The sequence below is a fragment of the Elaeis guineensis genome, chromosome 8, assembly GCF_000442705.2.
Source record: "Elaeis guineensis isolate ETL-2024a chromosome 8, EG11, whole genome shotgun sequence".
Taxonomy (NCBI): domain Eukaryota; kingdom Viridiplantae; phylum Streptophyta; class Magnoliopsida; order Arecales; family Arecaceae; genus Elaeis; species Elaeis guineensis.
The window spans coordinates 69,638,778-69,710,866 of record NC_026000.2 but is presented as its reverse complement, the minus strand read 5'-3'; positions in this window follow the sequence as shown (position 1 = coordinate 69,710,866).

Sequence of the window (72,089 nt, the reverse complement as noted above, 5' to 3'; positions counted from 1 at the left end):
GAGTCGACTCCTATCAAAAGGGGCCGAACAGCATGCTATTTTTGGCTGGCACACCTAAAGGAGACAACCCCATGAGTCGACCTCTATTGCTGTGCAGGCCAAAGATATAGAATAGTGATTTTCTGTTCTATGCCACAGAGGTCGACCCCTGTGCAGAGGTCGACCCCATGAGTTGACCTCCTGTGATGGAAACTTCCATAATGGCTAATTTTCAGCTCTTTTTGGTATCATTTAATGCTCTTTTAATGATCTCCAACGGCTCTATTTTAGCTCAAATTTTTCTTTACCATCTATTGAAGCTATAAAGGCACTTAAAGGAGGGAAAAAGAAGTAAGATTGAAAAGACTTAAGTATTCATTTCAGCCCTAAGCAAAAAGACCTCTTTAAGAAAAAGAAGCCTTCAATTCAAGTTTACCAACTCCTCTAGAGCTCATTCAATCTTCAACCACCTTAAAAAAATTAGAAAAACTTCCTTCTTATTGTGTAAAGTGTATTTAAAATTTTATTTGCTCATTAAAAGAGCTAAATTTATATTTTCATGGGATTAACTCACATATTCTATTTTGTCTTGATCTTTAGTTTTGAAAGGGTTCCAAAACTTGAAAAGATTGGTCCGAACCTTAAATCGGATTGAATTGAGTTGGCTTGTATCTGAAAAATAAGTGTTCTAGCTTGGGATAGCTAGAGTCGAAGGTACCGACGCTGTATTCTTGTTGAATATGGTTTAGTGGATTTGAATTTTCAAGTAGGAGCTTGTGGAGTGGATGTAGGTGCAAGATTGGCATCGAATCACTATCAATCTTGTTTGTTTGTGTTGTGCTTACTTACTCTCTTTCTAAATTTTCTTATCTACTTACATTCTTGCATCTAATTTCTACACCTTGCTTAAATCACTCTCTACATATATCCTGCTCATTGTTATTTAATCCTCATAGTCTAAATTAATGTTAAATTTTTAAAAATCCAATTCACCCCCCCCTCTTGGGTTGCATAGCTGGGCAATAAGTGGTATCAGAGCTTGGTGCTGTAGCCTTACTTTGATTTAACCATCAAAGAGCTAAAAGTCTATGGCAACTCAAGTTGGTGCTTTACGAGCCAAGGGATAGTCCACAAACCGACCTCCACTTTTCAATGGGTCAAACTATACCTATTGGAATGCTCGGATAAAAATTTTTATTCAGGCACTTGACTATGATATGTGGAGTATCATAGTTAATGGACCACACACACCCATTAAGATAATTGATGGTGTAGAATCAACCAAATTCAAAAGAGAATGGGATGAGGTTGACAAGAAAATGGCTCATCTTAATGCTAAAGCCATGAATGTTTTATACTGTGTTTTAAATGCTAATGAGTTTAATCGCATTTCAACATATATGTCAGCTAAAAAAATATGGGATAGATTAGAAGTAACACATGAAGGCACTAATCAAGTTAAGGAATCAAAAATTAACATACTTGTGCATAAATATGAACTCTTTAAAATAGAGTATGATGAATCAATAACTGAAATGTTACTCATTTTATGGATATTATTAATGGTCTAAAAAATCTTGGTAAGTCTTACTCTAACAGCGATTATGTGAGAAAGATTCTTAGGTCTTTACCAAAGATGTGGGAGGCTAAAGTGACCACAATCCAAGAAGTCAAAGATCTGAATATTTTACCCTTGGAGAAGCTTCTAGGATCGCTAATGACACATAAGCTAAGTATGAAACAACATTAAGAAGAAGATGTCAAGAAGAAGAGGACAATTGCCCTCAAGTCCACTACTCAACTCGATGAAGAATTTGAAGAAACTGAAAATGAAGAGCAAGATGAAGAAATGGCCCTCATCACTAGAAAGTTTAAAAGATTTTTGAAGAAAAAAAATAAGGGATGAGGAAGAGACCACCTACCAAAGGGGAGCATAGCAAGGAGAAGGATAAGGAGCAACCTCTTATTTGTTATAAATGTAAGAAACTGGAGCACTTCAGGTCTGAATGTCCAAAACTTAAGAAGGGCCCCAAGAAGTACAAGAAAAAGACTATGGTGGCTATATGGAGTGATAGTGATGAGTCAAGCTCCGAAGAAGAAGATTCATATGAGCAAGCCAATTTGTGCCTTATGGCACATTAAAATGAGGTAAACGCTGAAACTCCTGATGACTTTATTTTTAAAGAACTTCAAGAAGTATTTTATGATCTAGTTGATGATCTAAAGAAGCTAGGAGTAAAGAACAAAGAATTAAAATCAAAGAATCAATCTTTACCAAAAGAAAATGAAATAATTTTAAATGAAAAATTAGTCTTGACACCAGAAAATCTAAACTTAAAAAATAAAATTACTAAGTTAAAACCTATGGTAGAAAAGTTCACTCTTAGTTCAACTAAACTTCAAATGATACTTGATAGTCAAAAGGCCGTTTATGATAAAGCCGGTCTTGGCTACAACCCTTTAAAGAAATAAAAATTTTTAAAAAATATCTATGCAAACTCATCAAGCAACATGTTCTCAAATACTACTTGCTTTAAATATGGTAAAGCAGGACACAAATCCTATACTTGTTTCTCTAACAAATTTAAAAATTCTAATGTGAAGAAAATATGAATTCTAAAAGAAACCACTGTAACTAACCAAAAAAGATCCAAGAAAGCTTGGGTACCTAAAGTGAAAACTTGATTTTTGCATGCAGGTGTGTCTTGCATCCCAAGGAATAAATCAAAAATGATATCTTGATAGTGGATGGTCAAGACATATGACCGGTGATGAATCCCAATTCATCACACTTGATGCAAAAGATGGAGGGATGGTCACCTTTAGAGACAATAACAAAAAAAAAATTATCGGTATAGGTAGCATTGGTATCACTCCCTCCAAGTATATTAAAAATATTTTGTTAGTAGATAGTTTGAAATATAATCTATTGAGTATTAGTCAATTCTGTGATAAAAGGTACAAAGTCATTTTTGAATCTTCATTATGCATAGTAACTAGTCCCAATGAAGAAAGTATTAAATTTGTTGGGCATAGACATGGTAATATTTGTATGGTAGATTTGAATGATCTTTTTAAGATAAATATGCAATGCCTAACCTTGAATGTCAAAATTAATAAGACTAGTTAACTTTGGCACCATAGACTTGCACATATTAGCATGCATTCACTTTCAAAACTTATTAAAAAAGAATTGATTATCAATTTATCTAAATTAAATTTTGAAAAGGATAGAATTTGTAAAGCATGTCAACTAGATAAACAAACAAAAGTATCATTCAAATCTAAAAATATTGTTTCAACTTCTAGGCCATTAGAATTATTGCATATGATTTATTTGGACCCACTAGAACTACTAGTTTGGATGAAAAATGATATGGCTTTATAATTATTGATGATTTCTCTCGTTTTACATGTGTTTTCTTTTTGGCATATAAGGATGAAATTTTTCATGTGTTCTCAAAATTTTATCGAAAAATTATTAATGAAAAAGATTTTTCAATTCAACATATTCGAAGTGATCATGAAACTAAATTTAAAAATCAAGATTTTGAAATATTTTGTGATGAAAAAGATATTGACATAACTTTTCAGCACCTAGGACACCCTAACAAAATGAGATAGTAGAAAGAAAAAATAGGATCCTTGAAGAAATGGCCCGTACCATGCTATGTGAAAGCAACCTCCCAAGGTACTTTTGGGCGGAAGTAATTAACACAGCATGTTACATATTAAATCATGCTTTAATTAGATCAATTCTAAAGAAAATACCTTATAAGCTTTGGAAAGGAAGAAAAATAAATATTGCATATTTATATGTTTTTGGTTGTCGATATTTTATTTTGAACAATGGTAAAGAAAGATTAAGAAAATTTGATACAAAATCCGATGAAGCTATTTTTCTTGGTTATTCCTTTTGTAGCAAAGCTTTTAGAGTTCTCAACAAAAGAACTTAAGTAGTAGAGGAGTCAATACATGTTATTTTTGATGAGACTAATGATCTTTCCTTAACGAAGAATGAAGGTATTGATGATGTGGATCCTCTTATAGAAGAGATGAAGGAGCTCACTCTAAAAGACTCAACAATTCAAAATGAAGAAGAATATGAAAATAAATAGGATGATGAAGGTGAAAAATAACAAGAACAACCTCAAGGTACAAATGATCTACCCAAAGAATGGAGGTATGATCATAATCACCCCAAGAAACTAATCATTGGTGATCCTACACATGGAGTAAAAACTTGTTCTTCACTTAGAGATGTATACAATCATTTTGCATTTGTTTCTCATCTTGAACCTAAAATCATAGATAAAGCTGAAAAAGATTATAATTGGATAAATGCAATGCAAGAAGAACTTAATTAATTTGAAAGAAATAATGTATGGACTTTAGTATCAAGACCTAAAAATTATCCAGTAATTGGCACAAAATGAGTATATAGAAATAAACTGAATGAATATGAAAATATAATTAGAAATAAAGAAAGATTGGTTGCAAAAGGTTATAATCAAGAAGAAGAAATTGATTTTGATGAGACCTTTGCACCTGTTGCTAAATTAGAAGCAATTAGGCTTTTACTTGTATATGCATGCTTTATGAATTTTAAATTATTCCAAATGGATGTCAAAAGTGCTTTTCTAAATAGTTATATTGCTGAAGAAGTTTTTGTAGAACAATCCTCCGATTTTAAAAATCACACTTTTTCTAATCATGTTTTTAAATTAAACAAAGCTCTATATGGTCTAAAGCAAGTACCTAGGGCTTGGTATGAAAGGTTAAGTATATTCTTGCTTAACAATGACTTTTCAAGAGAAAATATAGATACAACCCTTTTCATTAAATAAAATTATGATGATATCTTAGTTATACAAATATATATTGATGGTATTATTTTTGGGTCTACTAATGAAATTCTTTGTCAAGATTTTGCCAAACTCATGCAGAAAGAGTTCGAGATGAGCATTATGGGAGAACTTACATTCTTCCTCAGACTCCAAATCAAATAAACAAAGGAAGGGATCTCCATCACCCAAAGCAAGTACATAAGAGAACTACTCAAAAGATTTGGAATGCAGAGCTCCAAAGTAATTGGTACACCCATGAGCCCATCATGTAATCTTGACAAGGATGAAGGAGGTAAAAATATAAATGCAAAACTTTATAGAGGGATCATTAATTCTTTATTATATTTAATTGCTAGTAGACTAGATATTATGTTTAGTGTTTGTTTATGTGCTCGCTTTCAATCAAATCCAAAAAAATCACACTTAAATGCAATTAAAAGAATTTTTAAATATTTAAAAGGTACACAAACTCTAGGATTATGGTAATCTAAGGACTCATCAATTGACTTAATAGGATATTCAGATGCTGATTTTGCTGGATATAAATTAGATAAAAAAAGTACTAGTAGAACTTGTCAATTTTTTGGAGTTAACTTAATCTCTTGGTTTAGCAAAAAGCAAACTTTGGGAGCACTGTCTTTGGTCGAGGCTGAATACATTACAGTCAGAAGTTACTATGCTCAAATCCTATGGATTAAGCAACAACTTGAGGACTTTGGCATTAAACTCAATGAAACTACCATAAGATGTGATAACACTACTGCTATTAATCTAACTAAAAATCTAATTCAGTATTCTGGATCAAAACATATTAAAATTAGACATCATTTCATAAGAGAGTATATCCAAAATAAAGATATAATTTTTGATTATATTAGTATGAAAAAATAATTGGCTGATATCTTTACTAAGGCATTAAGTGAAATTAGATTTTGTGAAATTAGAAAAGAATTAGGAATCCTTGATCCTTTAGCTTGAGTATCTTTCTAATTTCAAGTTCAATTTGTCAAAAATTTATTGAACCAATTTATTTTTTTTTAAGCAAATTTCTCATCTTTCCTTTCTTAAAAGGTCAAAACTATCCTTCAAATAATCAATCTCTCAAATAAACACCCTTCTTTCAAGTTTCAAGCTTTTTCAAAAATTTTTCATCATTTTTTTTTTTACCATGAGTCGACCCCTAGGGTCAACTTACAATTTTTTTTATTAAAACCAATCTGGCTCTGTTTTATTGGGATTTCATCGATTGCAAAGAGCCGACCCCTTTGCCATTCGTCTTCCCCATTCCACCAAACAAGATCACCTCCCTCTCTACTCTCATCTCAAAATCCCTCTTCTCACCAAATTTTTTCCTTTAAATCGCCCCTTTAGGATTTAAATCTCTCTTCTCTTTCTTCTTCATTTGGGTGGTTTGAGCTTACCCTAGCTTCAAACTCTTTTCTCCAAACCGACCGTCTGTCTTCCCAAAATCTTTGCTTTTCCTTTAAAAATTCCTTCCACTTTACCACTCATCAACTCTCCTAAGCTATTTGCAAGTCTCTTCTATCCAAAATGGCTCCCAAATCAAAGCTACTGCGAAGAAGAAAATCAGTTCGAGGGTTAGAGGAAGATGTGCACAGAAAAAGAATTATTGTCGAGCCCTCTTCTGCTCCAACTCCAGTTTCAGGTCCTGCTCCAGCTTCTTCGCAGTCTCCACTCAGTCCAAGCAAGGTACCTCTCTCCAATTGAAAAGTGAAACCTGGAAAGAATATAGATTTCAAGTTTTTTGAAAAAGAAGAGTTCTCTATTGGATCAAAGATTAAAAGTCAAGGATAGGAGTTTTACTATTTATTAATGGAAAATACTTATGTTGATTTGGTTAGAAAATTTTACTTAAATTTGAGTTATTGCAATGGAACAGTAAAATCCTTGGTGAAAGGGATCAACATAGTTCTTGATCCATTGCACTTGGGACAAATCTTACACTTGCCTTGTGAAGGCTATACTCATATGGAAGTCCCAATCAAAGAAGAAGGATTAAGTGCTATTTTAGGGAGAGCATTTACTGGAAACTTGAATAAATTAGAAGCAAAAAATTTTTTAGTTGAAATGAAGCTTTTGCATCACATGGTCACCAAACTTTTTGTTCCTAGAAGTGGCAGGCATGACCTCTTATTTGGTAGGGATATTTGCATCATGTACCATGTGATCACCTAGACCCCCTTGAACCTTCCTGCTTTGATGTTTGAGGCCATGAGGGAGACCCTGAACAGGTCTAAGGCTCACTTGCCTTATGGTATGGTACTCACCCTAATCATTAGGAAGTTTGGAGTCTGTTTTGAGAGGGAGGCAGTCACCAAATTGTCACACTTTGCACACCATCAACCGTCACACATTGCACTGCATAGGTTTCTCAAAGACTGATAGTGGTTGGTTGAAGGGTGTTGAGGAGAGAGCAGAGGAGGAGGGACCGTCTTCACCTCCTCGTGATCACAGAGCATCTCCTGATATTCAGTTCATATCTGATCATGAGGCTGATCCCTCAGAGTCAGTGAGGAGGCATGCTTCAGTTCCACAGTCAGGAAGTAGGGTACATCCTTCAGAGTTCAGACTTACAGATGATCAGATTGAGCTGATGTCCTAGTGTGTTGCCTCCATTTTATCTCAACAATTTGCCACCTCAGTCTTTACTCAAAAGTCGACATCTTAGGATAACTCAGACTACACTTTGATCCCTCATATCTCTACTATTTTTTAGATGCTAATAGTTTAGTCCATACGACTTGAGGAGTTTGAGGGATGTGTTCTGAGACTGACAGGCAGAGTTCTAGATTTGCAGAGGCAAGTATTAGTCTTAGCCCATCCCCAGCCGCATGAGGACATCACAGAGGTATCCAACCTGTCTGCAAAGACGGCTAGACTTCGAGGAGTTTTGGAGGGTGGATTTGATTTTTTGAGGATAAAGATCAGGGGCTCTAGTGAGACTATCTCTACTCAGATCAGATTGGTGCCTTGATGCAGTCCATGATGAGAGCTTTGGAATAATTGGACACCATTAGACTTTCCTCCTAGCATAGTCCATAGTTTCCCAGACTCCAAGATCTTCTCACCCTTCTACTCATGCCGGTACTTCTACCCGTAGCCGAGGCAGACGTGGTCGAGGACATGTCCATGGCCTTAATCCTGAGACTCCATATCGTATCTCTGACTCTTCAGATTCTGATCTCTCTAGCCATAATATCTATTAGATCTAGTATAGTTAGTCTTTTATGTCTAGGTTTTAGGTTATGGCCATTATAATTGTTGGCTAATTGACTCATGGATAGTTGTATTTTTATCCATAATTTTTGTATGGCCTATGTACTTGGACTTGACTCATATGTATTGTGACACTTATGTCATATTTTGGATATATACATATATATGCTTTTAACTTCTATGAATATTTTTGGATTGATTTTTATGAATGACATTAATTGAAATGTCTTAATATGATATGAAAAATACCTCATATATGTGTTATAAAATCTTATGAATGGCAATATCTTCTATATGAGCAAATTGAAATATCCTTGATGATTGCTATAGTGAGGGGGAGTCTCTTTCATTTTTTTTTTAAAAAAAAGTGGAGTAATAATCTTAATTGATATTATCAAAAAGGGGGAGTAGATGAACAAAATTGAGCAATAAACAAACTTATCTAAAATCGAGCAATAAGTAAAATTATCAAAGCAAATTTTTTGAAAAGTATATATAATCTTATAAGCTATCTTAACACAAATCTTCAAACTACTCATGATGCATTGGCTATGATATTTAACTGATGCATCTTCATAAATTTGAAATTCTTGGTTAATGCTTTATATATGTTATATTTTGCTTTTGCTCAAGTATTTTTTCATCATCAAAAAGGAAGAAATTGTTACTCCATGAATTGATTTCGATGATTACAACACATTTGAGGGGGTTACTAATGACTTTGGCTTGAAAAAAGATTTATTATATTTCAGGAGCAAAATCATAATTTTATCAAGTTCTAATTTGAAAGCCTCAAGAGTAAGAACAGAAGATTTGTGATCTATTGGAGGTAATTTCATACTTTTTGGATGGATATGTTGAGAGAAATTCAAGTTTAAAGAATTAGGTCGACCCTAAGAGTCGACTCCTATCAAAAGGGATTGAACGGCATGCTATTTTTGGCTGGCACACCTAATGGGGTCGATCCCATAAGTCAACCTCTGTTGCTGTGTAGGCCAAAGGCACAGAACAATAATTTTCTATTTTATGCCATAGAGGTTGACCCCATGAGTCGACCCCTGTGTAGAGGTCGACCCTCTGTGATGGAAACATCCGTAACGGCTAGATTTTAGCTCTTTTTGACAGTATTTAATGCTCTTTTAATGATCTCCAATAGCTTTATTTCAGCTCAGATTTCTCTCTACCATCTATTGAAGCATAAAGATACTTAAAGGAGGGAAAAAGATGTAAGATTGAAGAGACTCAAGCATTTATTTCAGTCCTAAGCAAAAAGACCTCTTCAAGAAAAAGAAGCCTTCAATTCAAGTTCACCAACCCCTCTAGAGCTCATTCAAATCTTCAACCACCTTGAAAAAAATCAAAAAAGCTTTTTTCTTATTGTGTAAAGTGTATTTAAAATTTTATTTGCTCATTAAAGGAGCTAAATTTGTATTTTCGTGGATTAACTCACATACTCTATTTTGTCTTGATTTTTAGTTTTGGAAGGGTTTCAAAACTTAGAAAGGTTGGTCTGAACCTTGAATCGAATTATATTGGGTTGGCTTATATCCGAAAAATAAGTGTTCTAGTTTGGGATAGCTAGAGTCGGAGGTACCAACATTGTATTCTTGTTGAATAAATTTAGTGGATTTGAATTCCCAAGTAGGAGCTTAGGGAGTGGATGTAGGTGCAAGATTGGCACCGAACCACTATAAATCTTGTTTGTTTGTGTTGTGCTTACTTGCTTTCTTTTTAAATTTTCTTATCTACTTGCATTCTTGCATCTAATTTCTATACCTTGCTTAAATCACTCTCTATATATATCCTGCCCATTGTTATTTAATCCTCAGAGTTCTAAATTAACATTAAATTTTTAAAAATCTAATTCACCCCCCTCTTGGATTGCATAGCTGGGTAACACCTAATCCAATTAAAAATCTAAATATCTCATCAAATTTTTAATGCAATTAGGAATTAGTCGAGTCCAAATCCTGATTAAATCAGGATTAAATTTTTTTTGTAATTAGATTTGATCATATCAATCCCAATCTGAGTCGAACTGAATCTAATTCAATTAGACTTATTCCAAACCTCTTTACTCAATCAAATTGAGTCAATTAATAATCTAATTACTAATTAATTTTTTATAAATAAAAAAGTTTCAGTCTCAGTGGGACTCTCCCACAGAGTCCTAGTTCAAGTAGGACTCTTCACTAAAGTCACAATCTAATTAGACTCTTCAACCATCAGATCTAACTAAATTTTCTAATGTGTGTGACCCTATAAGTTCGAACCTAAGCTAGTAGTATAGGAACAAGTTTCTATACCAATCGACGTAACCATCTAGCAATAATGACCCGACGATCGGATGGGTCGAAGTGATGCAAAGCAACCTTCTAGAACCCACTGGTGTATGGTTACCGTATAATTCATTCTTTTGACCCAAATGCTCAAGGTAACTTAAGATTTAACTGTTAATCCTAATTAAGTCGACCACATTGTATTTCAATCTTTTAAATCTATCTCATGGATTATTCTGGCCAAGGTTTTTCTAAATTGAAATACATTGATACATATCTCCTACCAATTCAGAAGAGTCAATTTCATCTTGACTCACACACCGACTTGATAAGTATTTGACTGTACCTAGTATTTTTCCGTCACTAAGTCTGGTACTAAAGTACAGTGAGTTGTTTACAAGTCACCATGGTGGTCTCAAGTCGGAGGGATACTTATACCCATACCCTTCACAAGCTACTCTTGACAGTAGAGTACTCGGCACATGGTCACGTTCGATACAAATATACTCCTATATTCTATTTGCATGCCATAATAGTATCTTCACACTCTTTGGTTAAGAAGACAACCAACATATATGACACACAACAACCTACACTTGATATCACTATCATCCTAGTAATAGCGTATCATTTGGTCACGAATAATTTTAAGGACTTAACGATAAATCCTCCTTTATCGATTAATATATATAGTCCTAAGGACTTCATTACAACATAGGAGTTCAAAGATGATCAATTTATAATGAAAATATCAAATAACTTTTATTAACAAAAATTCATATATAGTTTATAAAATAAACACAATCATCTAATGATTAATTTTGGGACACATTTTTCAACAACTCCCACTTGGACTAAAGTCAATCGATACAGTATCGTATATCCATCTTCGATTTATGGTCATCAATCTCTATGATTTTGAGAGCTTTAGTAAATGGGTCGGTCAGGTTCTCTCTTCTATCAATCTTCTAAAGGTCGACATCATCTTGATCCACAATCTCCCGGATAAGGTGATAACGGTGCATAATATGTTTAGTGCACTGATGGGATCTCGGCTCCTTAGCTTGAGAAATGGCTCCAGTATTATCACAGTATAACAAGATAGGGCCATCAACGGAGGGTGCCACTTTGAGCTCATCGATGAACTTTCGCAACCATACAGCTTCCTTCGCAGCATCGGATGCCGCGATATACTCTGCTTCGCAAACAGTGTTACCACAGTATTATGCTTGGAATTTTTTCAGTAGATTGCTCTACCATTTAGGATAAAAATATAACCTGACACACTCTTACTATCATCATGATTTGATTGAAAGCTGGAGTCAATGAACTCTACAAGTTTAAAGTTAGTTTCACCATACACAAGCCACTGATCCTTAGTATTTCTTAAATACTTAAGAATGATCTTTATGACCTTCCAGTGGTTTTCTCCTGAATCAGACTAGTATCTACTCACTACCCCTAATGAGTATGTCACATTTGGTATTGTACATGTCATGACATACATAATAGAACCCACTATCGAAACATATGGAACTCTACTCATACGCTCTCTCTTGAGGAGTTATCGGACAGTCTCCTTTCGAAAGAAAAATTTCTTAACCTATCAGAAGATAGTCTTTCTTGAAATTCTCAATGCTGAACCATTTCAGCATAGTATCTATGTACATGGATTGAAAGAGCCTAAGCAGCCTCTTAGATCTATCCCTATAGATCCTCATCCCTAGGATGTATATTGCTTCTTCCAGATCCTTTATGGAGAATTATGATGATAGCCATACTTTATTTCCTGTAATGCAGGGACATCATTCTTGATTAAGAGAATGTCATCCACATACAACACAAGAAATACAATTATCGAACCATTTGCCCACTTTTATATGCAGGGTTCCTCTCCATTCCTAACGAAGCCATACATCTGGTCACCTTATCAAAACGTATGTTCCAACTCTGAGATGCTTGCTTCAATCCACAAATGGATCTCTGAAGCTTGCACACTTTACACTCATCTATGTATATGAACCCTTCAGGTTGTATCATATACATCTCTTCGTTCAGCTTTCTATTTAGAAAAGTTGTCTTCACATCTATTTGTCAGACTTCATAGTCCAGATATGCTGCTATCACAAGCATAATCTGAATGGATTTGAGCATTGTCATAGGAGAAAATATCTCGTTATAGTTGTTACCATAATGCTGACGATAATCCTTGACAACCAAATGGACTTTATAGGTCTCCATCTTTTCATTTGTACCCCTCTTCCTCTAGAAGATCCACTTGCACCCTATGAGCTTTACCCCTTCAAGTTGGTCAACTAATGTCCATACATCGTTGACCTTTATGGACTTCATTTTAGATCTCATGGCTTTAAGTCATTTATCAGAATCGAATCTCTGCATTGCATCTATGTAGGTGATTGGATCCTCATCATTCTCATCGAGTTCGACAGGATCTCCATCTCAGACCAAGAAATCTATGTATCTATCCGGCTAAGTGGTACTCTATCAGATCGCCTTAAGGATGTTTGTTCATTGGGCTCCAGGTTTGATTTCATCAAATTCGATTCAAATTCAATCATTGGTGTTGGTTCTTCTACCTGTCAAACTTCATCAAGCCTAATTTTAGAAGCATTTATTCCTTCACTAAAGAATTCTTTTTCCAAAAAATATGCCTTACTGCTGACAAACACCTTTTGTTCAGTAGGTAGGTAAAAGTAATATCCCCTCATTTTCTTGGGATACTTTACAAAATTATACTTATCAGACCTAGGACTGAGCTTGTCAATTTGTAATCCTTTAACATAAGCTGGACACCCCCAGACCTTAAAGTAAGGGAGGTTTAGCCTACGTCCTGACCATATCTCATATGATGTCTTACTAACTGACTTGCTCGAAACATTATTAAGCACAAGATAAGCTATTTCAAGTGCATATCCTCAAAAAGAGATTGATAGAGTTGCAAACCCCATCATGGACCGAACCATGTCCAACAAGGTTCGATTCCTCCTTTCTGAGATGCCATTATGCTATAGTATTCCTGAAGATATCCATTGAATTCTCTCCTAGATATGTCAAAAATTCACTGAAAAGATATTCACCTCCTTGGGCAGATAGAAGAATTTTAATATTTTTTTAGTTTATTTCTCTATTTCATTATGGAACCGTTTGAATATTTCAAACGATTCAGATTTATGTTTCATCAAGTAGACATATCCATACCTAGGTAGGTCATCTGTGAACATGATGAAGGAGCTATACCCTCCTCTTGCACATGTGCTCATAGGTCCACATACATTGGTATGTATCAGTACAGAATACCCACAGCCGAAACCAGCAGCTCAGCTCCGCCCGGACTCCTACGGGAGCCGGGCTCCGCCTTCGACATCAGCAAGCAGCTCAGCCCCACCCGGACTCCTACGGGAGCCGGGCTCCGCCTTCGACTCCGAGCAGCATGGCTTCGCCCGGACTCCTACGGGAGCCGGGCTCCGCCTTCGACACCAGCAAGCAGCTCAGCCCCGCCCAGACTCCTACGGGAGCCGGGCTCCGCCTTCGACTCCGAGCAGCACGGCACCGCCCGGACTCCTACGGGAGTCGGGCTCCGCCTTCGACACCAGCAAGCAGCTCAGCCCCGTTCGGACTCCTACGGGAGTCGGGCTCCGCCTTCGACTCCGAGCAGCACGGCTCCGCCCAGACTCCTACGGGAGCCGGGCTCCGCCTTCGACACCAGCAAGCAGCTCAGCCCCGCCCGGACTCCTACGGGAGCTGGTCTCCGCCTTCGACTCCGAGCAGCACGGCTCCGCCCGGACTCCTACGGGAGCCGGGCTCCACCTTCGACACCAGCAAGCAGCTCAGCCCCGCCCGGACTCCTACGGGAGCCGGGCTCCGCCTTCGACTCCGAGCAGCACGGCTCCGCCCGGACTCCTACGGGAGCCGGGCTCCGCCTTCGACACCAGCAAGCAGCTCAGCCCCGCCTGGACTCCTACGAGAGTCGGGCTCCGCCTTCGACTCCGAGCAGCACGGCTCCGCCCGGACTCCTACGGGAGCCGGGCTCCGCCTTCGACATCAGCAAGCAGCTCAGCTCCGCCCGAACTCCTACGGGAGCCGGGCTCCGCCTTCGACTCCGAGCAGCACGGCTCCGCCCGGACTCCTACGGGAGCCGGGCTCCGCCTTCGGCACCAACAGCAGCTCAGCTCCGCCCGGATTCCTGCAGGGGCCGGGTCCCGCCTTCAATATCAGTTGCTGGTAAGCTCCGTCCGGACTCCTATGGGAGCCGAGCTTCATCTTTAACTTTGATTGCAGAGGGCTCCGTCCGGACTCCTACGGGAGCCGGGTTTCGCTTTCAGTATCCATTGCAGGAAAGTTTCGTCCGGACTCCTACGGGAGCCGGACTCCACCCACAACCCCAACCGAAAGGAGGACCCCTCCCAGACTTCTACAGAGGCCGGACTCCGACCGCTGTCGAGCCTCGATCAACAGATCCGCGCCCCCTGGCAGGTCGCAATAACAACCATGATCCTGTTCCACTTCCTGTAGCGGATCTCGCACGGCTCCATCACCCCCTGCGGCGGACCCATTACTCTCTGACAGGCTGTGTCAACGGCCATGATTCTGCTCCACTCCCTGCGGCAGGTGCTGCGCGACTCCACTACTCCCTGACAGCTAGCGGCAACGGACGCTGCTCCACTACCTGCAACTGGCTCTACGTGGCAGGCCGTAACAATAGCCACGTGTCTACTCCACTATCCTTCGCAATCAATTCCCCTGACCATGGGCGGCCCACTACCAGACGGTTACAAACGTCGCCATTAATCCATTGCCTCCTCCGCCTATAAAAGGGGGACCCAGATACGTTATTCTCTAAGCTCATCTCTTATCTCAAAACTCTACTAAATTCTCCGTTCGAGCACTCCATTCTTGTTGAGGCAGAGAACTGACTTGAGCGTCGGAGGGTCTTGCCGGAGCAATCCCACCTCCGGTTTAGACTTCCCTTGCAGGTCTCGGTGGCGACCGCGGCTTCCCCGACTCCAGCTTCTCCGGTGCAAGCAAATTTTTGCACCAACAGGATTGGCGCTAGAGGAAGGGCTGTGTCTTCGCAGCACCCTTGTTCTTAAAGGAGCGCTCAACGGATCCGCTTCTGGCCATCTTTTCTGGTGCCCAATCCTCCTTCCCTCATCTGATGCCCTCTCACGAGGTCTCTGCACAACTACCTCCGACTATGGTCGTCGATAAAGGGTGGCCGGATGACCGGTCTCCGCCGGATTCCGTTGACGTCATCTCAGGGGAATCCCGACGGAAAGCAATCAGCACATCAGCTGCATCCCTCAAGCGGCAAAAAGTTGAAGAACCCATAGCCTTCACTGAAGAAGATGCCCAGGGAGTCCAATTCCCTCATGACGATGTGGTCATAGTTTCCTTGAACATAGCAAATTACGACGTCCGTCGCATTCTCGTCGACAACGGGAGTTCGGCCGACATCTTGTTCTACAATGCCTTTTCAAGAATGGCCACTCTTGGCGGTCATCTAAGGCCGATTTGCTCCCCCTTAATAGGGTTTACCGGTGATGCCGTTCCGACGGAGGGAATGATAGCTCTAACTGTGACCGCGGGTCAGCATCCAAAGCAGTCCAGAGCCCTGGTGAATTTCCTGGTGGTAAAGGTGCCGTCTGCTTACAATGCGATTCTTGGCCGATCCGGCCTCAATGCCCTCAGAGCTGTTGTTTCAACCTACCATTTGAAATTGAAGTTCCCCACCAGCCAGGGGATCGGAGAAGTTCGGGGAGACCAAGCGCTAGCCAGGCGTTGCTACAACATTGCCTTGCAAAGAAGCGATCAAGCGGACCCCTGTCCGGTCGATGGATTGGATGCTCGCGATGACCTCACTGAAGAGAGGGGCGGACCAATTGAAGATCTAATACCGATCCCTCTGAATGATGGGAACACAGAGCATGTGGTGTTAATTGGCTCCAACCTGGGGGAGGAGGTGCGGACGCATCTTGTAGATTTCCACTGAAGAAATGCGGACGTTTTCGCATGGGTCCCGACGGATATGCCGGGGATCGACACAGAAGTCATGGAACATCATTTGGCGGTAGACCCTAAACATCAGCCGATGAAAGAAAAAATCCGGAGTCATGCCCCAGAGAGGCAGAAGGCAATAGCCGAGGAAGTGGATAAGCTTCTCAAGGCCGGATTTATCAAGGAAGTCAATTATCCTGAGTGGATCTCCAATGTTGTCTTGGTCAAGAAAGCAAACGGCAAGTGGAGGATGTGTATCGACTTCAAAAAGCTGAATAAGGCTTGCCCAAAGGACAGCTACCCCCTTTCCAGGATCGACCAACTGGTGGATGCTACCTCGGGCCATGAGCTTCTCACTTTTATGGATGCATTCTCTGGCTATAACCAGATTAGAATGGCATTGGAAGATGAAGAAAAGACAGCTTTTATCACTAATCGCGGCCTTTACTGCTACAGGGTTATGCCGTTCGGCCTCAAGAACGTGGGCGCAACCTATCAGCGACTGGTGAACAAAATCTTCAAGGAGCAGATCGGCCGAAACATGGAGGTTTACGTGGACGATATGCTCGTGAAAAGCAGGTCTTTCGAAAATCATGTCGCCGACCTCGAGGAAACCTTTGGCGCTCTTCGAAAGTACAGAATGAAGCTGAACCCGACCAAATGCGCTTTTGGGGTAACCTCAGGAAAGTTCCTGGGCTTCATGGTATCGGGGCGCGGGATTGAGGCCAATCCGGAGAAAATTCGCACCATCCAAAATATGACCGCCCCAAGGTCGATCAAGGAGGTTCAGTGCCTCACCGGGAGGATTGCGGCTCTTAATCGCTTTGTCACGAGGTCGGCCGAACGATGTTTGCCCTTCTTCCAAACCCTCAAGCAGCCGAAGAACTTCTGTTGGACCCCTGAATGCCAACAGGCATTCGAAGAATTAAAAGGCTACCTTAGCTCACCTCCACTGCTGGCGAAGCCCGAACCTGGGGAGGAATTATTTTTGTACCTGGCAGTCTCTCCCACAGCCCTTGCAGCGGTCCTTGTCAAAGAAGAAATGAAAGCCCAGCAGCTGATCTACTACATTAGCCGTGCGCTGAGGGATGCCGAGACCAGGTATACTAAATTAGAAAAACTGACCTACGCCTTGTTGATTGCAGCTCGGAGACTCCGTCCTTACTTTCAAGGGCACACGGTGACACTACTCACCGATCAACCGATCAAGGCGGTTTTGCACTGAGCTGATACCTCCGGAAGAATGGCAAAATGGGCAATCGAGCTCACAGAATTCGACATCAACTACAATCCTAGACCAGCAATAAAGGCCCAAATATTGGCAGATTTCATAGTGGAATGCACCATCCCCGAGGAGGCCGAACCTGAGCAAAGCAAAGTTGACGACCTGAAGACTCGACCGAACTCCCCCAACAAAGAAGCCGGTCCCTCCGATTGCTTTTGGACCCTCTATGTGGATGGATCTTCCAACATGGCGGGTGCGGGTGCAGGACAGATCTTGGTCAGCCCGGAGGGAGTCGTCGCGGAATACGCTCTGCGTTTCAAGTTCTCCGCAACAAACAACAGAGCGGAATATGAAGCTCTGATTGCAGGATTAAGGGTCGCCAAAGAGCTCGGAATAGGTCAACTCCGGGTGCACAGCGACTCCCAGCTTGTGGTGGGGCAAGTCAGTGGGAGCTATGAAGCACGGGAGGACAGCATGGCCAAATATCTTGAGAAGGTGAAGGAGTTCACCCCTACCTTTAGCAGTTTCGACATCAGGCAAATTCCAAGGTCGGAGAATACCAGGGCCGATCTCCTCTCCAAACTGGCAACCTCGGCTCCGGCCGAACTGCCCAAAGGCATCCTCTTCGAAGTTTTAAAACATCCGAGTACGGAAGAGCCGCGGCCCGTAATGGAGATCGACCACGAGCCCAGCTGGGTCGACCCACTGACAACCTACCTTAAAGATGGGATTCTCCCCCAGGACGCGAAAGAGGCCCGGAAGCTCCGAAATCAAGCCTCCCGGTACATTCTTTATGAGGGCAAATTGTACAAAAGATCATACTCCTTGCCCCTCTTAAGGTGTCTCCGGCCCTCAGAAGCTGACTACGCTTTATGGGAAGTACACGAGGGAGCTTGCGGAAGCCATTTGGGTGCCAGATCTTTATCCCACAAGCTACTCCGCCAAGGGTATTACTGGCCAACAATGTATCACGATTCGATTGAATACGTCAAAAAGTGTGATCGATGCCAGAGATACGCCAACATCCAGAGACAACCCGCTACCGAGCTCACACCCTTGAGTGCCCCATGGCCTTTTGCACAGTGGGGGATGGATATTCTTGGCCCCTTTCCCATGGCGTCCGGTCAAAGGAAGTTTCTCCTTGTAGCAATCGACTACTTCACCAAATGGGTCGAGGCCGAGCCACTGGCAAAAATCACAGAAGCGAAAGTGCAGGATTTCGTCTGGAAATCAATCGTATGCAGGTTCGGTTTGCCTAGAACCCTAATCACTGATAATGGATGGCAATTCGCGGGAGCCAGATTTGCTGAATTCTGTGAAGATCTAAACATCTCCCACAACTTCACATCAGTGGCCCATCCTCAGGCAAACGGCGAAGCTGAGGTAACTAACAGAACCCTTTTGCAGGGAATTAAGACAAGGCTTGAAAGAGCGAAAGGAACTTGGGCGGACGAGCTTTATCATGTGCTATGGGCGTACCGAACTACCCAGAGGTTGCCTACAGGGGAGACTCCCTTTGCTTTAGCCTTTGGTACAGAAGTCGTCATCCTGATCGAGCTTAAACTCCCGTCGGCACGAGTCGTGGCATTCGACGAACCCCAAAACGCACAAAGTCTCAGGGCCAACCTCGACCTGCTGGAAGAAAGGCAGGAGATTGCTCAGGTTCGGATGGCAGCCTACAGACAGAAAGTTGCCCGGTATTACAACGCCCGAGTCAAGAACAAGGCATTTAAAGCAGGAGATCTAGTGCTCCGACGAGCTGCTGTCTCGCAACCACAGGGCCAGGGGAAACTTGCCCCGAACTGGGAAGGACCTTACGAGGTCAAGGAAGTAGTCCGACCTGGAACTTATTATCTTAAGGAGCTCGGAGGAGCCGACCTCCCGCGACCGTGGAGTTCAGAAAACTTACGGATGTACTACCGATAATTTCGTCTTAATCAAAAAATGCGTGCCCGTACGTCTTGGGACAATTCAAGCAAACTGTATCAAAAACAAAAGGGCAACCTCGCAAAGTCGAAGGCCCGATTCTTTTAGACCGGATGGGGGGAGAGGCCTCACAACGCCCATATGTGCCCCCACAGTCCTGTTAGGGACAGGAGGAGAACCTCGCCCTAACTTGAGCAAAGTCGAAGGCCCGATTCTCTTAGACCGGATGGGGGGAGAGGCCTCACAACGCCCATATGTGCCCCCACAGCCCTGTTAGGGACAGGAGGAGAACCTCGCCCTAACTTGAGCAAAGTCGAAGGCCCGGTTCTTTTAGACCGGATGGGGGGAGAGGCCTCACAACGCCCATATGTGCCCCCACAGCCCTGTTAGGGACAGGAGGAGAATCTCGCCCGAACTTGAGCAAAGTTGAAGACCCGGTTCTTTTAGACCGGATGGGGGGAGAGGCCCTACAACGCCCATATGTGCCCCCACAGCCATGTCAGGAACAGGAGGAGAACCTCGTCCTGACATGAGCAAAATCGAAGACCCGGTTCTTGTAGACCGGATGGGGGAGAGGCCTCACAGTGCCCTAACGTGCCCCCACAAGCCAAGCTGGTAACGAGGGGAGAACCTCACACCGGCTCGAGCAAAATGGAAGGTCCGGACTTCTACGGGAGCCAGGTTCCAACGACAAAGAAGACTTTACCCGGACTCCTACGGGAGCCGGGTTCCAACGACAAAGAAGACTTTACCCGGACTCCTACGGGAGCCGGGTTCCAACGACAAAGAAGACTTCACCCGGACTCCTACGGGAGCCGGGTTTCAAAAAAAAAAAAAAAAAAAAAGAAGAAGAAAAAAGATCTCATCGGACTCCTACGGGAGCCGGTCTCCATCGCCGACATCAGTTACAGGACAACCCCGCCCGGACTTCTACGGAAGTCGGACTTTGTCTATGACTTTGATTGCAGGAAAACTTTGCCCTGACTCCTACGAGAGCCGGGCTACTCCAACTTCGGGAGGGCTTCTCCGTTCGGACTACCAAGGGAGCCGAACTTGGCCCCGACTTCAGCGGAGAAAAATCCAAGCGAAAAAGGAAAGTAGATAGTGCCCGAAGGCAACGGAAGCTCGAATCCCCGAATTCAAACCCTAGGAGGAATCTCAGGCCCGAAGGGCCCCAAGCAAACCTGCAACCACCAACGGAACGACAATTGGATATCTTCGAATGGCGTAAAAGCTGAAAAGGAGCTCGGCGAATGACGACCCCACATGAACAGAAGAGGTCGTCAATGACCTTGGGATGACGTGAAAAAGAAAAGAAGAAGAGTGAAGAAAGAGGAAAGGAAAATGAAGAAGTTCAACAGACAACTATTTAATGCGAGATACAGACGAGGTAACAAAATCTCTTTTTCATTTAACAAGAATATACGTTACAGGACCTGGTGGGTCAGGAAAAAGAGAAAAAGAAAATACACGTCATCGCAAGCCTCGCAAAACATGGTTCAGGTAGGATGAACCGGAGGCCGCTCCAAGCTGCAAATTCCTCTTCCCGTCTCTGTTCTTCTCAGTCGCGTTCTTCAGTGCATATAACAGCTCTCGCCCCATCTCACCTCATTCCGTCTCCGAAGTCCCAACCCTAGCGAGAAAAGGGTGGGATGGATCCCCGGGGGCGGTAAGGGCAGCGGCGGCAGTAGCGAAGACCTGTTTCAAGAAGAACCGTAGCCACTTCGGAAGTGGTAGCGACGCCAGAGATGTGCCTCATCTCCGAATGCACCACGACAGCCGCCCCCCAAGATGCTCCAGCAAGGTCGGCATGTGCTACTTCCACCGTCCCCGCAACAAGTTCTACTGCCCCACCGTCGACGCCGACCGCCTCTGGTCTCTCGGCCCCGACGACGTCAAGGATCCCGTCATGGCTTATGACGACTGCTCTGCCCTCTTGATCGGTATCACCCCGCCTTGCTACTCCGAAATTCATGGGTAGAATAGCTTCACCAACAGCCCCCGTTATTTAACCCCTGTTGTTGAAGGAATTCTTCCTCGGGCCCCCTTTAAAACGACAGAGATTCTCACTGGCAGCCATTCTCCTCCTCGCCTTCCTCCAAGCCCTAAACATTCCCTCAAGAACAGCTTCTGGGGTAGAGGACATGGCATAGGGACCCTCAGAGAAGAATTGGGGGGCTGAAGGAGGCAAGGACTGGTGCGAGGGAAACAAGACTCTCAGACGAAAGAAAAGCGCCAGGATGAAGCCACGAAAGGACTGAGGGGTTTAAATAGCGGACGGATCCTAGCACAGTTATGGTGGAGAGTATTCCTGGGCCAGCTGGTGTGTGCCACATGTCGTGCTTATCCCCTTCATCGCTATCGAGGGTTGACCGCTCGCAAATTCTCGTGGCACGACGCTTGGGATCGCGTTTCAACGGGGGTTTCGAAAAGACTCTTCGATCGCCCTCATCGAAAAGCGGGCTCTGGCATATACACATTAAATACCAAAATATCTGGAGGCGACAGTGCGCAGGATTCGAAGGGACGGTTCCGGCTGTACCCATCTCTCTCTCTCTGTACTTCCTTCATTTGAAATTCAAACTCGGAAGTAGGGGGACTAGTGTTGGGTATAGAATACCCACAGCCGAAACCAGCAGCTCAGCTCCACCCAGACTCTTACGGGAGCCGGGCTCCGCCTTCGACATCAGCAAGCAGCTCAGCCCCGCCCGGACTCCTACGGGAGCCGGGCTCCACCTTCGACTTCGAGCAGCACGGCTCCGCCCGGACTCCTACGGGAGCCGGGCTCCGCCTTCGACACCAGCAAGCAGCTCAGCCCCGCCCGGACTCCTACGGGAGCCGGGCTCTGCCTTCGACTCCGAGCAGCACGGCTCCGCCCGGACTCCTACGGGAGCCGGGCTCCGCCTTCGACACCAGCAAGCAGCTCAGCCCCGCCCGGACTCCTACGGGAGCCGGGCTCCGCCTTCGACTCCGAGCAGCACGGCTCCGCCCGGACTCCTACGGGAGCCGGGCACCGCCTTCGACACCAGCAAGTAGCTCAGCCCCGCCCGGACTCCTACGGGAGCCGGGCTCCGCCTTCGACTCCGAGCAGCACGGCTCCGCCCGGACTCCTACGGGAGCCGGGCTCCGCCTTCGACACCAGCAAGCAGCTCAACCCCGCCCGGACTCCTACGGGAGCCGGGCTCCGCCTTCGACTCCGAGCAGCACGGCTCCGCCCGGACTCCTACGGGAGCCGGGCTCCGCCTTCGACACCAGCAAGCAGCTCAGCCCCGCTCGGACTCCTACGGGAGCCGGGCTCCGCCTTCGACTCCGAGCAGCACGGCTCCGCCCGGACTCCTACGGGAGCCGGGCTCCGCCTTCGACATCAGCAAGCAGCTCAGCTCCGCCCGGACTCCTACGGGAGCCGGGCTCCGCCTTCGACTCCGAGCAGCACGGCTCCGCCCGGACTCCTACGGGAGCTGGGCTCCGCCTTCGGCACCAACAGCAGCTCGGCTCCGCCCGGATTCCTGCGGGGGCCGGGTCCCGCCTTCAATATCAGTTGTTGGTAAGCTCCGTCCAGACTCCTACGGGAGCCGGCTTCATCTTTAACTTTGATTGCAGAGGGCTCCGCCCGGACTCCTACGGGAGCCGAGTTCCGCTTTCAGTATCCATTGCAGGAAAGTTCCATCCGGACTCCTACAGGAGCTGGACTCCACCCACAATCCCAACCGAAAGGAGGACCCCTCCCAGACTTCTACAGAGGCCGGACTCCGACCACTGTCGAGACTCGATCAACAGATCCGCGCCCCCTGGCAGGTCACAATAACAACCATGATCCTGTTCCACTTCCTGTAGCGGATCTCGCGCGGCTCCATCACCCCCTGCGGCGGACCCATTACTCTCTGACAGGCTGTGTCAACGGCCATGATTCTGCTCCACTCCCTGCGGCAGGTGCTGCGCGACTCCACTACTCCCTGACAGCTAGCGGCAACGGACGCCGCTCCACTACCTGCAACTGGCTCTACGTGGCAGGCCGTAACAATAGCCACGTGTCTACTCCACTGTCCTTCGTAATCAATTCCCCTGACCATGGGCGGCCCACTACCAGACGGTTACAAACATCGCCATCAATCCATTGCCTCCTCCGCCTATAAAAGGGGGACCCAGATACGTTATTCTCTAAGCTCATCTCTTATCTCAAAACTCTGCTAAATTCTCCGTTCGAGCACTCCATTCTTGTTGAGGCGGAGAACTGACTTGAGCGTCGGAGGGTCTTGCCGGAGCAACCCCACCTCCGGTTTAGACTTCCCTTGCAGGTCCCGGCGGCGACCGCGGCTTCCCCGACTCCAGCTTCTCCGGCGCAAGCAGATTTTTGCACCAACAGGTATGTATCAGACCAAGCACATCACTGGCTCATTTATTTTTTTCAGTAAAAGATGACTTGGTCATCTTTTCAAGCAAACAAGACTCACAGGTAGGTAACGATTCATAATCATGTTTATTAAGAATTTCTTCTTGAGCCAACTTGTTCATCCTGTTTTTGTTGATATGACTTAGCCTACAATGCCAAAGGTAAGCATATGTGACATCATCTATTTTAGGGCGTTTATTTGAAATGTACATTACAGTAAGCCTAGAAACAATATAGGTACTATTGTTCAACTATCCACGTAAAATTGTAACACTATTCAAAATGATATTACAAAAGTTTTTCTTTATTGATTTTTCATAATTTGAATTGGCCAAAAGACCTACAAAAATAATATTTAAAAAAAATTAGGACATTAATGACACTCATTAAGAACAATATATTGAGATTCGAATACAAGCTTGATGGTTCCTAAAGGTAGAATTGGAACTGATCTTCCATCTCCAACATTCAGGAATCTCTCACCTTTTCCAAATCTCCTAGTGACTGAAGACCCTGTAACGAATTGCAAATATGAATAGGGCTTCCAGTATCCAATACCCAGGTCATTGTATCTATAAGAGAGAAGTTACAAGGTTTTATCACACAAGTACCTTATCCAGCAACTGATTGTTTCTTCTTCTTTAGCCTGTTTAGATCCAGAGAAGCGATATACTGAGGATAATTTTTTTTCTAGTGATCCTACTTCTTGTAAAAGAAGCACTCTACCTAACTTAGATCAGTCTTGAACGTGGGTTTCTGGGATTGACTCCCAGCACCAGCCACCTTCTTATTCTTCTTCTTTTTTCCATTCTTAAAGGGATAATGACTACCCGAAGAAGATCCTCCCACTAGATTTACTGTCTCATTGTGGAGCTGGTGATCTTTCTCAAAAGTCTGTAACATCCCCAACAGATCGTGGTAGTTGACTACAAGCTTCGTCATTCTGAAATGACTGAGGAACGACTGGTAGGACCTGAGAAGAGAGTTCAGGATTGCATCTTTCCCTAGCTATTCATGCAAAGGAAAGTCAAGTTTGCTCAAGTTTTCAATTTGCTCGATCATATACAATACATGATCAGTAACAGATGCACCCTCCCTCATTCAGGTATTAAAAATGGTGCAACTAGTCTTGTGCAGCTCAGTGTCATCAGGATTACCAAAGAAATCCCTCAACACTTGAAGTATTTTCTCTGGCTGAGCTTCTTCAAACTTTTGATTGAGCTCGTCATTCATGGAGGCCCACAAACGAATCATGGTATGATTGTTGAGCCACTTCAAATAAGTATCTCAGATCGCTCCTCGAGCATTAGGAGCAGAATCCTCAGGTGTCAGATCCATTATCACATAAAAGATCCGCTCGTGCTCTCGGACAATCTTTAATTTTCGATACCAATTATCAAAATTCGATCCAATAAGCTTCTCACTATCCAACAGTGATCGAAGTGATAAGTTTGAGGTCATATCTACACATAAAGAAAGAACAAAGCCTAATGAATATATGAACTTATTAATCCTAAAGACTTGGATATTAGTCTAAAGGTCCTCCCACTATTTTATACGAATTGGTAGCCTCTTCCTCCAATTTAAGAAATTACCTTAATTCCTTAGTGGATATTAGAATCCACATAGACTACATATAGGCCCGAGGATGGCTCGATCAACCCATATGCACCTATGGGTAGGTTCTCAACCAATTATTTCTTCAAATAATTTTTAGTATTTAATTTAGCTCCAGATTTTATTTCAATAGGTGATGGGCCTCCACTGAAAGTTTCGATTAGGTCAAACCATTAACATGAACCTACTCAGTGATTCTACCTAATAAGTGATCAAACTTGAGGATGGCTCGATCAACCCAACCATCATTAGATAGTTCATCAGGGTCATCATATGATGAATGATAATTCCATCATTTAGAGAGAACATCAAACGGATGGTGCCTGCAATAATGGATCCATTATCACTCATCTTAATGGGAGGCTATGATCTAGTTATCACCATAACCAGCTCATTTTAAGGACCTAATAATTTAGAAGATTTAATCGATTTAGAGAAGAGATAAGAGAATAAAAGATCAATCAGTAGATCATAATCCTCTCACTGACTTCATCAAGTTACTGAATCAGGTTAGGTCATACTGATTGAACTGGTACCTAGATCAGTCACATGATCAACCTTAATGGCATGGGCTAACTCGAATCACTTAGCGATCTAGTCAAAATCTAATTCACCAAATTGGCCAGATAAGTGAGATTGGTGGGAGGGTCAGCTAAGCTTGCCTTAGACATCATCAAAATGGTCAGATAAGCCACTCCCAATTAAAAACTACTGGTCAAAATGCCAAACTTATCTTAGATACCAATTGGTTAACTAGTTTCGATTTGACCAACCTAATGATTCGGGTTCAACCACTAAGCCACAATCAAGATCCATTTGGTCTAATCAAAGACAGACTTGACTATCTACAACTATTGTACTAAAGAAATCATGATTAATCTAATTCAATATTTGGTTAGACTTAATCAATTTCTCTATATGGTCAATCAATTCTTTGATTCTAACCTTAGGTCTAACCTAATTAAAGAGAAGGATCTAATTTGAGCTAACCCATGCCCTATGTTTTATGCAAAGTCATTAGATCTAAATCACAATTCTAGATCCAATCAGCTTGATACTTAATTCTCAATTAAGTTTTGCATCAACATGGTTAAGGTTTGGAAAATAATTTTTCATATAAACTTTTACATCAAGTCATAAAATTTTTTAGATCAAATCTAAATTATTTATGATTTTAGATCAAAATAATTTTGACTAAATAAGATTAGATGTAAGTAACTATCTTTGCAACTTGCATCACATACAACAACACCTAGGATTTCAAGATCTAGGATTTTGTAAGAAAGTAAATTTTTTCTTTTCACTTTCTTCTTCATGGGACCTTATACCCCTACATGCCATGAAGAGTACTCCATTGAATGGGAGGAAAGGGTCATGAAATCCTACTTGCTCTTATGATCGGACGGCCTGGTGATTACCCAATCCGAGTATTTTGCTACTCAGAACATCTAATCTAAATAAATAATAATCAGATTTAAAAATAAACTAATTTAGATCTAATCTAAATCATTAATAATCAGATATAATAGTAAAAAATTAGATCTAAAGTCATATTAATTCATATCAAAACAATCTGGCTCTGATACCAGTTGAAAGAAATTTGTGGTAGTACAGTACATATAATTAAAAAAATTTATACAGTAGAAATAATAGATTAAATAATTAAATTCTAATCATATGTATAAGATCTAATTATATACTACCATATTAAAATCTTTGATATAAAAAATATATATTTTAGATTTAAAAATAAAAATCACATCGATCTCATCGATGCTGAAATTTTAGATCTAACTATTAGATCTACCATTGGAATCAAAATAAGTTAGAGATCATCACCAAATAAATTTTGATCTTAATCTCTTCTAATCCAATAGTTGGAGAGGGTGTTCCTCAGATCATTCATAGCTACACAAAGTTGAGTGGCCTCTATAAAAAAATCCATGCAAAGACTGGCGTAGATCAGGGGCTCGGAGATGCTAGTCTGCGAACAACTTCGACAGCGGACATCTTCTTTTTTCTATAAGTACTTTGAATATTTAAAAGTGATAGAAAATCTGGAGGAGGAAGAGAGAAGGAGGAAAAAAGGATCAGAAAATAAAAAATCTACAAGAAAATTGATCATGGGATGTCCAAGAGAGGGGTCCCCTTTTTATAGACTAGGAATTAGGACTTTTCAAGAAAGGATCCCATGAATCAATGCCAAAACCCCTATTTGGCATCCCCAAAAATTTTAAAAAAATCATTAAGATGTGGAGAAGAAATCTAAAGTCTCACATACCAAATAATTACTCAAAAAAAGTAAAAAAAATAATATGACTCCAATAATATATCATATACAAAAAATCTCTTTTCTAGTCTATATCTTATCTCTAATTTCGATCACATTTAAAATAGGCAAGAGATAATATTATGACTCATAAACTATAGCCAACCACCCTTATTATATCCTCTCTCATGATGCCAAAAATCACAACCCCAATTCAATTAGACATGGAGAAATTGGCATGGATCCAAATGTGGCGTAAAAGATAAAGATAGAGTCCTAGTCTGACTTGGACTCTTCATTTCTATTTCAATTCTAATCTAAAACAAATTTGGATAGAAACCACTGATAGAAATGAACCTAATCTAATTAAAAATATAAATATCTCATCAAATTTTTAACTCAATTAGGAATTAGCTGAGTCCAACCCCTGATCGAGTAAGGATTAAATTTTTCATGTAATCGGGTTTGATCATATCAATCCCAATCTGAGTCAAACTAAATCTAATTCAAGGAGACTTATTCCAAAGCTCTTTACTCAATCAAATTGAGTCAATTAGTAATTTAATTATTAATTAATTCTTTATAAATGATAGAGTCTCAGTCCCTGTTGGACTCTCCCATAGAGTCCTAGTCCAAGTAGGACTCTTCACCAGAGCCACAATCTAATTGGACTCTTCAGCCATCAGATCTGATCAAATCTTCTAATGTGTATGACTGCATAGGTTCGAACCTAAGCCAGTATCATAGAAATAACTTTCTATACCAATCGATGTAACCATCTAGCAATGATGACCCGACAACTGGATGGATCAAAGTATTGCAAAGCAACATTCTAGAACCTACTGACGTATGGTTACTGTATAATTCATCCCTTTGACCCAAATACTTAAGGTGACTTAGAATTTAATTGTCAACCCTAATTAAGTTGACCATTTCATATTTTAACCTTTCAAATCGATCTCATGGATTATCCTAGCCAAGATTTTGCCAAATTGAAATACACTGATGCATATCTCCAACCAATTCAGAGGGATCAATTCAGAGGGGTCAATTCCATCTTGACTCACATACTGACTTGATAAGTACTTGACTGCACCTAGTATCCTTCTGTCACTAAGTTAGAAACTCAGATAGTCTAGTACTAAAGTATAGTGAGTTGCTTAAAGTCACCGTGGTGGTTTAAGATCAGAGGGACACTTATACCCATACCCTTCACAAGCTACTCTTGATAGTAGAGTGCTCGACACAGTCACGTTCGATGCGAATGTACCCCTATATTTCATTTACATGCCATAACAGTATCTTTACACTCCTTGGTTAAGAGGACAACCAACTCATATGGTACACAACGACCTACACTTGATATCACTATCGTCTTAGTAATAGCGTATCATTTGGTTGCAAATAATTTTAAAGACTTAATGACAAATCCTCCTTTGTTGATTAGTATATATAATCCTAAGGATTTTATTATAACACAAGAGTTCAAACATGATCAATTTATAATAAAAATGCCAAATAACTTTTATTAATAAAATTTCATATATAGTTTACAAGATGAGCACAATCGTCTAACGATTGGCTTTTAGGACACATTTCTCAACACATCTTTATTTCATAAGAAATTCTACCTTTTAATCTATTTTTTTTTAATAAAATCAGACTTAATTGGTATGTTATCATCCTCCTTTAGCAATAATATGAGATGCCCAAAGAATACAGGGCAAGTGGTTGGGGCCCCAACCCTTGGTGCCCCATTCTAGGGTTTTTATTCAAGAGAGGGGGCGTGGCCCCTTTCTCTCTCCTCCATATCAAGCCATAAAAGGGGGCGGGCCCCTCTTTCATTATCTAAGAGATTGACGCCCCCTGATCCTGTCAAAAAGGGAGGTAGGCGCCACCCATCTTTCCAACTATTCCACACACACTTAAAGGTAATGAGGAAATAATGAAGAGATAATGAAAAAATAATTTAGCCAACTAATTGACTTAATTCAATCCTCTTGGGCTCACAATTAGGAGCCCAATTAAATCCAAATGAATTTAGATTACATTCAAGGCTATGGACTTGATCCAATCGAAGTTCTGAGAAGAATTAGGTTTAATCATATGTTATTACGATTCTCTTAAATCCAATAGGATTTCAATAAACCCTAATCGAATTAGAATTCCATAACCTAATTAACAAATTCAAGATTAAATCCCTTAATGTGTGACCTCAAAGATTTCATTCTATCTGATAGTGAGATATATTGTGATCTCCGTCATAACATCAATGAAACTCTTTTCGATAGATTGGAATATTTCTAATTCTACCCTTCAAGGGTCATTAATCATCAAGATGACATCCGATGAGTCCCACAATCTACTAGTGACATCTAGCAGTATGTAGTGGCAACATAGTAAAATAAAAGTATGAACTCCTAGATGCAGTTATCATATGATTCAGTCCTTCTATTATGAGTTCCAACTTGATGGAGGTCATGGAGAACTCCTTAGACCCCATTGTCTGACGTATGCTAGATTGGCTCAACTCGATTTTATTTGTGAATCTCATGAAAACTCTTTTACAGTATTCATACTTGCTTTGATCAAAAAATTTTTAAACTCAATCTTGCAAATCGCATAGGACTTCTTCTTTTCTACCAAGGTTGATAGATTCCTTCTAGATGCATTCTACTCCAAACAGTGAATCTGAACCTATTGAAGCCAACATACATAGTAAGAACCCAAATGACTAAGGATCAAAGAAATATGTAGTCAAATTTAGTAGTCTTACTGTAAATAGTCAATGACACAGCAGGTCAAAGGACCACTCCACCACTACAGCATCGAAAAGACCACCGATGAGTAAGTAAACATCCTTGTGGTTTCTCTTGTTGGTCATGCTCCGTGCAAATTATTTTTTAACAACCATCCACACCTTTACTCCAGTGTTCCTACATTACAGACCCAAGATTCATCTGCCCATAAAGGAGGTGAACTGCACATCGATATCGAATGGATTGATCACTATCCTCTGTGATGATCCTTTGATCTGAAGTATTTAGAAATTAACCACTAATTAATGTATGTTTTAAATTTTTAATACTTTAAGAATATATAAAAATTATCTTTATTATTTTTTAAAATAAATCATGGACACATAAACATGATTAAAATGAAAAAGCTCTTTATTGATAATAAAAAGATTACAAGTACAAGTTTAAGCTCTAGAATTACAAAATATGTCAGCTAACAATTGGCTTTTAGGATACAAATCTAATACTAATTTTTTTTTGGATTAGAAGATGAAGCTTTATGAAGAGATGGTAGTGTGGGAGATTGGACAAGACTCAGTCTTGTATTTTTTTTCTCATAAAATCTAGAGTCGAAACCCTAGAACCCACGCCCAAGAAGAAGATCACTTCCTCTATTTCTCATGCACGGAAGCCCGACCCGCTCTCAGGTTTTCATGCCCCAACTTTGAGGTTTTTGATGCTAGAAAACTCTCTTTTTATTGCATAAAAACCATCCCTTCTTAAGGGTGGCATCCCATAAAAGATGAGGATAAGATTTAGGTAGTTTTGGTTCAAGTTCAGCATTGGTTGATCCTTATCACCAATTTAAATTAAATTTTAATTAAATTTTAAATCAAATTTTATTCTTATCTTAGAAACTTAGATAGTGGTCAACCAGCATTAGAATGGTAAAAAAAATTTCATGCAAAAATACTTTGTGCATGGAGAAAGGTGGTAATGTGAAGGGAGTCCAACTCGAACTGGACTCTAGATTTTCATTCAAATTCAAATCCATTTGAACTCAAATTTAAACTAACCAATTTTTAATTTAAAAAGAGATCAGATATGAGCATGGAACTACTTCTATGCATGAGAAAAAAATTCATACAAAAAGTGAAGAAATAAAGGGCGCAGAGAAAGGAGGCACAAGGGATTTGAATTCGAAATTGATTTCTCATCCAATTAAGTTCATAACCCAACAAAATTAGGTTAGACCCAATTAGACTACTAAACCTAATCTAATTAGATAAAAAATAGTTTCAATTAAATTTTAATTAAATTAAAAATTAATCGAGCTTAAGTCCTCATCAAATCAGAAATCGAACACCCTTAGTGATTAGGTCATCTCATAACCTAATCAGGTCAAACCAAATTGAATTCAATTCAATTAGATTTGATCCAAACTTTAATGTTCAATAAAATTAAGCTAATTAGTAATCTAATTGTTAATCAATCCTCCTATAGTTTATCAATAATTGATGAATTGATTTATTATAACTTTTGCACAGGGTTAATAATCAATCGAATTGACTATTTTATCTTAGAATGATTCTTAATCATTGATCAGCCATATGATCAATTAGAAATTTCTTTTGAATATGACCTCATAGATTTAAATATAAGCTGATAGTATAGAAATAATCTTTTTATACTAATTAAAGTGACCATCTAGTAATGATATCCGACATCCGGATAGGTCGAAAGATTGCAAAGCATCATTCAAGAACCTATCAGTATATGGTTACTATATAATTCATCTCTTTGATTCAAATACTCAAAGTGATCTAAAATTTAACTGTCAATCCTGATATGGTCATCCATATTATATTTTAATTTTTTAAATCCACCACATGGATTATCCCGATCGAGATTTTACTGAATTGAAACACACTGATATATCAACTCCTACTTCTTTGGAGCGATCAATTCCATCTTGACCCACACACTGACTTTACAAGTATTTGATTATACTTAGAAATCTTTCATCATTGAATTAAAAATTTTGATAGTCTGGTATCAAAACATAGTGAGTTGCTTGCAAGTCACTATGATGATCTTAGGTCAAAAGGATACTTATATCCATATCCTTCATGAGCTACTCTTAACAGCAGAGTGCTCAGTAGTTGGTCATGTTCAGTGAGATGTACTCCTATGTCTCACTTGTATGCCATGCTAGTATCTCCATACTCTTTGGTTAAAAGAACAACTAACATACATGGCACATAATGATCTATACTTGATATAGCTACATCTTAATAATAGTATATCATTTGATCATGAACTTTAGATTTAAAAACTAAATGATATATCCTTCTATATTGAATTAAATAGTTCTAAAGACTTTATCACATGACAGAAGCTCAAAATAAGATGTACATAATGATAAAAAAATCAAATAATATTTATTAATTCAATAATTCATATACAACTACCATGATAAGCTTAACCGTAAATAGGTTAATGATTAGCTTTGGGATGCAATTTTCAACAACAAGTATTAAGAAAATCTAATAAAGAGTTAAGTTTTAAACAAAAATATTTTTTCTATGAGCACTTCTAATTCCTCCTACCAACATCAAAGAAGAGTTTACTTCTGATGGGCTTGTATAGGGTAACTATATGTTTCTTCATTAAAAAAAAGAAAAAAGTTTTCAAGTACTTTATGCTGAGTAATCAGGCCTCTCCACCTAACCAAATATTGAATTTCATGTCAAAAGGTATGAAGGACAAAGAAGTTTTATTGTAAAGCTAGTTTTAACTCGTAGCCTGTTTGATTCGAGTAAGTAAGTCCGAGAGATATTTTATACTTAGTACTCTAAAGCCATCTGATTTAAGAGTTATTGACTGAAAACTCGCTACATGGATCAGACAGAAAGCTTAAGGGGTTAAGATACTCAATAATAATACAATATTAAAAAAAAAGAGAGAAAGAAGAAGAAAAAAATCAATAAATGAAGGATGGAAGTAACAATGCACTTGCCCATTTTGGTTAATGATTTGGAGATAAAGCTAGGGACAATTTAAAAAAAGTTTAGAAAAGATTTATTATTCTTGCCTTAACTTTTCCAATGATTGGTACTAATATCCTAATGACACACCTCACTCACGCTCTACTGAACATCAATGACCATTTTGAAAATTACCTGATGAAATTCAAAATGCTATGCTAGAAAGGTATTTGAACTCTAAATCCTTTTTTTCCTCGAGGATGAGCAAAGTTCAACATACTCCTGCATCTCACCTTTATGCCATACTAGTGTCTCCACAATCTTTGGTTATGAAGAGAACCAGCCTATATGGCACACAATGACCTATATTTGATAAATGTCATCATCTTTTTAATGATATATCATTTGGTCGCGAACATATTTAAGAACTATTCGACAAATCATCCTTTATTGATCATAATATAGTTTTAAGGACTTCATCACAATACAAGAGTTCTAATAAGGAAGATATACACCTTGTGATGAAAATACTAAAATAACTTTTATTCATTGATCAATAATTCATATATAAAATTTAATTATTTATAATAAGTCAATTGACTTTAGGACATAATTCCTAACAACTCCCAATTGGATTAAATCCAATTATGGTAGTATCTTGTACCTATCTTTTGCTTATGATCATCAAACTCTTTGATTCTGAGAGCTTTAGTAAAGGGGTCGGCTAGCTTCTTTTTTTCGTCAATCTTTTGTAGCTCAACATCACCTCGATCCATGATTTTATAGACAAGATGACAGCGTCACAGAATGTGTTTGGTTCTGTGATGGGACTTGGGCTCCTTTGCTTGTGCTATGGCTCCAGTATTATCATAATATAGCAAAACTAGACCATCAATAGAGGAATCATTTCAAGTTTAGTAATGAACTTCTTCAATCAAACAGCCTCCTTTACAGCATTAGATACCGCAACATATTCCGCTTCGCATATTGAGTTAGCCACAATATGTTGTTTGAAACTCTTCTAGCAAATCACTCCTCTGTTCATGATGAATACATAACCCGATATATTTTTGTTGTCATCATGATCTGACAGAAAATTAGAGTCAGTATATCTCACAAGTTTCAAGTCAGTGTCTTCATAGATAAGCCATTAGCCCTTAGTATTTCTCAAATACTTAAGGATTGTCTTTACAACCCTCCAATGATTTTTTTTGGATTAGATTAGTACCTACTCACTACTCCTAGTGAATAGACCACATCCAATCTCATACATGTCATGGCGTACATGATATATTTCACTATCAAAGCATATGGGATTCCACTCATATGCTCTCTCTTTTGAGGGGCTATCAGACAATCTTTCTTGGAGAGAGAAATTTTATGACCTATTGGCAGATAGCCTTTTTAAAATTCTCCATGCTGAATTATTTTAGCATGATATTGATGTACGTAGATTGGGACAATCTAAACAACCTTCTAGATCTATCCCTATAAATTTTTATCCCTGGGATGCAAGATGCTTCTCCTAAATTCTTTATAGAGAACTACGATGATAGTCATAGCTTTATATTTTACAAAGTTGGTGATGATAGCCATAGCTTTGTACTTTACAAAGTTGGGATATCATTTTCTATTAATAGTATGTTATCTACATATAGTACAAAAAAGATGACTATAGAATCATAAGTCCATTTGTAGATGTAAAACTTTTCTATATTCCTAATGAAGTCATACGTTTTGATCATCTTATCAAAATATATGTTTCAACTCCTAGATGGTTGCTTCAGTCCATAGATAGATCTATTTAGCTTACATACTTTAGATTCATTTGAGAATGTGAGCCCTTCAAGTTATATCATATACATCTCTTCTTCCAGCTCTCCATTAAGGAAGGCTGTCTTAACATCTATTTGTCAGATTTCAAAATCTAAGTGTGCTGCTATTGCAAGTATGTTCCAGATGGACTTGAGCATTATCATAGGAGAGAAAATCTCATCTTGACAACTAGATTGGTTTTATAGGTCTCTACCTTCTCGTCCGCTCCTTTTTTTCTCTTGAAAATCTATTTACACCTTATGGGTTTAATCCTTTCGAGTGGATCAATCAGTGTCCATACACCATTAATCTCCATAGACTCCATCACAAATTTCATGACATCAAGCCATTTCTAGAAGTCAGGCCTTTGCATAGCTTCCATATAGGTGATCGGATCCTCGTTGTTCTCATCTAGTTTGATAGGATTACCATCTCAGATCAAGAAACCATAGTATCTATTCAGTTAATATGGTACTCTATTACATCTTCTTAATGGCACCTCTACATGCTCTAGATTTGATGATCCAATCAAATCTAATTCTTTATGTGCTGATATTTTTACCTCACGAGCTTCACTAAGTTTCATTTTAGTGAAATCAGTTCCTTCCCCAAGAAACTCTTTTTCTAAAAAGACTATTCTATTGCTGATGAACACCTTTTGTTCTTTAGTGAGGTAGAAATAATACCCTTTAACTTTTTCAGGGTATTCTACAAACAAATATTTATTAGACCTAGGTCCAAGCTTGTCTATCCTTAAATACTTGACATAATCCGAACATCCCAAAACCTTAAGAGATGAGAGCACCGGTTTACATCCTGACCATATCTCATATGGTGTTTTATTTACAGACTTGCTCGGGACCTTATTAAGTATGTAGCAGGCAGTTTCAAGAGTATATCTTCAAAAAAAGATTGGCAAAGTCGCAAAGCCCTTTATGAATTGAACCATATCTAATAGTATTCGATTCCTCCTTTCTGACAACCCATTGTATTGTGGTGTTCTAGGAGGGGTCCATTATGAGAGAATCCCATTCTCTTCTAGATATGTTAGAAAATCACTAGAGAGATATTCAACTCCTCAGTCAGATCAAAGAGTTTTAATAATCTTTCCAATCTATTTTTCTACTTCACTACGAAATTGTTTGAACATTTCAAATGAGTTGGATTTATGCTTCATAAAGTAGATGTACCCATATCTCGATAGATTGTCAGTAAATATAATGAGGTAATAATATCCTCCTCTGATACTTATGTTCATAGGTCCACAGATATTACTATATACTAGACCTAGAACATCACTAGCTCACTCATCTTTTTTCTTAAAAGGTGACTTGGTCATCTTACCAAAATGACAGGATTCACAGGTCAGTAATGATTCATAATCATTAATTTCAAGGACATCCTTCTTAATTAATCTGTCTATCCTATTCTTGTTCACATGACCCAGCCTACAATGTCAAATATAAGAATCACTAACATTATCTATCCTAGAATATTTGTTCGATGTGTACATTATGCCAATAGACTATGATAGTAAGTATATGCCATGCTTCAATTATCCTCACATGATTTTAGTATCATTCATGATGATATCATAAAAATTATTTTTTATTAAAAATTTAAAATTGAGTTTGGCCAAAAGGCCTATAGAGATGACTTTCATCATAAAAAAAGGACAATAATGATACTCATCTAACACGACACTACTAGACTCGAAAACAAGCTACATAGTTCTTAAAATCAGAACTGGAATAAGGCTTCCATCTCCAATATTGAGGAATCGCTTGCCTTTTCTATATTTCCTACTGACCTGAAGTCCTTGCAAGGAATTGTAAATATTAATTGGATTTTTAGTATCCAATATCCAGGTAGTAGTATCACAGACAGAGAAATTATATGGGATTATCATATAAGTACCTTATGAAGTAACAAATTACTTGTTTCTCTTATTCTTTGGCCTATTTGGGTCAAGAGAAACTATATATACATGATAGTTCTTCTTCCAAAGATCCAACTTCTTGTAGAAGAAGTATTTTGTCTGGCTCTTGTCGACTTTGACTTCTTGTTCTGCTATAGCTTTGGATTGACAGTACGACTTTTTTGCATCCTCTTCTTCTTTCCTCTTTTAGAGAAATGGTGACCAACAGATGATCCTCCCATGATATGTATCGGTTCCTTCTTGAGCTGATGGTCCTTCTCGAATATCTGCAGCAACACTAGCAAACCATAATAGTTTATTGCAGGTTTGGTCATTCTATAATGACTCAATAAGGGTAGATAGGACTTTGTTAGTGAGTTAAGGATAGCATCCTTGTCCAACTATTCATGTAACGAAAAGCTAAAATAGAAAGCTAAGTTTACTCAAGCATTCAATCTACTCAATCATGGACAATACATGATCGATGATCGATGTCTTTTCTCTTATACGTGCATTGAATACAGCATTGGAGGTTTTGTCTCTTAGCATCCTCAGGGGTGCCGAAAAACTCTTTCAACATTTGAATCATCTCCTCCAATTGCTTATCTTTGGACTTATGGCTAAGTTCATCATTCCTGGCTGCCCTCATGATGCAACACACTGTCGTGCGGTCATTGAGTCACTTCAAATAAATGTCTCTTATCGCATGAGGTGCATTCGTAGTAGGTTCTTCAGATGAGGGATCCATAAGCATGTATAGGATCCTTTCGTGCTCTAGGATAATCTTTAGCTTTCAATATCAACTATCAAAATTTGATCCGATAAGCTTATTACTGTCCAACAATGATCGGAGCTATAATGTATTAGCCATAATTGAAAATAAAATCAAAAACTATTAGTATATGAATTATTTTAATCTTAAAAATATGGACTTTAGTCTAAAGATCTTCTCACTATTTTATTCTTTGTAGCCTTTACCTCTAATTCAAAGAATTGCATTAATCCCTTAGGAGGTACTAGAATCCACATAGATTGTATTCGGTACCAAGTGTGGCTCGGCCAATCTTAGTGCATCCATATATAGTTTCTTAACCAATTATTTTATCAAATAATTTTTAACAATTAGGTTTTGCCTCAGGTAACTCTTCAGCAGGCGTGTGGCGTCTCTATTAAAAATTTTGATTAGATCCAACATTAACATGACTACATTAGGTGCATCCAACAAACTAATGCTCAGGCCCGAGTGTGACTCGGCCAATCTGACCATTGATCTGAGTGGCACAACAAGGTGGTCATATGATGAATGATAATTTCAATACTTACTAGACACTAAGCGTGTGGCACCTCCAGTGCCTATTTAGAATATTGGATGCATTATCATACATCTTAATGGGAGGTAATAAACTTGTTATCTCTATAACTACATCATTTTAAGGATCTAATAATTTAAAAAATTTAATTTAATAATTTAAGAATAAGAGAAGAAATTGACATGCGAGTTATAAATCCTTTTACTGACTTCACCAAGTCATGAAAAAGACTTGATACAAGTTGGTCAAGAGACACCTAAATCAATCATATTGATTTACCTTAATGGCATGGGTTAGCTTAAATCAATCAGTGACCTAGTCAAAATATGATCTATCAAATTAGCTAGGTAAGTGAGATTGGTGGGAGGGTCTACCTCAGCTTGTCTTAGACACCAACGAAATGGTCAGATAAGCGGACTGCCAATTAAAAACTACCAGTCAAATTGCCAAGCAATATTGTCAAACTTACCTTAGACAGTAATTGGTTGATTAGTTTCAACTTAGTTAGCCAAAGGACTTGGTCTAAACCACTGAGCCACAATCATGGTTTAATTGGTATAGTCAAAAATATAGACTTGATCAAGCTACAACTATTATGGTTGATCCAGAGAAATTCTAACCTAATCTAATTCAATATTTGATTAGATTTAATCAATTTTTTTAATTAATCCATATTTATTTTTAATCCTAGGTCTAACCCAGTTAGATGACTTGATTCATGTTAATCCATTGCCCATCGATTTATGAGGTATCTTAAAATCTATAATTCTCAAATCTAGATCCTTTTAAAATTTAATTCTAAATTAAGTGTATGAAATATATATTTCAGTTTGTAGAACTATTCTATTAGAATTTCAAGTGAAACATATCGTATGCTTCAAATCAAAATCTAATTTTCAAATCTATGTTTAATAATTAAATATGTATCAATTTTATCTAAATTTTATGTATATCATATGTATCATAGAAAATTCAGATTTCTACATCATATGCAACAAACAATTCAGATCATAAAATTTGATTTTCATATCTAAATTTATTTGGTTAAAATTATAATTAATCATAAATCACTTTATATCTGATCTAAACATATTCATGATTAAAATAATTTTAAAATTTTTTTCATTGCTCTTCATCATGAGACTTGATCATTATGGTATCTGTTAGTACAGAATTCTACCGATGTCGGAGAAGCTGGAGTCGAGGGGATCACGGCCACCGTCGGGATCTGCAAGGAAAGTCTAAATCAAAGTTGGGGGGTGCTCCGACAAGATCCTCCGATGCTCAAGTCATACTCTGCTTAAACAGAAATGAAGCACTCAAATAAAATTTAAGTAGAGTTTAGAGATAGTACTTAGAGATTAGAAGAGAACGTATCTGGGGGGTCTCTTTTATAGACAGAAGAGCGTAACCGATTGACAGCGACGTCCGTAACTGCCTGATAGTGGGCCGTTCGGGGCCATGTGGAGTTTGTTATGGAGAGTAGTGGTTTCCGTTGTCGCACTTGTCGGGGAGTTCAGGCCGGACAGCTGAAGCTCGGTTGGGATGTCTGGTGGAGCGGAATAGCTCTTTGTCTCAGCAATCTAAGAGAAGCTCGGATGTTTTCAAGTTTGCTGACGGGTTAACTGTTGTTGGGTGCCTTAGGCATTGATGCTGCAGACGAAAGTCATCTGCTGTAGAAGTTCGGACAGAAACTTTCTGTTGGAGAAATTCGACTGGAGTCTGATTGTTAGAGAAGTCCATCTGAAATTTGTCTGATGTAGAAGCTTGTCTGAAGACTGTCTGCTGGAGAGGTCTGGTTGCATGAGGAATCTGACAGAAGGTCGACTGATAGCAAAATTTGGAAGGTGCTATAGAAGGTTGACCGATAGAAGAGTCCGGAAGGTATTGTGAAAGTTCGTCTGCTGGAGGAGTCTGGAAGAGACTGTGGAAGGTTGACCACTGGAGGGGTCTAGAGGAAATTTGTCTGTTGGAGTGGTCTGGTTGGAACTGTTGAAGTCCGATTGGCACTATTGAAGGTTGATAGTTGGAGAGGTATGGAAGACACCGGAGATAGTAGATCACTGTAGAAATCCGGCTGCTGGAGCCCGTCCATTGTAGAAGTTCGTCTGGAGTTCGATTCTTGTAGGAGCCCTAAAGGAGGCCACTTACTGTAGAAGCTCGGATGGAGACCGGTTGCCATGGAAGCCCAGATGAAGACTGCTTATTGTAGAAGCTCGGACGAAGTCCACTTACCATAGAAACTCAGATGAAGTCCGCTTGCAATAGAAGTTCAGACGAAATTCACTTACTGTAGAAGCTCAGATGAAATTCGGAAGGCGGTCGACCACTGTAGAAACTTGGATAGAGTCTGGCTACTATAGAAGTCCCACTGCTGGAGAAGCCCAAACATTGACGAAGTCCAAAAGAAGCCTGGAGTAAAGTCGATCATGATAGGAGGAAGTCTGGTAGAGATTCGAAGAGTAGTCGATCACTGTAGAAAATTGATCGATAGTGAAGCCCAGAGAGCATTTGGAGTAGTCCGATAGACGACTGAAGGAGCTCATTATTAGAGAAGTCTGGAGGGTATGATAGGAGTTCATCTATTGAAGGAATCTGGAGGACACTGTGGAAGGTCGACTGCTGGAGGAGTCTGAATGGTACTGTGGAAGCTCGGACGGTCGAGGGAGTTCAGAAAGATGCTGCACAAGGTCGGAAGCTGGAAGAGTCCTAGGAGGGTTGGCCTCTTACGAACTTTGGCTGGGTTATTTTATACCCAACACTAGTCTCCCTACTTTTCAGTTTGGATTTTGAATGAAGTACAAAAAAATTTTCACAGCTGAAGTTGCCTCCCTTGATTTTCGTACTCGATTGTTTTCAGATATTTTGATATTTGGCGCACCGATGTTGGATTCTTTTCAAATCGAGACGATCCGAAAAGATTTTTTTGAAATTTTTTGCTGGAGCATCGCCCCAGCTATGGCACAATAATGATTCTATTAGTCGTCAGCCATCTGCCACGATGAGTGGGACACGCGGCGGTTGTAGGTCGGCCAAAGGAGATCTGCAATCATTATTGCACTGGACCCTGAGGTCTATTTAAACCCGTCCCCCTCTTTCAGGGGTTTCACCTTGTCTGAGATTTTTCTTCGGTCTCCTCTTCTTCCCCAAGAGCTTCATCCTCCTCCGGCATCCCTCTCGGTCTTAGGCACCCTTCAGGTCGACCTCCATCGCCTTCGCTGCCCTCTTGCACCTCTCAAACCAGCCTAGGTTAGTTTCGGAATCCTTCTTTTTCTTGCTGTTCTTTCATTTTTCCTCCTTTGCATATTGCCCATTCAGTTTCTCTGCGAGTGCCTTGTTTCCTATTTTTTTCAATTTTTTTGATATTTTCATTTGATTCAAAATGTCCTCCAACACTTCCTCCTCTAGCAGTTCTAGAAGTTCGTCAGCTCCAGCCCCCCAAAATCCTTGTACTGTATATGAACCCGTACTTAGGATCGAACCTCATCCGGTCTTTATCCCAGACACCATTCGCAGCTCTTTGATCTCAGACGAACTCTCACTGATTAGGATTCAGTATGGGGTTCTTCCGGAGTATGAGCTTGAGCTTCCCAGGCCAACTAACCGGGCTAGCACCCCTCCCCCTGGCTGCTTTTGTTTATATCAGGAAGCCTTCTGCACCGGGCTTCGACTTCCACTCCCACCTTTTGTTGTTGCTCTTTTTCACTTTTTAAACATTTCTCTAGTTTCTGTAGCACCGAACTCCTTTAGATTTCTGATAGGATTTCTTTCCCTCTGTCATTTAGCTGAAGTCCGACGAACCCTTCCCTTATTTATAAACTTTTATACCTTTAAGCATCACCCTTCGGTAAAGGACTGGTGGTACTTCTCTCCCCAGTTTGATAGAAAGAGGTTGCTGAAAGGTGCCCCCTCTTCTATCCACAACTGAAAAGAGAGGTACTTCTACGTTCGATGCCCGATCCTGATGCTGGGGTTGCCCCCTTGGGGCTCCTTGAGGGACTCCGTCCGTCGGGCTTCTAGCCTGGGAAAGGATGACCTTGAAGCTTCCAATAAACTTAAAACTTATCCAGCTCCACTCCTCTCCGACCTTCTGAAAGAGCAACTTTTATTCAATGTCGGCCTGAGCCCTCTCAACACTTTCGGTATTTTTTTTTCTCAAGTCATTCGCTGCTTCCTCTTTCTCTTATTCTATTTCTAAGCTGTGCCGATCTTTTTTCATTGCAGACATGGATGCAGATGCAGCTCAAATACTAGCCAAGGGTCTCAAGGCCCACAAGAGGAAAGGCACCACAACTTCTGGGTCGGCGAAGAAGGTGAGGGTAGAGGAGACAAGCTCGACCGTGCTTGCCCAGGCGATCATTATCGTTGATGCCCCCTCTGACGTCGAGCCCGCAGTCCCCCGAGCTTCTTCAAGAAGCCCTCTGGCCGAGGTTCCCACTCCAGAGTCTCATCCCGAGGAGGCACCGGGGGCCGAAAGGAAGAGAAGGAAGAAGACGGTGGCCCACAAGATCAGCAGCAGTAGGGCTGCCATCAAAGGGTCCAATGGCTCTGAAGAGGATCCGGGGGAGAATCCCTTCAATAGCAAGGATTTAATAAAAAGGTTGGTCGACGGGTGCATTTTGCCCGAGATCGTCCACAGGATCATCCATGTCGATCCTGAACAGCGAGTTTGGGACTCTCTAGGGTCCTTTTTTGAGGTAGACCGACTTACTTTTTTCTTCCTTTTGCTTCTTCACTTAGTTCATTCCTTAGCTTTTATATTGACTTCCTGGCTGCTCTTGCAGATTGGACACCAACTCATCACCAACATTGAGGTGATGAAAAATGCAAAGAAGGAAGCAGTCCAGGTGGAGGAAGGTCGCCAGGCTGAGGCTGCCCATCTTAAGGAGAAGGTTGCCGAAGTCACGAGTCTCCAAGAGGCACTTCAGAAGGAGAAACAAACTTCGACGGGTTTGAAGGCTGCTTTGGAGGAAAGAAGGAAGGCAGAGGTCGAGGTCTCCAAGCTGAAAGAGTACATCCCAATCCTAGTCTCAGAGGCAAGGGCCCAAGCAGTGGAAGAGTTTAAGACCTCCTCCGAGATGAGGGATCTGAATATCAAGTTCGGCTAGGCTGCCTTTTTCAAAGGCTTCGAGCTTTGCCAGGGGGAGGTGGTCGGGAAGTTTCTCGAACTCGACCTTAGCTTCCTGGATGAAGCATCCGACGATGAAGCCAGACCTTCCAAAGCTACTACCGGTCTCCCTCTAGCCGGGACCTCTTCAACTGCTGCAGCTACCATGACCGACCTTCTGGGGGCATCGAGCTCCTCCACTTCTGCTCCAGAGGTTCGAGACCTCTAATTTTGTATTTTCTTTTATTACAACTTTTTTTTCTCTTTCTCTTGTACTTAAGAATTATTCAATCAATGAAATCGGATTCCTCTTTACAGAGAGCACCTTTTTTTCCTTCTACTTTCTTTTTCTTTTTTTTTTTCTTGTAATGATTTGCATTGTGACGCTCTTGTTTTCTGACAATAGTACTTTGTCAAAGCTCTTCCCCTACTGCAGGAGATTTCTTTAAAGTCTATGATTCGGGATCTGAGAAGAAAAGTTTGTCACCTAATGAAGAAATCAAAGAAGATGGATGACGAACTTCACAGGCTGAGGAAGAGCCATTCGGAAGCCACCGTGGAGGTTACTCGCCTTCGGAACCTCCACAAAAAGGACTTCATGGACTACAGTCAGAAGAAGGCCAACTTTAAGAAGGAGCTTGAGGAACTCCAGAAACACGCCAGCGATCGATCAGCTCTCTCGAGGTCGAGTTGGCGACCGCACGGGAGAAGATCGACCAATTGGAAGGGAGCTCATCCTGGCTTCCAACTCAGGCTGACTACGATTGGGACTGGTCGAAGAAATTCTCTGACCTCTAGAAGCAGCTACAGGATGTTGAGATGAATTACAACACTTACCGAGTCGGTTGGTGCGAGAAAATAGACAACTACAGAAGGAGGCTCAAGACGGTGACCGACGAGATAGCTCACCTTCAGAAGCAGTTGTTCGAAAGAGCCCAGGCTGTTTTGGTTCAAGGCTCTGACAAGCTCCGATCCTTGAGGGGGACCATGAAAGAACTGTCCGTAGTCCTTGAGAAGGAGAAGGCCGAACTGCAGCGGCTGAAAATTTAGCTAACCTATAAGCAGTAGGCGGTCAAGGATGCAGAAGCGAAGTCTGAAGTTCTGAGGAAGAGGCTTCAGAAATTGGAGGGCAAAAGCCGACGGTTTCACCAAATGCATCGGGAGATGCTGTTAAGAAAGAAGGAACTGAAAGAAGAAGTTGAGAACTTAAAGCAATCCTTGATAATGGCTGGAACTGAGAGTCTGAAGTCAGAAGAAGCCGAGCTTCCTTAGAGCTTCTTTTACCTTTTGTTCTATGTATTCTTTTCTTTTCTTCTTGTTGTTTTTTTTTTGGCCTTCAAAGGCTTTTGTAATGCACTCTTTACTAATGAAATGAAAAGGAATTTTCTCATTACCTTGTTGTTGCCCAGCTATGCAACCCAAGAGGGGGGGGGGTGAATTGGGTTTCTAAAAAAAAAATTAAGCTTAACTTATGTCTTCATGAAAAATGTTTGACAATAGCTAAAAAGTAGGGAGAGTAAAGTTACTTCAAGGCTAATGGCTAAATGCAAGAATGCAAGAGAATAATGAAGAGTTAAAGAAGAGCAATTAGGCACAACACAAACAAAGAGATTTATAGTGGTTCGGTGCCAACCTTGCACCTACATCCACTCCCCAAGCTCCTATTTGGAAATTCCAATCCACTAATCTTGTATTCAACCCGAATATAAATATCGAAAACTCTGACTCTAGCTATCCCAAGCTAGTCCATTTATTTTTTGGGTACAAGCCAACCCAATACACTCCGATTCAAGGTTCGGATCAACCTTTCCTTATTTTAGAACCCTTCCAAAACAAAAATAATAACTCAAACAAAGTATAACAATGAATAGCACAAGTAAGTACAAAGAAAGCTCCTTTAATTAGCGAATGAGACTTTAAATACACTTTACTCAAAGAGAAGAAGACTCTTTTTGATTTTCTCAAGGTAGTTGGTGACTTGAATGTGCACTTGAGGAGTTGGTGAGCTTTGATTAAAGGCTTCTTGAATGCTTTGAGTGAGCTCTTGCTTAGGGCTGAAAAGTTTGCTTGAAATTCCTTTTTCAAAATCTCTCTTCTTGATTCTCCTTAATGATTCTCACCTTTTTGTCCCTTTTATAGCTTTAAGAAATGGTGAAAAATATTCTGAGCTGAAATAGAGCTGTTAGACCATATTAAATGAGCATTAAAAGTACTTAAAATGGGTTAAAAACTAGCCGTTGCAGAATAATCCCGTCACAGGGGTCGACTCATGGGTCGACTCATGCCTGGGGGTCGACTCATGGGTCGACCTCTGTGGAAGAACACCAGAAAATCAAACGGGAAGCAAGGTTCTGTAAAATTGGCCTAAAACCCGCAGAGGTCGACTCATGGGTCGACCCATGCCTTGGGGGTCGACTCATGGGTCGACTCACAGGGTGTGCCAAGTCTGTGCCATCCAAAAATTCAGCGTGCCAATCATCTCATATGCCATGAGTCGACTCATGGGTCGACTCATATTTTTAAAACATGAATATCTTTGAAAATACAAGTCCAAAAATAATAAAATTTTCACCAATGGATCACAAATCTTTTGTTCTATCATTTGATGCTTTCAAATCAGGATTTTGGTAAAATTATGATTTTGCTCCTGAAGAGCAATAAGTCTTTTTCAAGCAAAAATCATTAGTACCCCTTCAAATGCTTTGTAATCATTAAAATCAATCCAAGGAGCAACAATCTTTCCCTTTTTGATGATGACAAAATACTTGAGCAAAAGCATATATATGAAATAATGAGCATGAATTTCAAAGGAATGAAATGCGTTATAGGTAGTTTGAAGATAAATAGGAAATTTACTACCAACTTGAAAATTACTTATAAATGCATTTGCTTGAAAAGAAGATTGATTCTTTTGGCATGTGACACATGTGCCCATTTGCTTGTTTTGCTCATTTGCATAAACAATTTGCCTATTGCTTAATAATTTGAAATTTTGCTCATTTGATTATGTGATTTTGGTATCAGAGCAAAATTTATTTTTGTTATCAGAGCAAAGCAAAATTTGCCTAAGGATTTTGAAAATTGCTCATTTGAAAATATCTCATTTGCTCATTTGCTTGTTTTTCAAATTGCTTAGCATCTTGAAAATTTGCTCATTCTCATTTGATTATTTAATTTTGGTACCAGAGCATGTCTAAGAATTAATTTTAAAGTTTGCTCATTTGCTTTTACTTAACAATTTACTCAATTTGCTTTTGATTCTTTTATCAATTTGCTTTTGATTCTTTTATCAATTTGCTTTTGATTTTTTAATTTTTCTCCTTCTTTTTGACATCATCAACAAAAATTGTTTACTCCCACTTTTTCTTTGAATACATTTTCTCTTTTTCTTTCTTTTAATGGAAATAATTTTACTAATGTTACTTCTTGAGCTTCTTTTACTAACATTAATCTTACTAATATTAATGCTTACTCCCCCTGAATACAGCAATCATAAAAAATATACCATTGGATATCATAGATATGAAATAGCAATTCATAGTATTTTAAGCATGCACACAATTGAAAGTAACTCAATTTGAAAGTCATACATTAAAAGTTAAAGAGTAGATTTATAATCAAAAAGTGACTGATAGCATAGAGTTGTTCCAATACATATATCAAAATATAAAAGTCAACCAGGCAACATCATTACATGGCCCAAAAGATAGATCCTAGAAAGAAACAAAAGTCAAGACTAATAACAAGGATCTAGTAGAGCTCATGACTGGATGGATCAGAGTCAGATGTATCGGAGATGGGTTGGGGAGATGAAGGATCACGACCAAGGACTCATCCTCTACCCCGTCTGCCTCTGCCACAAGTGGAGGTACTAGCATGAGTAGGTGGGCGAGATGATCCTGAAGGCTGAGAAGCAATAGACTGAATTGCAAGAGAGAGCCTGATGGTGTCTAGAAGGTTCAGAGCTCTTGAAACAGACTGTAGCAGTGCAGTGAACTGGGTGGATGCCTGCTCACTAGAGCCTCTGATCTCTCTCCTCAGGAAATCAAATCAACTCTCCAATACTCCTCTAAGTCTGGCTGCCTCCATAGATAGGTCTGAGACCTCAGTAGTGCACTCCTGTGGCTGTGGATGTGCCAGAGCTAACACTTGCTCCTGCAAGTCAAGTACCCTCCCAGTCAGTCTCAAAATGTTACCCTCGAGCTGCTGAATCCAAACAAACTGATCTGAGATCATCTGAAATACAGTGGAGATGTGGGGGATCAAAGTCTGATCCGATGCATCTAATGATATGGATCCCAGTGCAAAAGTTGAAGTGCCCCACTGTCAAGAAAGCAAGGAAGCCACACGCTGAGAGATCATCTCAATCTGGTCATCAGCCAATCTGATCTCTGAGGGAGGTGCTCTGCTGTCTGGCTGCTGAACTGGAGTGTGCCTCCTGGTAGACTCTGAAGGGCCAGCCTTTGGATCTGAAACAAACTGGATGTCTGGAGATGCTGCCCTGATGTCCTGGAGAGGTGATGAAGGACCTTCTTCCTCAGCTCTGTCATCAACTCTCTTTTCTACACCTATAATCCAACCACTATCAGTCCTAGTAAATCCCATGCGGTGCAAAGTATGTTGGTTGAAGGTGTCAGAGTGAGAGAGCCTAGCTAATGCCTCCCCCTCAAAACTAACTCGAAACCTCCTGAAAATCAATGTGAGGGCCATACCGACAGGCAGATGTGCCTTGGACCTATTTAGGGTTTCCCTCATGGCTTCTATCATTAATGCAGGGAGGTTTAGGGGGGTTTGGGTGATCACATGAAACATGATGCAGATGTCTCAGCCTGAAAGGAGGTCATGTCTACCACTTCTTGGGAAGAAAAGCTTTGTTACCAATTGATGTAGAATTCTCATTTCAATGGACAGGATCTTGGCTGCTAATTTATTTAGGCTTCCCGAATAGGTTCCTCCTAAAATCACATTAATTCCTTCTTCCTTCACTGGGAGTTCCATGTTTGAATATCCCTCACAGGGCAAACGAAGAATCTCTATCAAAATAATAGGATCTAAACAGATATCAATACCCTTAACAGTAGATGTTACTGTTCCATTGCCATAGCACAGATTCAGATAAAACTGTCTAACCAAATCCACATATGTAACTTCTTTAAGTGAACAGTAAAATCCCCAACCTTGGTTTTTGATCTTTGAAGCAATGGAGAACACCTCTTTTTCAAAAAATTTGAAGCCAACATTTTTCTCGGGTTCTACCTTTCTGACAGATAGAGGAATTTTACTAGGGCTTAGAGGAGACTGAGAGGAACCTGGAGCAGATGCCGAAGTAGGAATGGAAGCAGAAGAGGTCTGAGAAGCTTGTCTTTTCCTGCGCACGCCCTCTTCCAACTCATGGACCGATTTCTTTCTTTGAGGGAGTTTCATTTTTGGAGCCATACTCACCACCAGAACAAGCAAGGAGACTTGGAAGATCAAATGTGTGAGGAGATAGAGGGTTATTAGGGGATGGAAAGGGATTTTTGGAGGAGAGAAACCCGGATTTGGAGGAGAATGGTGGAAGCTAGGGCATGCTCCAACCGCTCCAATCAAGGGAGAAAAATGGGAATAACTCCTTTCCCAAGGGGCGATTTGAGGTGGAGAGGTGATGGGAGAAGAATCTTGGGCTTAGACCTTGGATTTGGAGAGAAAGAAGAAGAGGACTATGGGTTTTGGAGGGAGGAAGACGAAGATGGAGAGGGTCGGCTCATGAACGGGGTTTTAACCAAAAAAGAGAGGAATCCGTGGGGTTTTGGACGAAAATTACAAGTATGCCATTGGGTCGACCCTAAGGGGTCGACTCATGATTCACAAAATTTCAGAAAAATTATGAATAAATTTCGAAAAAAAATTTAGAACTCTAGGAGAAGAATTTTTGCTCTATGAAAAGTTGTGAGAATGATAATCTTGAGCTTTTAGGTCCAAGAGAAATGATAGAAATTGAGCTCAAAGAAATTTTGACATTGATTCTTTGGAATTAGAGAGATATTTAAGCAGATGGATCAAGAATTCCTAGATCTCTCCTAATTTCACAGAATCTATCTTCACTTAGGTCCTTTGTAAAGATATCGGCTAATTATTTTTCAGTACAAACATAGTCAAGAATTATATCTTTATTTTGAACATGTTCTTTTATAAAATGATGTCTGATTTCAATATGTTTAGACCTAGAATGTTGAATTGAATTTTTAGTAAGATTTATGGCACTAGTGTTATCACATCTTATGGGTGTTTCATTAAGTTTGATACCCAAATCTTCGAGTTGTTGCTTAATCCATAAGATTTGAGCACAACAACTTCCGACTGCAATGTATTCGGCCTCAACCGTAGACAGTGCTACCGAATTTTGTTTCTTACTAAACCAGAAGATTAGGTTAATTCCAAAAAATTGGCAAGTTCCGCTAGTGCTTTTTCTATCTAATCTACATCCAGCAAAATCAGCATCTGAATATCCTAATAAATCAATTAGTGAGTCCTTAGAGTACCATAATCCTAGAGTTTGAGTACCATTTAAATATCTAAAGATTCTTTTAACAATATTAAAGTGAGATTTTTTAGGATTAGATTGAAATCTAGCACACAGACAAACACGAAACATGATATCAGGCCTACTTGCAGTTAAATATAATAGAGAGCCAATCATACCTCTATAATATTTTAAGTCTACATTTTTACCTTCTTCATCCTTGTCAAGCTTACATGAAGGGCTCATGGGTGTGCCAATTGCTTTGGAGTTCTCCATTCCAAATCTTTTGAGTAATTCCTTGGTGTACTTGCTTTAGGTGATGGAGATTTCTTCCTTTGTTTGTTTGATTTGGAGTCCGAGGAAGAATGTAAGTTCTCCCATCATGCTCATCTCGAACTCCCCCTGCATGAGCTTAGCAAAGTCTTGACAAAGAGATTTATTAGTAGACCTAAAAATAATATCATCAACATATATTTGTATAATTAATATATCATTTTGATTTTTTTTAATGAAAAGGGTTGTGTCTACATTACCTCTTGAAAAATAATTATTTATTAAAAACTTATTGAGCCTATCATATCAAGCCCTGGGTGCTTGTTTCAAACCATATAGAGTTTTATTTAATTTAAAAACATGATTAGGAAAAGCATGATTTTCAAAACCTGAGGGTTGTTCTACATAGACTTCTTCAGCAATATATCTGTTGGGTATAAAATACCCACAGCCGAAACCCTCAACGGAATCGACAGCAAGTGCAGCCCCGCCCGGGCTCCTACGGGAGCCGGGCTCCACCGTCGACAGCAAGTGCAGCCCCGCCCGGGCTCCTACGGGAGTCGGGCTCCACCGCCGACAGCGAGTGCAGCCCCGCCCGGGCTCCTACGGGAGCCGGGCTCCACCACCGACAGCGAGTGCAGCCCCGCCCGGGCTCCTACGGGAGCAGGGCTCCACCGCCGACAGCGAGTGCAGCCCCGCCCGGGCTCCTGCGGGAGCCGGACTCCACCGCCGACAGCAAGTACAGCTCCGCCCGGACTCCATGGGAGCCGGGCTCCGCCCTCGACATCAACTACAGCACAGCTCCGCCCGGACTCCTACGGGAGCCGGGCTCCGCCCTCGACATCAACTGCAGCACAGCTCCGCCCGGACTCCTACGGGAGCCGGGCTCCGCCTCCGACATAAACTGCGGGTAAGCTCCGACCGGACTCCTACGGGAGCCGGACTTCACCTTTGACTTTGGTTGCAGCACAGCTCCGCTCGGACTCCTACGGGAGCCGGGCTCCGCCCTCGACATCAACTGCAGCACAGCTCCGCCCGGACTCCTACGGGAGCCGGGCTCCGCCTCCGACATAAACTGCGGGTAAGCTCCACTGGACTCCTACGGGAGCCGGACTTCACCACTGACTTTGGTTGCAGCACAGCTCCGCCCGGACTCCTACGGGAGCCGGGCTCCACCCTCGACATCAACTGCAGCACAGCTCCGCCCGAACTCCTACGGGAGCCGGGCTCCGCCTCCGACACAAACTGCGGGTAAGCTCCGACCGGACTCCTATGGGAGCCAGACTTCACCTCTGACTTTGGTTGCAGCACAGCTCCGCCCAGACTCCTACGGGAGTCGGGCACCGCCCTCGACATCAACTGCAGCACAGCTCCGCCCGGACTCCTACGGGAGCCGGGCTCCGCCTCCGACATAAACTGCGGGTAAGCTCCGACCGGACTCCTATGGGAGCCGGACTTCACCTCTGACTTTGGTTGCAGCGCAGCTCCGCCCGGACTCCTACGGGAGCCGGGCTCCGTCCTCGACATCAACTGCAGTACAGCTCCGCCCGGACTCCTACGGGAGCCAGGCTTCGCCTCCGACATAAACTGCGGGTAAGCTCCGACCGGACTCCTACGGGAGCCGGACTTCACCTCTGACTTTGGTTGCAGCACAGCTCCGCCCGGACTCCTACGAAAGCCGGGCTCCGCCCTCGACATCAACTGCAACACAGCTCCGCCCGGACCCCTACGGGAGCCGGGCTCCACCGACGACATCAGCACAGCTCCGATCTGGACTCCTACGAGAGCCGGACTCCGCCGCCAACATCAGAACAGCTCCGCCCGGACTCCTACGGGAGCCGGGCTCCGCTCACGACCCCTACCGCCAGGAGGACCTCACCCGGAGCCCGACAGAAACCAGGCTCCGGCCGTTGCCGAGCTTCAATCGACAGATCCACGCCCCCTGACAGGCCCTCAAAATGGCCACGACCCTGCTCCACTTCCTGTGGCAGACTCCGTGCAGTACCATCATTCTCTGACAGGCCGCAGTAACCCTAGCCGCCCTGCCCCACTTCCTGCGGCAGACTCCGCACGGCTTCACTATCCTCTGGCAGGCCATAGTGGCGGCCACGAACCTGCTCCACCTCTTGCGATGGATACCATGCAACGGATGCTGCTTCACCCCTCGTAACAGATTCCACGTGGCGGGCCGAGGTGATGGCCACGTGTCTGCTCAACTATCTTCCGCAATCAATTCCCCTGACCATGGGCCGCCCACTACCAGGCGGTTACAAACGTCACCATCAATCCGTTGCCTCCCCCGCCTATAAAAGGGGGATCCAGATACGTTATTCTTTAAGCTCATTCTCCTTATCTCAAAACTCTGCTAAATTCTCCATTCGAGCACTCCATTCTTGTTGAGGCAGAGAACTGACTTGAGCGTCGGAGGGTCTTGCCGGAGCAATCCCACCTCCGGTTTAGACTTCCCTTGCAGGTCCCGACGGCGACCGTGGATTCCCCGACTCCAGCTTCTCCGACGCAAGCGGATTTTTGCACCAACAGGATTGGCGCTAGAGGAAGGGTCTGTGTCTTCGCAGCACCCTTGTTCTTGAAGGAGTGTTCAACGGAGCTGCCTCCGACCGTCTCTCCGTCATCCACTCCTAATCCTCCCCCGTGAGATCGACATCCGATGCCTCCGCGCAGGGCGTCCACCTGACGGTCCACGGCCTCCACGGCCAGATCTCAGGCTCCGACCTCCCCGCCCGTCTCTCAGCCAGCTCCTCCTCCCCCTCCGACGACGGCGGTCGGTGCGGAGCAGTTTGACTTGCTGGCGCAGCAGGTCAAAGGCCTCATCGAGGCTGTACAGGCAATGCAGCAGCAGCCACCGCAGGCGTCGGCGCATCCAGAGGGGGCATCTCCGGAATGCCAGTACCCGACGGTGGGGCGGGCCACCTGGGCCAGCCGCCCCGTCCTTCTCGAGAAGGCAAATCCGAGGGTAGAGAGCCCTCAGTCGGACCACGACTCCACCCCTGGAAGATCCCTGCCCCCATTTTGCCAAAGGACCCTCGAGACTCGAAGTCGAGAGGATTTCCTGGACCGGAGGCTCCAGGAGATGAACCGACGGATCGAAGAACTCCGCCACGTGCCTCCCGCTTATGGTGAGGATATCTGCACTGACCCTCCCTTCTCCCAAATGATTATGCAGGAACCGATCCCGCCGAATTTCAAGCTCCCCGAGTTTGAAAGCTACGACGGGACGTCGGACCCGGTGGATCATCTGGAGGCCTTCCGAACGATGATGCTGCTTCACGGAGCTCCCGACGCCATCTTGTGCCGGGCTTTCCCGTCTACCTTGAAGGGAGCAGCAAGGAACTGGTACTCAGCTCTGAAGTCGGGTACCATATTCTCCTTCGACCAAATGAGCCACCAATTCGTGGCCCATTTTGTCAGCAACCGGCGCCCCCAGAAAGGTTCGGAGTCCCTCATCAACATCAAATAGAGGGAAGGAGAGTCCATCCGGGCCTACGTCAACCGCTTCAACATCGCGGCGTTGGAGGTCCGAAACCTGGACCAGTCAGTTGCCATGGCCGCCCTGAAGGGTGGCCTTCAGAAGAATGACCTCTTGTACTCCCTGGAGAAGAAGTACCCCAGGGATTTTGCTGATCTACTGGCTCGGGCTGAAGGATACGCCCGAGCGGAAGAGGCCTTCAAAATGAAGGACGAAGAAACTACGAGGGAGCATCAGGCGGGAGATTCTAGTAAGCCCACAGTTGAGAAGAGGCCAAAGGAAGCCCGGCCTCACTCCCGATCCCCTCCTGGACATAAGCGCGCCCATACTCCCCCCAGGGCGCGCAGGCAGAGAAGCCCGGACAACAGGTTTCATCGGGGTTCCCCGCCAAGGAAGTTCCGCAACTACGCCCCCCTCAACGCCTCGAAGGCCCAGGTACTGATGGAGGTCAGGGAGCTGCTCCCTAGGCCGGAGAGGATGCGCACGCACCCCAAGAAGCGCAACCCCAACAAGTTCTGCCTCTACCACCGTGACCACGGCCACGACACCGAAGAATGCATCCAGCTCCAAGACGAGATCGAGGAGCTCATCCGACGAGGTCGACTCGACAGATTCATCCGCCGCAGGCCTGAGGGTAGAGGAGACCGGCCAAGAGCCCTCCCACCGCCCGAACTACAGAAAAGGGAGGAGCAGCCAGGGGACCGGCCTCCTATCGGGACCATCGACTCCATCGCCGGAGGGCCTCAAGAAGGAGCGGGAATACTGTAAATGTATCGCTTACTATTTCGCTTTGAATCTACCTTTCTTTTTAGCTAACATGCTCCTCCCACCTAGTGTGGATGTATTATGACCGGATATGATTCCTCCAAAAGCACGGCCATGTCAGGAACAGGAGGAGAACCTCGTCCTGACATGAGCAAGGTCAAAGGCCCAGTTCTTTTAGACCGGATGGGGGGAGAGGCCTCACAATGCCCTAATGTGCCCCCACAGCCTTGTTAGGGACAGGAGGAAAACCTCGCCCTAACATGAGCAAAGTCAAAGGCCCGGTTCTTTTAGACCGGATGGGGGGAGAGGCCTTACAACGCCCTAATGTGCCCCCACAGCCCTGTTAGGGACAGGAGGAAAACCTCGCCCTAACTTGAGCAAAGTCAAAGGCCCGGTTCTTTTAGACCGGATGGGGGGAGAGGCCTGGCAACACCCTAATGTGCCCCCACAGCCATGTCAGGAACAGGAGGAGAACCTTGTCCTGACATGAGCAAAGTTGAAGGCCCGGTTCTTTTAGACCGAAGGGGGGAGAGGCCTTACAGCACCCTAACGCGCCCCCACATGCCAGGCTGATGACGAGAACCTCGGGTCGGCTCAAGCAAAATGGAAGACCCAGACTCCTATGGGAGCCGGGTTCCGCCGCCAAGGAAAGCTTCACCCGGACTCCTACGGGAGCCGGGTTCTGCCGCCAAGGTAAGCTTCACCCGGACTCCTACGGGAGCCGGGTTCCGCCGCCCAGGAAAGCTTCACCCGGACTCCTACGGGAGCCGGGTTCCTCCGCAAAGGTAAGCTTCACCCGGACTCCTACGGGAGCCGGGTTCCTCCGCAAAGGTAAGCTTCACCCGGACTCCTACGGGAGCCGGGTTCCGCCGCCAAGGAAAGCTTCGCTCGGACTCCTACGGGAGCCGGGTTCCGCCGCCTGGGAAGCCTCGCTCGGACTCCTACGGGAGCTGGGTTCCGCCGCCTGGGAAGCCTCGCCCGGACTCCTACGAGAGCCGGGTTCCACCGCCAAGAAAGACTTCGCCCGGGCTCCTGAGAAAGCCGGGCTCCATCCGCTACTTCGCCAGCAAGGGTCAAAAATGGTGGCGAGGCTTGGCCACATGACGAGATCAGAAGAAAGGGAAGAGCCCCTTCCCACGATGACCTCTAAGTCAAACAGGCCAAACGACGAGAGAGGGTCAACGAACGACAATATCGGTGCTACGCGCGGACAAGGTAACACAAAGAGCTTTTTCCTCATTTTTGATATATGTGCTACAGGGCCAGGATGGCCAGAGAAAGAGGGACAAAACGACAAAAAAAAAAAAAAAAAAGGCAGAAAAGAAGGAGCAGGGGGAAGGAAAGGCCACCCACAATAAGAAGTTCGACTTTATTGATTAATTTTGAAGACAAGCAGAAAGGAAATATGGCGACAAAAGAAAGATACAAGATCGGAGGTCTCAGACCTCGGGGGCGGGGGGTGGAGAGCTCGGCACGGGGGGTGCGACTGCGGTAGCAGCGAACGAAGGGGCGGCCTCGTCGTCAGACTCCTCCAAAAAGCCGAGATCAAGGTCGGGGTATCTACTGGCCACCCTCTCTTGGCAGAGCTCGAACCCTTGGTAAATGCCTCCAGGCCGAACTGGACGTTCAGCTCCCTCATCTCCGCAGAGGCCTTGAACTCCTCCACCGCAAGGGTCCTGGCCTCCGAGACCAGAACCGGAGTTTGCTCGGCCAGATGGGCGACCTCGGCCTCCGCCTTCCTCGCCGACTCCTCCAAGCTTCGCCTCTCCTCCTCCCAGGCTCGTCTTTCCTCTTCCCGGTCTTGTCTCTCTCTCTCCAGGGCCTCCCGGAGGGCGGCCACCTCGGCCGTCTTCGCTTGAAGATGAGCAACCTCATCTTGGCAGCGCTCCTCCGCCCGAAGAAGGTCCCTTCTCATGCGGCCCGATGCCTCGACATAGGCGAAGAGCTGGTGCCCGATCTGCAGGGACAGATAGAGAATTACAACAAAGACCGAGCAACTGTGCAAATAAAAATCTGCTTACCTCAAGAAAGGACCCCAAAGTGTCCCAGGCCCGCTGCTCGGGATCGGCGCGGTCGATCCTCTCCACGACATCGGACAGAATGCAGCCATCGAGCAGCCGCTGGATCAGAGCCTTGTCGTTGAAGGGGTTCTCCGATCTCCCCTCGGAGTAGACGGACTCGTCTGCGGTGGCTCGGTGGCTGCTCACCCTGCGGGCCATCGATTTCCTCCTCCTCCCCGTGGCGGGCGCCTCAGTGGGGCGAACCTCCGGAACAGGGACCCCAGTCGGCGGGCTCCTTGAGGAAGCCCGGGGGGCCGCTGGCTCAGCATCCGAAGGAATGTCGATGGTCGGGGTCACCTGGACAGGCGCGGCCAAGCTCGTCTCCTCCACCCTGGCCCTCTTCGTCGAACCGGAGGTCGTCGCGCCCTTCCTCTTCTGAGCTCTCATAGCCTTGGCGAGCATCCGCGTGGCTTCGACGTCCATTGCTAAAAAAAAAAAAAAAAAAAAAAAGGAAGAGAAAAAAGAGAAAAAAAAAGAAGAGAGAAGAAGAAGACAAGAAAAGAAAAGATATATACTTGCTGGATCCTGAGGGCTCAGGCCGATGTTGAAAAGGAGCTGCTCCCTCAGAAGGTTAGGAAGGGAAGGAGCGGGATAACTCAGAAGCTTCTGGGCAGCCTGGAGGTCGTCCTCTCCCAGGCTGGGAGCCCGACGGACGGAATCCCTTAAGGACCCCCAAGGGGGCAGACCTAGTTCTAGGGTCGGGCAGTAGACAAAGAGAAATTTTCCCTTCCAGTTGTGAATCGAAGAAGGGGCGCCCTTCAGCAACCCCTTCTTACCGAACTGGGGGGAGAAGTACCACCAGTCCTTCGTGGAAGGATGGCGTTTGAAGGTGTAGAAATGCCTGAACAAGGAGAGGGATGGCTGGACCTCGGCTATATGGCAGAGAGAGAGAAACCCCATCAGAAACCTAAAGGAATTTGGGGCGACGGAAGTGAGAGAAATGTCTAAGAAATGAAAGAAGGCGGCAACAAAGGCAGGAAGCGGAAGCCGGAGTCCGGCATGGAATGCCTCCTGGTACAAACAAAAGCGACCAGGAGGAGGAGCGCTGGCCCGATTAGAGGGGCCAGGAAGCTCCAGGTCATACTCCGAAGGAACCCCGTACCGAGCCCTTATCAGGAGGAGTTCGTCCGGAGTCGACGAACATGGAATGGCGCCCGGTGCGAAAACCGGGTGAGGCCCCGCCCAGAACGCGGGTTCGTCTGCAGAGACGGGAGCCTGGGGGTTCGAAGCAGAAGAACTCCCAGAACTTACGGGGGCAGAAGAGTCGGAAGACATTTTTTTTTTTGAGGGAAAAAACCTAAAGGGCCCTAGAAAGGCAGACCGAGAAGGGAACGAGACGCCGAAGGTCAACTCAGAAGAAGACACAAAAGAAATGAAAAGAGGAGAAGCCCCTAGGCGGTAAGAAGAAGAAGGTTGGCACTAACCTATCTTGCTCTGGGGGCCTGGGGAGCGAGAACCGGAAGGCGCCTACGGCTCGAGAGGGCGTTCGCTAGAGCAGACTCTCGGGGAGAGGACAGACGCCAGCAAGAAATCAGAAATGGAGTGGGACGCCTGAAGGGGGGAGGACAGGTTTAAATAGACCCTGGGATCCGATGCCATAATGATCTCGAATCCCCCCAGGCCAGTCCGCATCCGACGCGTGTCCCACTCCCCGTGGCAGACGGCTAAAGGTGGCTGGCAGTTGGTAGGGTCATGATTGCACCGTACCTAGGCCAGCGTACCTGCGGGGTCTTCGAAGCATCCCCTCGTACCGCCCCAATTCGAAAAGACTCCGGCACGCGCTCATTTAATGCCAAAATATCTGGGAGCGGCAAGGCGCGGGATTCGAAGAGACAGTTCCGACTGTACCTCTGAGTACTTCCTTCGTTTGAAATTCAAACTCGAATGTGGGGGGACTGGTATTGGGTATAAAATACTCACAGCCGAAACCCTCAATGGAATCGACAGCAAGTGCAGCCCCGCCCGGGCTCCTACGGGAGCCGGGCTCCACCGTCGACAGCAAGTGCAGCCCCGCCCGGGCTCCTACGGGAGCCGGGCTCCACCGCCGATAGCGAGTGCAGCCCCGCCCGGGCTCCTACGGGAGCCGGGCTCCACCGCCGACAGCGAGTGCAGCCTCGCCCGGGCTCCTACGGGAGCCGGGCTCCTACGGGAGCCGGGCTCCACCGCCGACAGCGAGTGCAGCCCCGCCCGGGCTCCTACGGGAGCCGGGCTCCACCACCGACAGTGAGTGCAGCCCCGCCCAGGCTCCTGCGGGAGCCGGGCTCCACCGCCGATAGCAAGTACAGCTCCGCCCGGACTCCTACGGGAGCCGGGCTCCGCCCTCGACATCAACTGCAACACAGCTCCGCCCGGACTCCTACGGGAGCCGGGCTCTGCCCTCGACATCAACTGCAGCACAGCTCCACCCGGACTCCTACGGGAGCCGGGCTCCGCCTCCGACATAAACTGCGGGTAAGCTCCGATCGGACTCCTACGGGAGCCGGACTTCACCTCTGACTTTGGTTGCAGCACAGCTCCGCCCGGACTCCTACGGGAGCCGGGCTCTGCCCTCGACATCAACTGCAGCACAGCTCCGCTCGGACTCCTACGGGAGCCGGGCTCCGCCTCCGACATAAACTGTGGGTAAGCTCCGACCGGACTCCTACGGGAGCCAGACTTCACCTCTGACTTTGGTTGCAGCACAGCTCCGCCCGGACTCCTACGGGAGCCGGGCTCCGCCATCGACATCAACTGCAGCACAGCTCCGCCCGGACTCCTACGGGAGCCGGGCTCCGCCTCCGACATAAACTGCGGGTAAGCTCCGACCGGACTCCTACGGGAGCCGGACTTCACCTCTGACTTTGGTTGCAGCACAGCTCCACCCGGACTCCTACGGGAGCCAGGCTCCACCCTCGACATCAACTGCAGCACAGCTCCACCCGGACTCCTACGGGAGCCGGGCTCCGCCTCCGACATAAACTGCGGGTAAGCTCCGACCGGACTCCTACGGGAGCCGAACTTCACCTCTGACTTTGGTTGCAGCACAGCTCCGCCCGGACTCCTACGGGAGCCGGGCTCCGTCCTCGACATCAACTGCAGCACAGCTCTGCCCGGACTCCTACGGGAGCCGGGCTTCGCCTCCGACATAAACTGCGGGTAAGCTCCGACCGGACTCCTACGGGAGCCGGACTTCACCTCTGACTTTGGTTGCAGCACAGCTCCGCCCGGACTCCTACGGGAGCCGGGCTCCGCCCTCGACATCAACTGCAACACAGCTCCGCCCGGACCCCTACGGGAGCCGGGCTCCACCGACGACATCAGCACAGCTCCGATCCGGACTCCTACGATAGCCGGACTCCACCGCCAACATCAGAACAGCTCCGCCCGGACTCCTACGGGAGCCGGGCTCTGCTCACGACCCCTACCGCCAGGAGGACCTCACCCGGAGCCCGACAGAAACCAGGCTCCGGCCGTTGCCGAGCTTCAATCGACAGATCCACGCCCCTTGACAGGCCCTCAAAACAGCCACGACCCTGCTCCACTTTCTGTGGCAGACTCCGCGCAGTACCATCATTCCCTGACAGGCCGCAGTAACCCTAGCCGCCCTGCCCCACTTCCTGCGGCGGACTCCGCACGGCTCCACTATCCTCTGGCAGGCCATAGTGGCGGCCACGAACCTGCTCCACCTCCTGCGACGGATACCATGCAACGGACGCTGCTTCACCCCTCGTAACAGATTCCATGTGGCGGCCGAGGTGATGGCCACGTGTCCGCTCCACTATCTTCCGCAATCAATTCCCCTGACCATGGGCCGCCCACTACCAGGCGGTTACAAACGTCGCCATCAATCCGTTGCCTCCCCCACCTATAAAAGGGGGATCCAGATACGTTATTCTTTAAGCTCATTCTTCTTATCTCAAACTCTGCTAAATTCTCTGTTCGAGCACTCCATTCTTGTTGAGGCAGAGAACTGACTTGAGCGTCGGAGGGTCTTGCCGGAGCAACCCCACCTCCGGTTTAGACTTCCCTTGCAGGTCCCGGCGGCGACCGCGGCTTCCCCGACTCCAGCTTCTCCGGCGCAAGTGGATTTTTGCACCAACAATATCCATTCAAAAATATACTTTTGACATCTATTTGAAATAATTTAAATTTCATAAAGCAAGCATATGCAAGTAGAAGTCTAATGGCCTCTAATCTAGCAACAGGTGCAAAGGTCTCATCAAAATCAATTCCTTCTTCTTGATTATAACCTTTAGCAACCAATCTTGCTTTATTTCTTATTACATTTTCATGTTCATCTAATTTGTTCCTAAAGACTCATTTTGTGCCAATTATTGAATAATTTTTAGGTCTTGATACAAAAGTCCATACATTATTTCTTTCAAATTGATTAAGTTCCTCTTGCATTGCATTAATCCAATTATAATCATTTTCAGCTTCTTCAATAGTTTTTGGTTCAAGATGAGAGACAAAAGCACAATGATTAAATACACCTTTAAGTGAAGAACGAGTTCTTACCCCATGCATAGGATCACCAATAATTAGCTCCTTAGGGTGATTGTGAACATACCTCCATTCTTTAGGTAGGTCATTTGTACCTTGAGATTGTTCTTGATGTTCTTCACCTTTCTCATCCTGTTTGTCTTCATGTTCCTCATCATCTTGAATAGTAGAATCTTTTAGAGTGATCTCCTTCATTCCTTCTATAAGAGGATCTGCATCATCAACACCTTCATTCTTCCTTGAAGGAAGATCGTTAGATTCATCAAAGATAACATGTATTGACTCCTCTACTACTAAGGTTCTTTTGTTAAAAACTCTAAAAGCTTTACTAGTGGAGAAGTAACCAAGAAAAATTGCTTCATCTGATTTCGCATCAAAATTTTCAAGTCTTTCTTTACCATTATTTAATACAAAACATCGGCAACCAAAAATATGAAAATAAGCAATATTAGGTTTTCTTCCTTTCCAAAGCTCATAGGGGGTTTTCTTTAAAATTTGTCTAATCAAAGCACGATTTAAGATGTAACATGCTGTGTTAATTGCTTCTACCTAAAAATATCTTGGAAGGTTGCTTTCACATAGCATGGTACGGGCTATTTCTTCTAAGGTTCTATTTTTCCTTTCTACTACCCCGTTTTGTTGAGGTGTCCTAGGTGCAGAAAAATTATGGCCTATTCCTTTTTCATCACAAAATTTTTCAAAGTTTTGATTTTCAAATTCAGTTCCATGATCACTTCAAATATTTTAAATTAAAAATTCTTTCTCATTAGTGACTTTTCGATAAAATTTAACGAAAACTTGAAAAGTTTCATCCTTGTGTGCCAGAAAGAAGACCCAAGTAAAACGAGAGTAATCATCTATAATTACAAAACCATATTGTTTTCCTCCTAGACTAGTAGTTCTAGTAGGTCCAAATAAGTCCATATGCAAAAGCTCTAAAGGTCTAGAAGTTGAAACAATATTTTTGGATTTAAATGAAACTCTTGTTTGTTTACCTAGTTGGCATGCATCACAAATTCTATCTTTTCAAAATTCAATTTTGGCAAACCAAGAATCAATTCTTTCTTAATTAATTTTGAAAGTGAATGCACGCTAATATGTGCAAGCCTACGATGCCAAAGCCAACTAATCTCATTAATTTTGGCATTCAAGGATACTAGGCATTGCATGTTTATTTTGGATAGATCATTTAAATCTACCATATAAATATTACCATGTCTATGTCCCATAAATTTAATGCCATCATTAATAGGACTAGTTACAATGCAAACAGAAGATTCAAAAACAACTTTATATCCTTTATCACAAAATTGACTAATGTTTAGTGAATTATACTTTAAACCATCTACTAACAAAATATTTTCAATATATTTGGAGGGAGTGATACCAATGTTACCTATACCAATGATCTTTCCTTTTCCATTATCTTCAAAGGTGACCATCCCTCCATTCTTAGCATCAAGAGTGATGAATTGGGATTCATCACCAGTCATGTGTCTCGAGCATTCGCTGTCAAGATACCATTTCCTGTTTCCTCCTTGGGATGCTAGACACACCTGCAAGCAAAAGTCAAGTTTTTGTTTTAGGTACCCAAGCTTTCTTGGGTCCTTTTTGGTTAGTCAAAATGGTTCCTTTTGGAACCCATATTTTCTTTATATTTGAGTTTGCAGATTTGTTAGAGAAGCAAGTGTATGACTTATGTCCTACTCTACCACATTTGAAACAAGTAATATTAGAAGACTTGTTACTTAAAGAGTTTACATAGATATTTTTTAGATACTTTTGTTTCTTCAAGGGGTTATAGCCAAGTCCAGCCTTATCATACCCGGCCTTTTGATTTTCAAGAATCATATTAAGTTTATTTGAACTCAAGGTGAATTTTTCAAGTAATAGTTTTAACTTGGCAATTTCATTCTTTAAACTTTGATTTTTCTGAAGCAGGGTGGATTTTTCAATTGAAATACTTTCATTTTGTTTTAACAAAGATTAATTTTTGATTTTAGATCTTTGTTCTTTATTCCTAGTTTCTTTAGTTCATCAACTAAATCACAAAAAGCTTCATACAGTTCTTCAAATGTAAAGTCACTAGGAGTTTCGAAAATTACCTCATTTTTATGTGCCATAAGGCACAGGTTGGCTTGTTCAGTCGAGTCTTCCTCTTCGAAGCTTGAGTCATCGCTCGCACTCCAAGTGGCCATCATGGCCTTCTTCTTATACTTCTTGGGACCCTTCTTCAGTTGTGGGCATTCGGACTTGAAGTGTCCCGATTTCTTGCACTCATAGCAGATAAGGGGTTGGTCTTTATCCTTTTCTTTGTTCTGTTCCCCTTTTGTGAATGGCCTCTTCCTCATCCCTTGTTTTCTTTTTCTCAAAAATTTTTTGAATCTTCGGGTAATGAGTGCCATCTCTTCATCTTGCTCTTCATTTTCGATGTCATCAGTTTTTTCATCTGGTGGAGCTGTGGATTTGAGGGCGATTGTTCTCTTCTTTTTGACTTCTTCCTCTTGATGTTGCTTCATGCTCAGCTCGTGAGTCATCAATGATCCAAGAAGCTCTTCCAAGGGTAGAATGTTCAAGTCCTTGCTTCTTGAATGGCGGTCACTTTGGCTTTCCAAGTTCTTGGTAAGGACCTGAGAATCTTTCTTACAAGCTCACTGTTAGTATAGGACTTACCAAGACTCTTTAAACCATTTATAATATTAGTAAAGCGAGTAAACATATCAGTTATGGACTCATCATGCTCCATTTTAAACAATTCATATTTATGCACAAGCATGTTGATTTTGGACTCCTTTACTTGATTGGTTCCTTCATGGGTTACTTCTAACCTATCCCATATTTCTTTAGCAGACAAATAAGTAGAAATGTGATTAAATTTGTTAGCATCAAGAGCACAATATAGAACATTCATAGCTCTAGCATTTAATTGGTCATTTTCTTATCAACCTCATCCCACTCTTTTTCGGATTTGGCTGATTCCATACCATCAATAATCTTAGTGGGTGTGTGAGGGCCGTTCACTATGATACTCCACATATCATAGTCTAGTGCTTGAATGAATATTTTCATCCGAGCTTTTCAATAGGTGTAATTAGACCCATTGAAAAGAGGAGGACGGTTAGTGGACTGCCCCTCAGCTAGAGAAGTGCCGACTTGAGTTGCCATAGATCTTTAGCTCTTTGATTGGTTAGATCAAAGTAGGGCTAGAGCATCGGACTCTGATACCACTTGTTGCCCTGTTATGCAACTCAAGAGGAGGGAGTGAATTGGGTTTCAAAAAAAAAATTTAAGCTTAACTTATGTCTTTATGAAAAATATTTGACAATAGCTAAATAAGTAGGGAGAGTAAAGTTACTTCAAGGCTAATGGTTAAATGCAAGAATGCAAGAGAATAATGAAGAGTTAAAGAAGAGCAATTAGGCACAACACAAATAAAGGGATTTATAGTGGTTCGGTGCCAACCTTGCACCTACATCCACTCCCCAAGCTCCTACTTGGAAATTCCAATCCACTAATCTTGTATTCAACCCGAATACAAATGTCGGAAACTCCGACTCTAGCTATCCCAAGCTAGTCCACTTGATTCCCAGATACAAGCCAACCCAATACACTCCAATTCAAGGTTCGGATCAACCTTTCCTTATTTTGAAATCCTTCCAAAATAAAAATAATAACTCAAACAAAGTATAACAATGAATAGCACAAGTAAGTACAAAGAAAGCTCCTTTAATGAGCGAAGATGATCTAAAATACAGACTGATCTGAGATCATCTAAAATACAGTGAAGATGTGGGGGATCAAAGTTTGATCAGATGCATCTAATGATGTGGATCCTGGTGCAAAAGCTGAAGTGCCCCACTGTCGAGAAAGCAAGGAAGCCATACGCTGAGAGATCATCTCAATCTGGTCATCAGCCAATCTGATCTCTGAGGGAGGTGCTCTGCTGTCTGGCTGCTGAACTGGAGTGTGCCTCCTGGTAGACTCTGAAGGGCCAGCCTCTAGATCTGAAATAAATTGGATGTCTGGAGATGCTGCCCTGATGTCATGGAGAGGTGATGAAGGACCTTCTTCCTCAGCTCTGTCCTCAACTCTCTCTTCTACACCTTTAATCTAACCACCATCAGTCCTAGTAAATCCCATGCGGTGCAAAGTATGTTGGTTGAAGGTGTCAGAGTGAGAGAGCCTAACTGATGCCTCCCCCCAAAAACTAACTCCAAACCTTTTGAAAATCAATGTGAGGGCCATACCGAAAGGCAGATGTGCCTTGGACCTATTTAGGGTTTCCCTCATGGCTTCTATCATTAATGCAGGGAGGTTTAGTGGGGTTTGGGTGATCACATGAAACATGATGCAGATGTCTCGGCCTGAAAGGAGGTCATGTCTACCATTTCTTGGGAAGAAAAGCTTTGTTACCAATTGATGTAGAATTCTTATTTCAATGGACAGGATCTTGGCTGCTAATTTATTTAGGCTTCCCGAATAGGTTCCTCCTAAAATCACATTAATTCCTTCTTCCTTCATTGGGAGTTCCATGTTTGAATATCCCTCACAGGGCAAATGAAGAATCTTTTCCAAAATAACAGGATCTAAACAGATATCAATACCCTTAACAGTAGATGTTACTGTTCCATTGCCATAGCACAGATTCAGATAAAACAGTCTAACCAAATCCACATATGTAACTTCTTTAAGTGAACAGTAAAATCCCCAACCTTGGTTTTTGATCTTTGAACCAATGGAGAACCCCTCTTTTTCAAAAAATCTGAAGTCAACATTTTTCTCGGGTTCTACCTTTCTGACAGATAGAAGAATTTTACTAGGGCTTAGAGGAGACTGAGAAGAACCTGGAGCAGATGCCGAAGCAGGAATGGAAGCAGAAGAGGTCTGAGAAGCTTGTCTTTTCCTGCGCACGCCCTTTTCTAACTCACGGACTGATTTCCTTCTTTGAGGGGTTTCATTTTTGGAGCCATACTCACCACCAGAACAAGCAAGGAGACTTGGAAGATCAAATGTGTGAGGAGATAGAGGGTTATTAGGGGATGGAAAGGGATTTTTGGAGGAGAGAAACCTAGATTTGAAGGAGAATGGTGGAAGCTAGGGCACGCTCCAACCGCTCCAATCAAGGGAGAAAAATGGGAATAACTCCTTTCCCAAGGGGCAATTTGAGGTGGAGAGGTGATGGGAGAAGAATCTTGGGCTTAGACCTTGGATTTGGAGAGAAAGAAGAAGAGGACTATGGGTTTTGGAGGGAGGAAGACGAAGATGGAGAGGGTCGGCTCATGAACGGGGTTTTAACCAAAAAAGAGAGGAATCCGTGGGGTTTTGACCGAAAATTACAAGTATGCCATTGTGTCGACCCTAGGGGGTCGACTCTTGATTCACAAAATTTCAGGAAAATTATGAATAAATTTTGAAAAAAAATTCAGAACTCTGGGAGAAGAATTTTTTTCCTATGAAAAGTTGTGAGAATGATAATCTTGAGCTTTTAGGTCCAAGAGAAATAATAAAAATTGAGCTCAAAGAAATTTTGATATTGATTCCTTAGAATTAGAGAGATATTTAAGCAGATGGATCAAGAATTTCTAGATCTCTCCTAATTTCATAGAATCTATCTTCACTTAGGGCCTTTGTAAAGATATCGGCTAATTATTTTTCAGTACAAACATAGTCAAGAATTATATCTTTATTTTGAACATGTTCTCTTATAAAATGATGTCTAATTTCAATATGTTTAGACCTAGAATATTGAATTAGATTTTTAGTAAGATTTATGGCACTAGTGTTATCACATCTTATGGGTGTTTCATTAAGTTTGATACCAAAATCTTCGAGTTGTTGCTTAATCTACAAGATTTGAGCACAACAACTTCTGGCTGCAATGTATTCAGCCTCAGCCATAGACAGTGCTACCGAATTTTGTTTCTTGCTAAACTAGGAGATTAGGTTAACTCCAAAAAATTGGCAAGTTTCACTAGTGCTTTTTCTATCTAATCTACATCCAGCAAAATCAGCATCTGAATATCCTAATAAATCAATTAGTGAGTCCTTAGAGTACCATAATCCTAGAGTTTGAGTACCATTTAAATATCTAAGGATTCTTTTAACAGCATTCAAGTGAGATTCTTTAGGATTAGATTGAAATCTAGCACACAGACAAACACTAAACATGATATCAGGCCTACTTGCAGTTAAATATAATAGAGAGCCAATCATACCTCTATAATATTTTAAGTCTGCACTTTTACCTTCTTCATCCTTGTCAAGCTTACATGAAGGGCTCATGGGTGTGCCAATTGCTTTGGAGTTCTCCATTCCAAATCTTTTGAGTAATTCCTTGGTGTACTTGCTTTGGGTGATGGAGATTTCTTCTTTTGTTTGTTTGATTTGGAGTCCGAGAAAGAATGTAAGTTCTCCCATCATGCTCATCTCGAACTCCCCTTGCATGAGCTTAGCAAAGTCTTGACAAAGAGATTCATTAGTAGACCCAAAAATAATATCATCAACATATATTTATATAATTAATATATCATTTTGATTTCTTTTAATGAAAAGGGTTGTGTCTACATTACCTCTTAAAAAACCATTATTTAGTAAAAACTTGCTGAGCCTATCATACCAAGCCCTGGGTGCTTGTTTCAAACTATATAGAGCTTTATTTAATTTAAAAACATGATTAGAAAAAGCATGATTTTCAAAACCTGGGGGTTGTTCTACATAGACTTCTTCAGCAATATATCTATTCAAAAATGCACTTTTGACATCCATTTGAAATAATTTAAATTTCATAAAGCAAGCATATGCAAGTAGAAGTCTAATGGCCTCTAATCTAGCAACAGGTGCAAAGGTCTCATCAAAATCATTTCCTTCTTCTTGATTATAACTTTTAGCAACCAATCTTGCTTTATTTCTTATTATATTTTCATGTTCATCTAATTTGTTCCTAAAGACCCATTTTGTGCCAATTATTGAATAATTTTTAGGTCTTGATACAAAAATCCATACATTATTTTTTTCAAATTGATTAAGTTCCTCTTGCATTGCATTAATCCAATTATAATCATTTTCAGCTTCTTCAATAGTTTTTGGTTCAAGATGAGAGACAAAAGCACAATGATTAAATATATCTTTAAGTGAAGAACGAATTCTTACCCTATGCATAGGATCACCAATAATTAGCTCCTTAGGGTGATTGTGAACATACCTCCATTCTTTAGGTAGGTCATTTGTACTTTGAGATTGTTCTTGATATTCTTCACCTTCCTCATCCTGTTTGTTTTCATGTTCCTCATCATCTTGAATAGTAGAATCTTTCAGAGTGATCTCCTTCATTCCTTCTATAAGAGGATCTGCATCATCAACACCTTCATTCTTCCTTGAAGGAAGATCGTTAGATTCATCAAAGACAACATGTATTGACTCCTCTACTACTAAGGTTCTTTTGTTAAAAACTCTAAAAGCTTTACTAGTGGAGAAGTAACCAAGAAAAATTGCTTCATCTGATTTCGCATCAAATTTTTCAAGTCTTTCTTTACCATTATTTAATACAAAACATTGGCAATCAAAAATATGAAAATAAGCAATATTAGATTTTCTTCCTTTCCAAAGCTCATAGGGGGTTTTCTTTAAAATTTGTCTAATCAAAGTATGATTTAAGATGTAATATGCTGTGTTAATTGCTTCCGTCCAAAAATATCTTGGAAGGTTGTTTTCACATAGCATGGTACGGGCTATTTCTTCTAAGGTTCTATTTTTCTTTTCTACTACCCTATTTTGTTGAGGTGTCCTAGGTGCAGAAAAATTATGGCCTATTCCTTTTTCATCACAAAATTTTTCAAAGTCTTGATTTTCAAATTCAGTTCCATGATCACTTCGAATATTTTGAATTGAAAATCTTTTCTTATTAGTGACTTTTCGATAAAATTTAGTGAAAACTTGAAAAGTTTCATCCTTGTGTGCCAGAAAGAAGACTCAAGTAAAACGAGAGTAATCATCTATAATTACAAAACCATATCGTTTTCCTCCTAGACTAGTAGTTCTAGTAGGTCCAAATAAGTCAATATGCAAAAGCTCTAAAGGTCTAGAGGTTGAAATAATATTTTTGGATTTAAATGAAACTCTTGTTTGTTTACCTAGTTGGCGTGCATCACAAATTCTATCCTTTTCAAAATTCAATTTTGGCAAACCAAGAACCAATTCTTTCTTAATTAATTTTGAAAGTGAATGCATGCTAATATGTGCAAGCCTACGATGCCAAAGCCAACTTGTCTCATTAATTTTGGCATTCAAGGATACTAGGCATTCATGTTTATTTGGATAGATCATTTAAATCTACCATATAAATATTACTATGTCTATGTCCCATAAATTTAATGCCATCATTAATAGGACTAGTTACAATGCAAACAGAAGATTCAAAAATAACTTTATATCCTTTATCACAAAATTGACTAATACTTAGTAAATTATGCTTTAAACCATCTACTAACAAAATATTTTCAATGTATTTGGAGGGAGTGATACCAATGTTACCTATACCGATGATCTTTCCTTTGCCATTGTCTCCAAAGGTGACCATCCCTCCATTTTTAGCATCAAGAGTGATGAATTGAGATTCATCACCAGTCATGTGTCTCGAGCATCCACTGTCAAGATACCATTTCCTGTTTCCTCCTTGGGATGCTAGACACACCTGCAAGCAAAAGTCAAGTTTTTGTTTTAGGTACCTAAGCTTTCTTGGGTCCTTTTTGGTTAGTCATAATGGTTCCTTTTGGAACCCATATTTTCTTTATATTTGAGTTTGCAGATTTGTTAGAGAAGCAAGTGTATGACTTATGTCCTACTCTACCACATTTGAAGCAGGATGGATTTTTCAATTGAAATGCTTTCATTTTGTTTTAATAAAGATTGATTTTTCGATTTTAGATCTTTGTTCTTTATTCCTAGTTTCTTTAGTTCATCAACTAAATCACAAAAAGCTTCATGCAGTTCTTCAAATGTAAAGTCACTAAGAGTTTCAAAAATTACCTCATTTTCATGTGCCATAAGGCACAGGTTGGCTTGTTCAGTCGAGTCTTTCTCTTCGGAGCTTGAGTCATCACTCACACTCCAAGTGGCCATCATGCCTTCTTCTTGTACTTCTTGGGACCCTTCTTCAGTTGTGGATATTCGGACTTGAAGTGTCCCGATTTCTTGCACTCATAGCAGATAAGGGGTTGGTCTTTATCCTTTTCTTTGCTCTGTTCCCCTTTTGTGAATGGCCTCTTCATCATCCCTTGTTTCCTTTTTCTCAAAAATTTCTTGAATCTTCAGGTAATGAGTGCCATCTCTTCATCCTGCTCTTCATTTTCGGTGTCATCAGTTTCTTCATCTGGTGGAGCTGTGGATTTGAGGATGATTGTTCTCTTCTTTTTGTCTTCTTCCTCTTGATGTTGCTTCATGCTCAGCTTGTGAGTCATCAATGATCCAAGAAGCTCTTCCAAGGGTAGAATGTTCAAGTCCTTGGCTTCTTGAATGGCGGTCACTTTGGCTTCCCAAGTTCTTGGTAAGGACCTGAGAATCTTGCTTACAAGCTCACTGTTAGTATAGGACTTACCAAGACTCTTTAAACCATTTATAATATTAGTAAAGCGAGTAAACATATCAGTTATGGACTCATCATGCTTCATTTTAAACACTTCATATTTATGCACAAGCATGTTGATTTTGGACTCCTTTACTTGATTGGTTCCTTCATGGGTTACTTCTAACCTATCCCATATTTCTTTAGCAGACAAGCAAGTAGAAATACGATTAAATTTATTAGCATCAAGAGCACAATATAGAACATTCATAGCTCTAGCATTTAATTGGGCCATTTTATTATCAACCTCATCCCACTCTTTTTCGAGTTTGGCTGATTTCATACCATCAATAATCTTAGTGGGTGTGTGAGGGCCGTTCACTATGATACTCCACATATCATAGTCTAGTGCTTGAATGAATATTTTCATCCGTGCTTTCCAATAGGTGTAATTAGACCCATTGAAAAGAGGAGGACGGTTAGTGGACTGCCCCTCGGCTAGAGAAGTGCCGACTTGAGTTGCCATAGATCTTTGGCTCTTTGATTGGTTAGATCAAAGTAGGGCTAAAGCACCGGGCTCTGATACCACTTATTGCCCAGTTATGCAACCCAAGAGAGGGGGGTGAATTGGGTTTCTAAAAAAAATTTAAGCTGAACTTATGTCTTTATGAAAAATGTTTGACAATAGCTAAATAAGTAGGGAGAGTAAAGTTACTTCAAGGCTAATGGCTAAATGCAAGAATGCAAGAGAATAATGAAGAGTTAAAGAAGAGCAATTAGGCACAACACAAACAAAGAGATTTATAGTGGTTCGGTGCCAACCTTGCACCTACATCCACTCCCCAAGCTCCTACTTGGGAATTCCAATCCACTAATCTTGTATTCAACCCGAATATAAATGTCGAAAACTCTGAGTCTAGCTATCTCAAGCTAGTCCACTTGTTTTCCAGGTACAAGCTAACCCAATACACTCCGATTCAAGGTTTGGATCAACCTTTCCTTGTTTTGGAACCCTTCCAAAATAAAAATAATAACTCAAACAAAGTATAACAATGAATAGCACAAGTAAGTACAAAGAAAGCTCCTTTAATGAGCGAATGAGACTTTAAATATACTTTACTCAAAGAGAAGAAGACTCTTTTTGATTTCCTCAAGGTGGTTGGTGACTTGAATGTGCACTTGAGGAGTTGGTGAGCTTGGATTAAAGGCTTCTTGAATACTTTGAGTGAGCTCTTGCTTAGGGCTGAAAAGTTTGCTTGAAATCTCTTTTTCAAAATCTCTCTTCTTGATTCCCCTTAATGA